General features: G+C 42.8%; 2 protein-coding genes across 7 annotated transcripts in view; one reads left to right on the top strand and one right to left on the bottom strand.

The window, feature by feature from the left end:
- The window catches only part of NPAS3 (neuronal PAS domain protein 3), a 605,283-nt gene extending 597,060 nt beyond the window's left edge, over positions 1–8,223 (top strand). For all 6 annotated transcript variants that reach the window (XM_048306927.1, XM_048306925.1, XM_048306924.1 and 3 more), the window contains 2 exons: positions 953–1,068; positions 3,936–8,223. In XM_048306927.1, the coding sequence (XP_048162884.1) occupies positions 953–1,068; positions 3,936–5,245 (1,426 nt within the window). In that variant the 3' untranslated portion in view covers positions 5,246–8,223. The remainder of the gene's footprint in view (positions 1–952; positions 1,069–3,935) is intronic.
- Positions 8,224–35,042: 26,819 nt separating this feature from the next.
- On the bottom strand, positions 35,043–64,084 carry EGLN3 (egl-9 family hypoxia inducible factor 3). Its single transcript, XM_048307658.1, has 5 exons — positions 63,386–64,084; positions 42,687–42,806; positions 40,690–40,826; positions 39,924–39,997; positions 35,043–38,802 (listed from the first exon to the last, which is right to left on the bottom strand). Exons 1-5 carry the CDS (start codon positions 63,740–63,742, stop codon positions 38,765–38,767), a joined length of 726 nt encoding a protein of 241 aa, XP_048163615.1. The 5' UTR covers positions 63,743–64,084; the 3' UTR covers positions 35,043–38,764.
- Positions 64,085–72,089: the final 8,005 nt, after the last annotated feature.

Here is a 72,089-nt window from a genome sequence, read left to right as displayed (position 1 = left end):
TATGTTTAGCTATGTCTGTTCCTCTGCAGTTGCATGGATTTAGGGAAGGAACACATTTTGAAAGGTACAAACCAAGCAACAGCACGGTGTTGTAGGGGTTTTCTTCCATTTCTCTGGCAGTATAGCTTTTTTAGATTGCAGTCATGTTCATTGCTAACAAGTCACAGGTGAGCACCACATGAGCAGATGAAGATATGATTATAATGGGTGTGTTGACAGTTCTTTATCCCTAACATATGCATCTTAACATGCACATGTGCATCTGTCATATAGTTAGAGAGGTTGTTTTTGGTTTCTTGCTGATGTGGATGTATGTGTGCAGTGTTTAAAAAATATATAACCTATTTCATCCAATTTTTGGCCAGATTCTTTGGAGCAGTGGTCACTTCCTTTAGCCCTAGCTGAGCACCTTCTTAATAACTTTATGTATGATATGCTTGATTAAAGTGTGGAAAACTGGGATGTTGAGAAAAACAGGTATTGAGAGGACTCTGGCAAGGTTGATAGAGAACATTTTACAGAGGTAACTCTAATAGACACTGCCAGTGGGCGAGAAACAGATTGGAAAAGTTAAAACACCTTCTCTGTCCTCCCAGGCACAATAATGGGAATGAAATCAAGATATTTGGTTGTTGGATGATTACACAGTGTAGCTTTACTTCTAGGTATCACACAAGCCATGATGTCCCACTTCAGTAAGGATACCTTGAAAGCTCTAAAACTTCACTAGAATCAAACAAGGTCAATAAAAGTATTTGACTGCAGTATTAAAATAAACCTTCACAAAATTCCTGCTGTGAAGCTCTGAGGAGCCAAAAATATATGTTTCTGTGTTTACTCTGATGTTCTTCCTATTTATGTTCTTTGTTCCTGAACTTTGATATGAAAAGACGAAAAAATCATGAAACTGCAAACCATCCAATTGTGTTTATATTTGCTGTATCCTCTTCAGTAACCCAGAGTACAAGGACACTCCAATGGATATTGCACAGCTTCCTCATCTGCCAGAGAAAACCTCAGAATCCTCGGAGACCTCTGACTCTGAATCGGACTCAAAGGACAACTCAGGTAACACACATGGTGTGCCTTTACGCCCACAAGAGGTTCATATCATGACAGCTCCACAGTCAGCTTTCCAGCTGCTTTTACTTCTCAAGTATTTTTCCATTATAACAAATTTTAAAAATCATATTAAATTGAAAAACATTAGCAAAATCTTTTAATGACAGCATTTCCATTCCCTCAGAATTTCTCTTCACTTTCTCCATGCATTCTTGTCTACATAGCACCAAACTAAATATTTGATTTCCCAGCTGTGCTTATGAACAGGTATTGTGCCTTGTGCAGAGGACTTGGGATTGCAACAGTTGGATAAAATTCTAGTTCTTCTCTTTCCAAAGTAAGCAGACATTCTGCAGACAGGTCTCTACTGTCAATCTTTATGACTCTTTTTCCTGTAAAAATACATTCTTGAAGAGTCTCACTAGGGGGCAGTGAAGATTGAAAAATTTGAGAGTTTTCTTGGGTTAAAAGTTATATTAAATTAAAAGATGTGGGTTCAAGAACTTGTTTCTGAGCTCTTTGAGTCTGGGACTTCAGCTGGTTTTCAAAAGCTGAGTGTACTTGTCAAGCTCTATGTGTAGATTAGTCCTACATCTGTGCAGATGGTCCAGGGCACAGATGGTTCACACATTCCCTGTTAGTTTTAATAGTGATTACCTAGGCACAGGTGCAAATCATCTGGCCTTGAAAGAAGTGTGCTTTCCTGGTGCCGGAGAAGTAATGATGTTACTCAGTTGTCATATGCAAGATAGATGGATGGATGGATGGATGGATAGATAGATTAATTAGATAGATAGATTAGATAGATAGATAGATAGATAGATAGATAGATAGATGGATGGATGGATGGATGGATGGATGGATGGATGATTTTCCTCTCATGTCTATGATAACAACCAAAAACACTCTGGAGAAAATGGATCATAGTGATATAAATCAAGAAAAAGCAAGAAGAGGATCAGGCCTTAATATTCTATGATATTGCTGTTCTCTTTCATCTTTTGCTTTAATTTGTTCTCCTTTGACAGCTTGGTTTGATGGTTTACGTCAATGTGCAGGCTTGCTGACCACTGTCATTGGGAATCTCTTCATCCATTCCCAGTGCTTCCTTTATGCTGTCTTGTTCCTAAATAGCCAAATAACACATATGTGGAGAACAGTTTGCATTTCCCATGTGCACTGGAAGTTTCTCCAGGTGAGAACGTGAGAAGTACATGTACATTCATGACTTCTAAAGCTGATGCAGAGCAAGACAGCATTCCAAAGGTGCACAGATATCGACATCTCAGAAGGAGATGTCTGTGAGTCTTGGAAAACAGAAGACTCAGGGGCTTGTTTATTACAAAGGAATTAAATAGAAATGCCAAAGGACCTGAAATTGGACCAGCCTTTTGCATGAAACCTACAAGTTCAGTTCAAGCTCTAACATAATCCCAGGCAAATATTGTGCAGCGTTAGACCACCTCCCTCTAAGACCACTCTTCATCAGCTAGAAACCATGGCCTTAAAAGAAAGCATCTTTGAAAAAAGGAAAAAAAAATTGTAGGAAAAATTCAGTCCTAGGTGGAACAAAAAGCTGGATGAGACTTAGGGGTTTACAGCTGCTACGTAGCTTCTGTAGGTTCTATTTTTCAAAAGGAAGGGTCTCTCTGCTGCTGCTAACACAAGCAAAAGTCCCACTAAGTGACTTGTGAAGTGCAGTGTCCTGAATGCTCAGGCAGCTTTCCTGTCAAACCCGCCTTCGGCACTTCTGGGAAATTGTTTGGTATTGACTTAGCTCCAGAAGGAACCAATATCTTTAGAGGCAAACTGGCCCTTCCCCTGTCCCCTAAAACTAGTATATTGAAAAGGGTAGTACTTGGCTCTGATGAGTGAAAAACATCTTTTATCAGGCAACAAAAGATTTCTGGCTGGTCTGTAAAGGACAGGGTTTCCTGAAACCTTTCGTGACCCTTTCAAACATAGTGTGATAATGGAGCATATTCAGTCTCAAAGCTGCTTTGGCTCTCTAAGTCCAGTGGGTTAGAGTGTTTATCTCACCCATATTAGAATTATAATTAAATGAATTCAGGCAAGAAGAGTGACAGCTTCTCAGTGCTGTAGCTGTGCTATTTTCAATGGTCCTTAGATGAATTGGATCAATCAAGAATTTAATTCGCTGGCTGATAATTTTTTCTGTATTTTTTTATATTCGTTGTACTTTAGGAGACCATGAGAAGACAGTCTAGCAACATAACAAAATTGTTTTAACAATAAACTGGTTTATTCATTCATTTTAATTGGTTTATTCATTCATTCAGATTTATACACATATGACTTGCTGCTCCTCTCATGCAGGAGGAAATCAGCAGTAATTCCACTGCAGCCAGAGACTCTATGCCACTTCAAAAGTGGCAGTGGTCAGAGGGAATTGAGATGAGAGTACTAGAATCTTCATTAGTAAATAGTGCTATACCTAGACACCTGCCCACTGTAGGAGAACATGGATGTGAAAGAACAGTCACCAAAACATAACAGTGATAATAGGATTGTTCACTGAGTCCTCTTTGGATGGCACAGCTACAATGCCATTGTGCTCACAGCTGTCAACGTGATTCTTGTCCAGTGAACAGATGAAAAGTCTCCCTCAGTCGAGGTGCAGCCATATAGCATAGGCTTCTAGTGCATTAACAGTCCTGAGTCAGAGACATTCATGGTGAGCAAAACTCTCCCAACACAACCCTGAAAAAAAAATGCAGCTCTACAGAAGAGAACATCTTTTGCCAAAAAAGTTTAAAGCAAATCCAACCTCATTGGTAGGTAGAAATCTGGACTTGGATTATACTACTATGTTCCTATTGCTAATGGTTTGTTTCACTTTCATTTTGCTCCAGAGGACAATGAGAACTCAAAGTCAGATGAGAAAGGAAACCAGTCAGAAAACAGTGAAGACCCTGAATCCGACAGGAAAAAGTCAGGAAATCAGTCAGATAATGAAATGAACTGTAATGATGATGGGAACAGCTCCAGCAACCAGGACAGCAGGGACAGTGATGACAGCTTTGAAAACTCAGACTTCGAGAATCAAAAGGCCCCTGAGGACAGTTTTGGCACTCTTGGCTCTATGCAGATCAAGGTGGAGCGCTATGTTGAGAGTGAGTCAGACTTGCGGTTGCAGAACTGTGAATCGCTGACCTCCGACAGTGCCAAGGACTCAGACAGTGCAGGTGAAGTAAATGCCCAGTCTTCCAGCAAACATCAGAAGAGGAAGAAGAGGAGAAAAAAGCAAAAGGGAGGCAGCATGACCCGGAGAAGGCTGTCAAGCACCTCAAGTCCAAATGGACTTGACTCAGCTTTGGTGGACCAGCCCCAGCTGCTCTCGTCACCAAACAGTGCCTCAGTGCTCAAAATTAAAACAGAAATCTCAGAACCTATCAATTTTGATAATGATAGCAGTATTTGGAATTACCCACCCAACAGGGAAATCTCAAGGAATGAATCACCCTACAGTATGACCAAGCCCCCCAGTTCCGAGCACTTCCCTTCCCCCCAAGCCAGCAGTAGTTTACATGTCTCCATTCCAGACTCTGTTCTCACCCCACCGGGGACTGAAAATACTGCCAGCCGTAAAACTCAGTTCAGCACCTCATCCAACTCGGCCTTGGCTCCAGTGTCCTCTGACCCTTTGTCACCCCCACTTTCAGCATCTCCAAGGGACAAACATCCAGGAGGTCCCACAACTTCCAACTCTTTGTTGTACACTGGGGACCTGGAAGCCCTTCAGAGGTTACAAGCAGGCAATGTGGTGCTTCCTTTGGTTCACAGGGTAACGGGAACCCTTGCTGCGACCAGCACTGCTGCTCAGAGGGTCTACACCACTGGCACTATTCGGTATGCTCCAGCTGAAGTTACCTTAGCCATGCAGGGCAACCTCCTCCCCAATACCCATGCTGTTAACTTTGTTGATGTTAACAGCCCCAGCTTTGGTCTGGATCCTAAAACACCGATGGAAATGCTCTACCACCACGTTCACCGACTCAATATGTCGGGACCATTTGGAAGTGCTGTGAGCGGGGCCAGTCTGACCCAAATGCCTGCAGGGAATGTGTTCACAACTGCCGAAGGACTTTTTTCCACTCTTCCATTTCCTGTGTACAGCAATGGCATTCACACTACACAGACTCTGGAACGGAAAGAGGATTGAAATATGACCACATACTGTGTTCAGTGTTATACTCTGAGGCATAGACTATGTTTTAATTTAGACCTTTAATTCTAGCACTTTGAATTTGAGCAGGTCAGCTTATTATCTCAATATGATGGCCCCATTTCATTCCCTTTCTCTTTAACTTGACTTATTCTTTAATGTAAAGATATTTTTTTATTTTTGCCTTCAAAGAGTCGAAGTACCAGTTGCCTGCCATTTTGTCTTCTTCTAAGATGTGTGTTTTTTCCTTTGCATCTTTATTAAGATGCCTTTAATATGTGTATGCCTCTGCCATAGAATACTCAGTGTTGTGGTAAAGAGATTTTAAAGTGACAACCATTGGTTTTACTTCAAAATGATCTTGATATGATCAAGATTAAAAGAGACAAGCATAAACAATGTGCCCTGTTTGACTAAGTCAAATGAAAAGGGGGTTTTGTTCCTAATTCCTTTAAAATAGGGGATAGTATTTTAGAATTTTATGCAGAGTTTAATTCTCTTTTTATGGTTAAGATTTTCTTACTTGCACATAAAATAATTTGGGTTCTTAAAAAGTTAATTTCTGGCCTGTGACTAGAATGTTAAAAAGTTGGACTAAATGTTAATTACTGAAACTTTAACTTAATTTCTAAAACCATGGTGCTATCATTTATTAATCTGTAATGTCTTCATACAATATGCAGCTTGTGGGCTGGGTTTTTTGGAAAGAATGTGTTCCGTACTGGTTTGTAGTGGGGTGCTGCAGTCTCCTTGGTTAGTTAAGACAAAAGCCCTCATTAACATTTGCTGCAGGACTTAAAATTTGTTACCTCCAAACTAACAAGCATAGCCTCACATCAAATTTAAATGGGTCAGGAAGCCTTTTTCAAAAAGTGCTTAAAAACAAAAAACTCAATTTAATTGACGGGAGGAGCAGTTTCTTAGGTGCATATTGTTTTGCTTTATTCTTTTCTCAGTGTAACTGAGTCTAATTTTACAACATCAAATAACACTTCAGAGTAAAAAGAAAAAAAAACCAGAAGAACTATTTAACATGTTTTATTTTGTTTTTCATTTAATATTATAGAGGGAAGGTTGTAAATTTCTTTTTGTTCGTTGATTTGGGTATTTTTTGTTGTTTTCGTTTTCCTTATTTCTAGTGTTGAAACCAATATGTTTTAAAACTAAAGGATGGGTTAATAAGCTTGAAATAGATAACTACAACTGAAAACTGCACATTAAGTAAAAGAAAAGAAATCTCCTATTTTGTCTTTGTTGCCAGAAATCACAGTGTAGTGTCAAACACTCCAAATGACTGTCAAATATAAATTCTTCTTCCACTCCATCTTTGGCAGCTGTTTGTTAAGGCATCTAATAACAGATGTGAGAACTGTAATGTGTACAATGTGTAAGTGTCCTTGGCTGTCAGTCCCATTGCAGTTTCAATGTGTGTTACTATATGCAGTATATACTAAGCTAATGTAGTTGTTTTGTCCTTTGTCTTCTCTGTGCTTTATCTCTAGTCCGGAGTGGTAAAGTCCCATTCCTGCAGTCCTAGTGAACCAGTGATTCTTGGGGGTTAGTGGTTTTTGTGTGGTGGCCTTCCTCTGTAATGTCACCTTATGCTGCTTCCACTGTCTGTATACCTTTTAATTTCTGCTGTTGCTTTGCTGTTGTGTATTCTCAAACCCCTCTCTCCCCCTTCCTTTCTCCCCTCCTCCTCCACATGTTTCCCCTCTCTCTTTCTCTCGATCTCTCGCTCTCTCTTCTTCACTCTCAGAGATAAAAGACTCTTAACTAGCTCAAGGTTAATGGAGCCATTTTTCCCACAGAGGAATTCTGGGTATGACTTACTCTTCCAGTGTACCCCACAATGCACTACAGAGTAATGCTCAGATATATTAAGCAAATTGACACCATATAGCCTCAGTTGTTAACATTCCCTGAGTCCTTGTGCTCGAACTGTAAGCAGAGGGTGCATTTCTTTGGTTTTCTCCTAGGTAGGCTGGCAGAGCAATATGTAGAGCAATTACCAGTGAGATAGGAAATTCTTTCAAAGGTCAACTGGCATTGTTTAAAAAGGAAACTGAGCTTAGAATTGTCATATATATTCACTTATGTGTGCAATGCTAATGTATTAACTCAGCTGTCCTTCGAATTTTTGATCACTCACTGCGTTGAGTCAATTTCTGCTGTAGCTTTGAATTTGAGAAGTAGGTCCAAGACACAGGGGAGTCATAGCAAAAAAGGAATTGGACGCTAGAAATTTAATTAATGAGCTTTTAAAGGTTCCATAGGAAGGATTTAAGTAGGTCTGAAAAAGGTGAGAAAGCTGATTGGGAAATTCAAAGTTTAATTTTGGAAGCTCTGCTCTAGCTATGGAACAATCAAAGGACTGCACCTATCAGCTACAAAGAACAGCTAGACAGCTGTTGTTGTTTTTGGGTTTTTTTTATAAATGTTTCTGTGTTGTGTCAAAATGATTTCTGGTGATTTAAACTAACAGATAATCACAGCTGCTGTCTAAATCCATAGTGTTTAAAATTACAAAATGAAAAAAAAACTTCATTACCTGTGAAGACTGTGTCTGTGTTTTTAACTATTTCTTGTACAAATATATGAAATCTTTTATGAGGAGACTGGTGCCAAGTAGCTGAATAACGGGGAAAGGGATTCTGTTCGTATAAATCTTAGCAGTGTTACCAACTCTACAATATAAAAAAATTAAAATGTTAAAAAGTGACAGCTATGGTACATTTATTTTGTGTTAAGCTAACCGAATCTAACTTCTTGAGTGCCTGGCTTATTTGAAACATTTTTTTCATTGATCATTGATAATGCTGCAAATCAGAAATGTACATACTTCATTTACAACAGGGTTCTTTTTATACTTTTGTAGATTCTCATACATGTCATACATGGTTGTCTTTATGTAACTTAATTTTTTTTCATCCCGCAGGTGCCATTTTCATAATAAACTTCTCTTGGATTTGTTACTATCTGGCATCATTTCTTTTACATATAACCATCCTGACTAATGAATGCTGGTAGTATTTGTTTGAGCAGGTATTTTTTAATCGTTTTGTCAAAAAAAAAAAAAAAAAAAAAAGAAAAGAACTAAAATACAAGAAAAAAATAACTAAAATCAAAGAGGAAAAAGCAAGATTTTATTAACACTTGTGAAATGAAGAAAAGAAGCTGTCAAGATGTAGGTTAAGAATGCTAATCCAAATACTACAACAAACTTGCCACCATTCTAAATTTTCAGCTACCCCAACTCATTGTCATATTGAGCATTTTTATGCACATTATCAAAGCCAAATAATGGACCTGCAACATTAACCACTATAGAAAGTGTGCATTTTTTTCTTGATTAATGCACACTGGAAGAGGTCAGCTTTTTTACATTAATCATTTAAAATGCACTTTATATTTTCATTTTTTTACTCTACAATGTTACAGTGAAACTCTTCAGTCACATTATATCCTACATAGGCTGCTGATTCTTTTAAATGTGTATTTTCTTTCCCCAGAGTGGCGACCTGTAAGTTGTTGGTGTCATGCTGCTAGACATTCTGCCTTACCAACTGAGGACAGAAACATTTGCCAGTGCAGAACTGAAAAGGCAAAAAGCCTCGGTCCCACAAATGAAAGGGGGAAAAAAAAAGCCAAATACAGTTTTGATTACACAGATATCCACACACAGTGGCTGGCCTTAAAAAGGGAGTAAGCTGCATAAATTCTGAAAAAAGGCCCAGGGCAAGTGGTTTTGGCCTTTGCAGTGAAAAGCAGAGAGAAGCTAATGTACAGGAGATGGCACCCCAGGTACACATCAGTGTGTGCCAACTCTGTGGCAGCTGCTGCATATGCAGAGGAGGGGCTGGGGGTGGGACAGGAAGGGAGAAGAAGCCTTCTAGCCCACCACAGTTCTTCATTGCCTTTCTTTACAGTGCCTCTCCCACCTGTGACAAATATTTCCAAATTGCATACTTTATTTTGTTATTGCTGAGTATGCAGTCTCTAAGAATGCAAATTTGGGGCATGTAAAATCAGGGGAGTGTTGCCTATAGCCAAAATCTCTAAGCAACTTTGAGTGCCTAATCTCATATCTTCTGTATGTCCATTTAGAAACTAATGTTACTGGGCTAGTTCCTTCTGGGTCAGATTCTGTTTGTCTTATTAATGCTGAGTAAAATTGTCTATTCACAGTTTGCAGCACTACTCTCTACAGTGAAAGATACACTCAGCTGAAGTAAGACCATGTGAATCTGGCTTGCTGGGCTGATTTAAAAAAAAAGTATGCACAGTTATACCTCAGTAAGCCAGCCCAGTACCTTAATAGATTGAAGTCTGGCTCTTTGAGCTTCCAAGCAGCTCAGGATGCCCACTTCCCAGGCTCCAAGCATCGAGTTTGGTACAACTCCAATTTGCAGGGGGTAGAAAGAAGCAGAGGTTAGCAGTGCTGCTTTCAGCTCTGCTTGCATGTTCCAGTTGGCAATGCATCTTGTTTATGAGGTAGCTGAGAGTTCCAATGCCAACCGAGAGCAAAACAGAATTTAAATGCAGATTGAAAGAATGACCAGAATAAAGCTTAATGGAAGAATAACATGCCTGTTCCAAATAAGCAGTATTAACTAAAGCAAATTATTCCAAGAAGGGGCTTGAGAGGGGCATTTCTGAGCTATTATAAGGGCCTTTTATATCTCAACTATACTGCCTACACATGCATCAGAGCACGGAGTTGATGGTCAAACTTAAGACTTCTCTAAGATTTGCAGTTGAATGAGGAAATTTGTGTATTAAAGAAAATTATGGAAAGGCCATTTCATGGGGGGGTTTCATAGTGATGTTGTTGCACTCGCCTATCTCTGGGGAACATATTTTTTAAATTATTATCTACAGCAAACGTAATAAACAAAAGCAACTGCTTGAAAGGGTTGAGCCCTTTCAAAAGGGTTCTTTGGGGTTGGCCTAGCTGCTGTCTTTGTAATATTTGAGGAAAAACTCTTTACCATGCAGGAAGTTGGGCAAACTTTCTCAAGTCATTTCATCAAAGAACATTTCCTAAAACAACTGATTGCAGTAACTGCCATCTCTAGAAAATTTTTTCCTGACCCACTTGTTTTGCAAGGTGATGTATGCAGGTATTTAAAAGCTACCTGAAGGGTTGCAAGAGGAAAAGGGCTCTTTTGAAGCCTCATGACTCTGAGAAGTTACAATGAAAGAAAAATATTTCAGAAGTACTTAAATAATCAGCTCTGACAACTTGCACTGGTGCTCTTGCATGGTGGTTGTGTCACTGGAGTAATGGTGATGCCCCTGACAGCACATTTATTGTTATGATTCTAGGAAATGCATTAGTTTAAATGTGTCAGTGCTCTCAGAGCTATTTGCATAGTATTTTCCCTTCTTACTGTTGTAATTTCTTTATTTTCATTTTAGGGCTGGGGGAGGAGGGTGGAAAGACTGAATATGCATTGTCAACTAATTTAATGAACTGTCATCTATCCAGTGAGTTTACTGAAGAGCCTACAGAAATGTTAACAAATGGGATGTCACCAGAGCCACAGATGCTCAGGTAAGATCAAACCCCTTATAAAACATGCACATGCATGCACACAGACATTCAGATCTGCTACCTCTGAAAGCCAGTGGGGCTTTCAGACTGGACAGGGTGGTACCTATGTATATATGCATAATAAAGGTCCTTTCTTCCTCTTTTACCTATTCTTTCATCTTTTCTTAAGTGAGAATTGGAAGCTATTTTCATAAAACCTATCAAATCACATCCACATTTTTTCAGCAAATTATAGAATCATAGAGTGGTTTGGGTTGGAAGCAACCTTAAAGATCATCTAGTTCCAATGCCCTTGCCACCCACTAGATCAGATTGCTTAAGGCCCTGCCCAACCTGGCCTTGAATACTTCAAGGGATGGGTTATCCACAATTTCTTTGAGCAATGTGTTCCAGTGATTCACCATTCTCTGAGTAAAGAATTTCTTTCTAGCATCTAATCTAAACCTGCCCTCTTTCTGTTTAAAACCATTGTCCCTTGTCCTGTCACTATCTGTTCATATAAAAAGTCCCTCTTCCTCCTTTTTTATAAACCCTCTTATGGTACTAGAAGGCTGCTAGGAGGTCTCCCTGAAGCCTCCTCTTCTCCATGTTGAACAACCCCAGCTCTCTCAGCTTGTCTCACCATGGGAAAGGTGCTCCAGACTTCTGATCCTCTTCATGGCCCTAACAGGACCAAACAGCATCTTTTTGAAAGCAATAGGACTTGAGATAAGCCAAGGATGCAGAGTTCTTCTTTTAGTTGACCTGAATCAGGTTAGGTGTTCTGCCCTACAGTTTTGTTCAGAATCCTGAAGTCAGCAAGAGAGAGTGGAAGAACAGCTTTTATTTCCATAATCACCATGAGGTGGGTCTTTCAGCAAAACAAAAACTCAGAGTAGTTCAGAATTATTTCATATAATGTATTTCACATTTCTAGAAGTATCATACTCTAGAAGTAAATAAGAGAGCTTAGTGACTTAGGTCTGAAGCCAAGAAATGAAGTCAATAGCTGTGAGTTTGATTACATTTGTAGGAAGTCGTAAGTTTTTTCCCAACTTGTAGGAGCTGTGTAGACCAAATGCAATGTGGAAAATAAGGGATCTTTTAGTAGACACCAACAGTACAGTGCATACAGACTTAATGCTTGGGCAAAAAGACCATCAGGACCCAATAAAGGCTTATGGGAATTCAGTGGGAGAAGGTTTGCATGCTTTGCGGACAGGAGACTGTATTGCCCAGTACTTTGTCTCAAATTACCTTTTCCTGACTCTAGAGACATGGAAATATTGAGATTACCTTTCCCCTTACAAGTTTTCCTGAGAAGAAGGACCCCTTGTTTTTCTTGTTTGTAATAAAAGGGAACATAATATTTTCTGGCAAAAGGAAAGGAATCAGGTTTTCCTCTTGCTTTAAAAGCATTTACAGATTTATAGCGGAAATGACAGGAACAGGATGTATTAACCATATGACCCCAGCAGAATGAGTCTACGGTCTTGATTGATTTAAAAGTTTATCTCTGTCCTTTGAACAGCCACAAAGGGTCAAGCCTTGGTCTTGCTCAAATCAATGAGAGCTTGACTAATGACTTTAGTGGCTTCAAGACCAAAGTTTTGAGCCAATACTCATAATCAAATAACAAAGCACAGCCTATAGCATGAACCACAGACCAAAGAGTCAGGCTAATTGTTACACTGCATCATTTCCTTTCTAATCCTGTACCACACCAGTCACACACTAAGAGAGCAGCTATTTTTTGTTTAATTAAAAAGTCTTTTCCAGTTTTCCCAAGCTGCATGGTCTGATTCCCACAGAGATTCCTGCCTTTGAAACAGGTGGAGAGTGAGGCAAAGGCATAAGTAGGACTGCAAAGACTGCCTTCTCACCCATGGTCTGTCAGAGTAGGCCTGGCAGTCTGGGTCTTTAATATGAAAGCAATGGTGGAAACTCTGCTGGACATCAAAACCGGTATTTTCTTGAACTGACAGCAGTACTAAGTGATGGCAGGACCAGTAACACCAGTACAGCTTTCCCAGACCCTCTTTTAATATCATCCAAGAGATGGGAAAGTTTACACTGTAAAGAGGTGAGTATTCACTGAAACTAGTTTCCAATTTCTGTTCTGTGCTGCGAATTTCTGAGGTCTCTTAGCATCCTCTGTTGTCTCTCCTGTACTTCATTTCTTTCTTCTACCCAGTTGTCTGCTTTATTACAGCATGTAAGATAGCATCTTGCAGGGTAGTGACAAAAAATTATTTTATCTCGGGAAGTCCAGTCTCCTTAGATCACAGCAAATGGAAAGAACTAGGATTCTCCAAAGATTTCTTTGAGCTCAAAACACAACCTAAATGCTATGATTCATCCTCATAGCAAGGACCAAGGGATCTTGGGCTTTTCAGGATAAAATCAGTTTCTGAGAATATGCCTCCCATTATTGTTCATTGGCACTTTGAAAAAGCTCTAATTTTTGCCTTTTCTCCTATTTAAAAGGAAGGTCCTTGCTGCTCTGTATACTTTTGCCTTGCTATGAGACCTGCAGCTTATGTGCCTGACTTGGGCCCCTTCAGTTCTTCGACAATTTTCTTTGCTGAATATTACCTGACATTTTGGATTGCATGTTGGAGTGATCATTTTCTTTTCATGAGACTGCAGCCTTCATGTGTTCTTTTTGGCAGCATTTTTCCTCTTTTTTTCCACCACCTTTGTTTTTGGCTTTGCCCATCCTTATTATCTTTAGAATGTCTTCAAACACACACTCCAGGGTGCATAGCACTTCCCCAGCATGATCTATAACCATTACTGCCATTCCATGGGCCTTGTTACCAAGGCAATTTTATATCCAATTGAGTATTTTACTATCAGTCCCATACTTGCTAACCTTATAAATTAATCTGTTATGTGGCACTGTATTGAGAGCCTTTTCAAGTCCAAGTAAATTATGTCTCCTTCTTCATTGCTGTCCACTTTCATTGTCATTTCCTCAGAGAAATGAATCAAGATGGTTAAGCATGACCTCCTTTTTGTAAATCCATGCTGACTACCTCTAACCAATCTATATTAGATTGATATTAAATCAGGACACAGACTCAAAGGGGGCCTTCTATATAAATGCAACCTAAGGTTGCTTCATGTGGAGATGAGAGATGGGAATTGCTGATACACTGAAGTTAGCAGTACCAGGTCTGATGGTTTGCCAATAACTTATCAGTGGCCAGATCCCTCCCCAGGGTCTCAACCAGAACTCCCCTGGAGAGAACAAAAGCTTTTTTCTGTATTTGCCTGGCATGTTTCTGTTGCAGAAGTGAATGTGATCACTGAGGATGAGAACTGGTTCTGCTTTTATTCATCTATGATTAAGTCAAAATCGCAGAGACATTGCAAAATCCTCATTTTCAACAGAATGTTGTCCCACAGCTTCTGAGAGAGCTGTATCTGCATTGCCTAAGATGTATGTCAAAAGGCAGCATGGGTATTTGCTTTCTGTACAAATGCAGCCAAATGATGCCAAGAGAATCTCCCACCTTGACTAGGGTGCTGGAGAGCATGGGTGCTATGTCAACCTCAACAATTTTCCCAATATCCCATTAAGAAGTGGGATCTTGCTTCCCATGAAACGTGTCCACTCTGAATACACATCACTACTGACTAATGCCAGAAAAGGAACTTTTTCCTCAGCAAGAGGTGGTGACAGGGACTACAAGGTGCAGCTGGGTGAACTGCTCCATGTCCCTTGTTTGCTTGCTGGGGTATGAAGTTGGCAGCCCGCACAAGCAGGATGAGGAAAGAGGCTCTCAGCAGTGAATCCTGCCAGCAGTTTAGGTATAAATTAAGTATGTTTTGCCAGCTTTTCTACCTCAGTGACTGGAAATACCTCCCTCAATGCTGTAAGCATAATAGTGGTCTCTTTAGTTTGGGAGGAGAAGGCAAATCAATCCCAACAGTCTGTCTTGAGCTTGTTTGACAATATATGCATCGAGCACACTGAGATCCAGAGGAAGTCAAACACCCGCCTCAGGAAACTAAGCTTTGGCCTTCTGCCTCATAGGACACCCCAGGTGCACAAAGAGAGCCTTCTAGTCTACACCCTGTGGAGGCTTATTGCTTATATCCTATATATACACATACGGTTTCCTTGTGTCTTCAAATCAGAAATGTGGTATTCCATGTATGGTGGGAGAGATGTTGCTTTGGGAGAGTTCAGCACTATCAGTGTTGCTGCAGAACTTAGATATTCTGGCAAACATCCACTGAAACAAAGGAAAGAGCCCCCCCAAACAGTTTGGCTTGTATTCAAGGCCTTGACCCTGTAACACCCAGTACAGACATGCTCAGAAAAATAACTTGCAGACACAGTAGGTCAATACAGAGAAGCATAACTTAAGCGTTATAAGGGTATAAAAAAATAGTTGGAGCATGTCTTCCCCATTTGGAAGAGACAATTGGTCATGTGCTTTATGATGAAACAGTTCTGAAGAGAAACTATCATGTATTTCTTACGCAAATATTAAAGCAGAAAGACAACAAAAAAAAAGCTAGTTGCTAGAGTTGTCATGTTGCTTGAGTTCTCACATTCCAAATATCTGAAAGTAAAACGTGTCATTTGCCATTGGCATAAGATACATCACAGCTACGTGGAGTCCCACAGTCAAAGAAACGTGGTTTAATATCAACTGCATCATGTAAAGTTATACATACAATTCAAATTACCTAATATCTTTAAAGAATCAGCCATTGAATAAGGATACACCTTAGAAAATATGTCAGATATCTGACAGCAAGTTATATAACACATCCTTCAAGCAGAAATTGTAACAATGCTTTTCTAAACAAATCTGCTCATGGGTAAGAGGTCAGATGATGGTAAACCTCTCCTCTGATCATAAAACCCCGTTGAAACGGTGACCTTGCTGACACTAGTGAGAAGTCTGCTCTATATATGCACAATTTGTAGAGCTAAATCTTAGACAAATTAGGAACAATAAAAAGTGAACCAAAAATGTAAACAAAAACAGCAGTAAAATAATTTGTCATGACTGTAGGGTTCTGCTTATGATTTCTGGCATATTTTTGTGAGCAAATAGTGAAGTTTTGTGAAGGATCAAAAGTATCTTTCCATTACTATGTTTTCTCCATGTTACCCTGCAGCAGTTGAGTTGTACTTACAGGAATCAGCACTGCATTCAGAGAAATCATCCATGAGAGCAGAGGGTGGGAACTGACATTTGAGATAGGAAATATCCTTTAACTTCATCATTAAGTGTCTGCAGGACATTTGCCTTCTCTGCTTCTCTGTATCACACCTCAAACATCCCCACACACCAAGAGTGATCTGGCTCCCCGTTAGAAGCAGAGACTCACACCAGCCAGACAGCTTGAGCACTGTGTGGCAGTCATGGCAGGGCAACACAGGACATGAAACTCCACCACAGTCCTGCCTTGCATACATCATTCCTGGCTGGCAGTGTCAGGGATATACCAACTTGAGTGGGTGTGAGCACTGCACAAAATTTCTGAGTACGCTTAGGGCCATTAAAGTTAAAATCAAGTTGCTTAGAATATGAAAATTCATATGACCAGAAATCATACCCTGAAAACAATTTTCCCAAACTTCATAAACATTAACTTCAACACTGGCTTAGTACCAAGTTTAAAAAAGAAGAATACCAAGCTCAAAAACTCTTCCATTGCTTTAAAGGCATGGTGCTGAGGTGTGGATCACCTTAAACATGCACCACTTCGGCTACAACAATGCTGCAATGGCACAGACTTTGTCATCTAGTCATGTACTTATTACCATTACTTAAATTCATGTTCCAATGCAGACAAGAGGAGGTTTTTTGAAACGGAATTAAACCTCTACAGTATTCTAGACCTTTGCTTTCAGCATGAACACAAACCTTCCTTTCTTACAGAGACTGCCTATAACTGAGCCATTCCTGCAGATGAAAAGATATCTCCTTGTAGTCAACACATACCCCTAAAAAGTGGATAATCCAAAGTGCCTCCTTTAAGACATTCTTGTGTAGGCTTAAAATATCTTCTCCCCATCTATTTTGGTCAGGTCCAGAAGAAGATAAAACATTTGAGACAGTGATAAATAAATGAATCTAACAAAACAATTACTTCTAATTCCCTAAAATTGTGTTGTGATGCTACTTAGTAGCGCTACTGAGTAACGATGCTGCTGCTGATCACAGTCATATTAGCATCAGTAGTAATGTGGTGTACTGTAGTAATAGTATCACTTCTGCTATCCCACAGTAGTGATGCTAGTGTTACAAGGATAAGTTCAAAGTACTGCTGGATTTTCCTGTGCTTATCAAAGTGCACTTAGCTGGGAATGTTTGCTTCCAACTTCCTTGACCCTCTCTGCTTGCTTCTACCCATTTGGTCACTGATAGACTCATTTTTTCATTTGTGAACAAGATTCCACACTGTCAGAGGTTAGCAAAGTAGGCAATTTGGAGTCTTTATGTTAGAATATTATTTGTCAGTTGACCTTGTAATACTATAGTTTGATAACTGTATATGACACCACCATTTAATACTCTGTCTGGCTGACAGATAAAATTCAAGGCACAAATCAGTAACTGTCCAAGGGCCAGATCACCACAAAGATGACTTGTCTTTTCATGCCATGCCCAAACTAATGCTGCCAAAAGAAATCTGCATAATCTATCACGGGGGTTCATCCTGGTGGGTCACTGGTTCTTAAAATTAGTTACTTTATAATTTGCCACAGTGGGAACTTGAAAGCCTTGTAAGGGGCATGCAAGAAGCTTTTCTTTTTTTGCCTCCAACAGCTGATAAATGCTGTGATGTTATATGTTAAAAATAATATTTTCTTTGATTATATGGGTGGGTCTGGGAACCTCTGCTGCATTTTGTAAGAATATCTCCCAGACCAGGGCTCAAAGAGTAAGTGGTGATCACTAACTCAAAACAGTACGATAATATTAAAAATAAGGATAATAATGATGACTTGTTGCCCAGTCTTATTCATAGCTGTTCATTACAACTGAAGTCTGTTTAGATCTTCAAACACATCCCATCCATATACCAGACAGCACTCTGCTGAGCTATAAAGGTGAGTGGCACGTGCTCAGTGAAGCTGACCCATACAGTGAAATGGTTTATGAGAAATGACGATATATGATGAGAATACAAAACTTGATAATGGGTTTATTTATTGATTGCAAATAAAATTCATGAACTGTGAAGCTGGAAACTGCACCAGAGGGAATTGGTCCAAGAGGACATTAGGGGGAGAGGGAGAAAGAGAGAGAGAATGTATTACATGTAAACCAAGTTAAAGGTTGCCTAAAGGCTTCTGATTCCATAAGCAGAGCCTCTGAGGATACGATCTGAAAGCCTTTAATGCTACTAAGGCTTTGTCAGTAAGATATTTGCATATTTTGCCTACAAACCCAAAATGCTGTATGAATTCATTTTTATTTACCTTTCTGCCACTTCTAAAAGAAACCTCACAGAAAGCTATTAATGACACTGCTTCATAAGAGATAATTTCCAGAGAGGCTTTGCAGGTAGTGACTGAAGCGGGGGGAAATGTGTGTCAAATTTAGGTTATTAACAATATAATCCTTAAACAGACAGTATCTCAAAGACTAATTCATCCTCAAATTTGTCTGTAAAAACTGCATGCTCCTTCATTCTGTGCATGCGAATTTATATTGCGTGTCTTTTTTTTTTTCATGTTTACTAGAAAGGGAAGCAGGAGAGCTTTGCAATGCTGGGCTGGAGGCTGGAAAACACAATTTTGCTATGGCACCTTCATTCTATGGCACCTTCCATTCAAATTCAGGTCCCTTTCTCCACAGTCCACCAGCAAAACCAACAGGCAAGCAGCTTTCTCTCACAGACCATGCGCAAAGCAACAGGGTAGGAACAGGGATGAGACTGATGTATTTTGTTGTAAATTGCACAATATTTTTTGCTTAGTGCAATGCCAGGTTCTTGCTGGACAAAGCTTTGGACAAGCTAAATGAGAAGAAAGTGCTCTTAAATCTGTGGCTGCAAGAAATCAGGAGTTCCATTTAATACAATTTTAACAGCATGAATTTTTAATCACAGTATGGCAAAAGGAGTCTTGACCTTTTCCCTCCTTAAGCACGAAGTACTGAAACCTTTGTGTCTTCCCACACTGAGAGAAGTAAAAACCTTTTTCTCATGTGAATTTATAATATTTGGTACAAGCTTCTTTTAAACTTTCCTGTTGTTGGAGGCACATTTTCCCTCCCTCTACTCAGATCCTTTTAAGATATAATTTATTAGAGGTTTGCTCTTCCTTCCTGTACTTTTCTGCTCTGGGTGTTCTATTTATAGTCTTTGTAATGTCAAAATTATCTCTGAGGAAAAACACAGTCATATATGTAGGCAACATGAATGGCCCCCATTCCACTGCTCAGTCCACTGCCTTTGCACCTCATTTGTCCTTTAAACAGAGGAAGGATTTCTCCTGATTTTTTTACATAAGTTGTCTGTATTTAATCATTTTATCTACATCTAATTTATGTCTATACAATAGCCTTTGTCTCCCCACATGCTACCTAGACCCTGTCTCCCATTGCATACCTTGCTAGGCTGGCACATATGTCATGTCCCTCTGTGCAGGCGAGTGCCATGTCCTGCTTACAACCACCCATGGCTCCCAGGGATGAAATGAAAGGTTATATACATGAACTATACAAGGTGCCAGGGGCCTAGGCCCCTCTGCCCTGAAGGGTGGGCAGAGAATGGGGAGAAATAACATCTTCGTTACATGACCACTGTCCTTCCGCCACCGCCTTGGCCACAGTGCCTGGTTGAAGCTACTGAGATTCTGTGCAATTGAGAGGTTCCTTGGGAATAGAGCAAGGAGGAAGTGGCACCTGGCCATGCCCTGGCAAAACCATCGCCTGCTCTCCAGTCGCACCTAAGTGGGTCTGCACCCAGACACTCCTTTTTGTTCAGGATAAAACTTATCCCTTATTGTTCTGGAGGAAAGCAAAATGCCTCTATTCTCTTGTAGAGCAATTATTCCCGGGCACAACCCCACTGAAATCATCAGCACTTCTTTAGCACAAGCGTTTCAAAGCTTAACCTCACTGCGGTGGGTACACCTGCAGTCCATTACACAGCCCCTTCTTTCTCCAATGGATGAGCAGCTGAAAATGCTTAAACCAGAGCATTTCTTTTCTGGGTGCCTAACAGCCCTGCACCACATGGACATGGGCTAGCAGGGAGGCAGACAGGGAGGGCAAAAGACAGCTATGGCAGCAATGACACATTCAGTTTCCAGTAGAGCCTTACATGGGGTCCAGGAAGGTTTTCATGACTCTGTACTGAAAGGCTAAAGTGAGCTGCAGTTATATTTGTTCTGTGCAGGTGCTGTTTTGTTTTCCTGGGGTTTTTCCGCACAAAGTGAGGAAACATTGCATCTGGAAAATTACAAGTTCTGCTCATGCCAGCAGCTATTTCTGGAGAAGCAGCCCTGTGACACCATTAACACAGTTAATTTGTGGTAAACCCCAAAGATGTTTCTTAGATCATAGCACATAGAGATAGTAGAGAAAATAAGAAAAAGAAAACTCTGGGTAGGTGTACTAGTTTGAAAACAAACCAGTGGGAGGCACTAAGTCAGAATAACAATTTAATGGAAATTAAAGAAAAGGGGGGGGAAAAAAAGGTAAAAAGAAAACACTGTCAAACTGACAGAGTCAAGGTACAACCTGACACCCTGTTAGGCAGGGTGGTGGTAGCAGTCTGGTAGAATGGTGGCTGCAGTCCTCTGAAGCAGTGATCCTGTAGTAAAACAGTCTGCTCTTCCTCAGGAAGTCCAATGGTGGCTGTGTAGCTCCCATCCTCTGGAAATCCAGTGGGAAGCCGGTGTCTCTGGTGTTCAGCCTCAGCTTATATCCACGATGGGATGCTTGGTTCCTCCCTCTGGGTGGAGCATCTCACAATGGGGTAATGAGTCATGAGGCAAAGTGTTGATTAGGCTCATTAACAGAAGATAGTCCGGAAGGAGTTATCTCTGAGTCAGGCGGCAGGACAATGATGGGCAATTAACAGAAAGATAGTCTGGGGGGAGGAGGCAAGGGAACACTGCCCCACCTGATTTCAACAGCTGATGGGGATGGTAATAGAATACACTGCAACCCATGACAGTAGGGGTCTTCCAAGTGGGATATTTTGTAAAGAAATTAATATGAGGTAATTAAAAAAGAAAAAAAATATAATAAAAGGAAATAAAAGAAAGCTCAGGAATGTAAGGACGTCACAGAAGCACAGAATATGCTGAGTTGGAAGGGACCCACAAGGATCATTGGGTCCAAATCCTGGCCGTGCACAGGACCATCACCAAAAGTCACACCATGTGCCTGAGAGTATTGTCCAAATGCTTCTCAAACTATGCCAGACTTAGCGCTCTGACCACTTTCCTGAGGAGCCTGTTCCAGTGCCCAACCATCCTCTGGGTGAAGAACCTTTTCCTGATATCCAACCTAACACTCCCCTGGCACAGTTTTAGGCCATTCCCTTGGATTCTGTCACTGGTCACCACAGAGAAGAGATCAGTGCCTGCCCCTCCTCTTCCCCTCACAAAGAAGCTGTAACTGCAATGAGGCCTCCCCTCGGTCTCCTCTTCTCCACTCTCATACAGTTTCCCCACAAGGCCCTTCACCATCTTTGTTGCTTCCTCTAAGTACAAGTGCTTGAGATATCTTTGAAAACTTGCAGCAGCTCTGTGTGACAGCATCCTTTCCTGCTGGGGGCATGGCAGAACACGATGCCACAGTGTGGAATCACATGTGTGGAAACAGGCCTCTCCAATGTGCATGTTCATTGAGTGTGCAGGAGTAGTGTCTGGAAAGGTCTTTTGTGTTGACATTCATGCCCTGTAGCTCTAATACGACAATTATTTTATAATCCTTAAATATATTTTTACCTAATTTAAAGTTCAGGGCTGAAAGAAGATTAGCCATGTATTTCAATCACTTAAATGCTTAAGACTCTTCTTACACACCAAAAAGAAGGAAAGTTTAGGTATTTCAGCTTTAATGTGTCATGATAATTTTTTCCCTTCCTTCAAAAACAGCTGCAAAACAAATAAATTAAGTGAAACATTCAGGGTCAGAAACTCTTTCTCTTTGCTGATCTTTAGAGGTCATTATCAAGGTTTAATCCTCATTTGCAGTCCTGTAAGACAAGCAAACCACAGGCATGGTTTAGTGGCAAACACAGTGGTGCTGGTTGAACTCAGTGACCTTAGAGGTCTTTTCCAACTTAAATGACTCTGATTCTTTGACCTCCAGACACCTGGAAAGGTTAGTCTGGAAGACCATGTACCTAATTCAGTTGCCGTGCAAGTCAGTAGTGGCAAACCCAATCATTCACCCCCTTGTCCCTGATGGATTGAGTGCATCTGCTTCCAGATGTACACAGGATCAGAAGGACTGGGATGGGTCCAAAGATGATGATCCTGGTCCCGGCATGCTGGATGCCACATCTGTCACCTACTGCCTTGAAAAAAAGCAGGACATGTCTTTGCTGCTAGTGTACTGCCTATTGTTCATGGTCATTTTAGTTTGGGCAAATTGCCACAAAATTTGTTCTCACCCCGCTATAGCTCTATAATTTTTGGCCTACTGTTTTGATCACCAAAATATACACACACTGCTCAACCAAATATACTCGAGCTTTTTGGCTTTCCTTTATTTTGTTTTGTTTCTATTTTTTTCAACAAGATACAGAGATTCACTAGAGATTTAAAAACTGCACTGTATCTATACCATGAGCAAAAATAGAAACAACTAGAAAGCTTCCTGGACCTTGTAAAATGTCAATAAAAATAAGATGGTTCTAAACAGTTGTCAAATACCTTGCTTAGAACTACTCTTTGTCGATGAACAGAATTATAGTTGTAGACATAGTTGTCTAGTGACTCCTTTGTGTTTCATTTTTAGATGGTTTTATGACAGTTTCTATTTATGTTTCTCTCTTCAGTAAGAGAAGGAATTCAACAGAGGGGGAGAAAAAGTATATATTCTGTTTACAAATATAGGTGCGACAGATATACAGATATACAACAGATACAGCCATGTACAAACTCTGTCTTAAGATTTGGCCTCTTCCATCTGCAAAACCTCACAGGAAGAGAAAGAAAACCTGATTTTGCTATAATATTTTCCAAAATAACTACTTTATCTGCTAGTGAATTCATTATATTAAATTGTCTGCTTATTTATCTATATTAATTGTTTATTAAAGGAACAGTAGTAAAAATAAGAAGTTGAAGAAATATATGCAATTGTGTTGCCTAAAGAGGAGACATCATATTGGAAAATAATTAGCTGTTCAAAAATTATCATGTTAAACTTGCTCTGTATAACTGACTAAAATATAAGCTATTTTAGGCAAATCCCCCTGCTCCTGTTAAGACATATTTTATATAGCTATGATCCTAATTTTAATCCTTTCCCTCTGGGTAACAATGCTAGGTGTTATTCAGGTTAATATCACCCTTTGCATTTATTTTAATTCTCTTTATAATGTCAAAAAATAAAATTTAAATGTACTCACACTTGTAAGAGCTTTGGAAATCATGCAGCAAGATTTTTAGAGACCTTTTCTCATGTTAAGTTTCAACAACAGACACTTAACAATTCCCTTCTAGTGATTCCTTTCAGGAAATCAGCTGCATTAATTTAACTCCTCTGCTGTGATTTGTAGTTAATGAAGACTACACCTGGGATAAAAGGAGCTTGGTGACTGATTCTGCCTTTTGCTGTCATTTGCTTGGTCTGAAGATAATGGTGGCAACATTGACAATGTTAAAAAAAAAAAGGACTACTTCAGGTTTGCACTCTAAGAAACACAGAAAGAAAGGGAGAGGTTGTTGAGAAAAAAAGCTGAGAAAATATGTCAGCTTTGAAAAAGCATCCTTTTTACCTAATTTTTTTCCTCTTGGGCTCCTATTCCAGATGTTTGATTTATCCAAGCAGCCAATCCAGCACTGCATTACCACCACTATATGAGGGCCGACCACAACTTTCAGCTCTCCACACTCCTGCACCACCCCCATCTTCCCACCCACCAGCAGAAAGGACCATTCAGCTGATCAGTTTGCTGGTGCCAGAGGCCACACTATATGGGAAACAGAGGGGTGTGACACCTGCAGACCCTCTGCACACCTGGCACGTGCTGGGATTGAAATATGCCTGTCCAGAGGTGGGAATCTGTGTCTGCATGTGCACAAGTCTCTACATCACTCCCTCTCCTGCCTTTTGCTGCCTTGTGCCCCAAGTGGCTCTGGGGAGCCCTGTCCCCATGGGAGACACATCTCTCAAGAATAATGCGTGCCTCACAACATAAATAGCAAAGAGCACCTCAAACTTGTTTCCACAAAAAATTTCTTTTCTTTTTTTTTTAAATAATCTAGGCTTTCTAAAAATGGGGAAGCAAAGGGCATTATTCAGCTCCTGCACAGTAATGAAAAAATATGTGGCTAAAGTACGACATACTTAATACTTTAGCTGAAAAACAAAACACCTCAGCACACACATAAGCATCATTTAAAAACCATATAACCCTGCAGATGATTTTTAAAGTGCCCAAGTTCCTCAGGATGGGTTGTACTAGAAACGTCAGGGGAGGGCTGGGACATTCCTCAGCCAGTCTTCAAGGCCTGGGGAACACATCCCAACAAGACAGGGGACTGCATCGAGGAGTGTCGGAACAGTCCCATACATCCAGACAGGCCTTCGTATTTGCCTCTCCACTGCCTGCAGCTCCAGAAGAAGCTGAAAGAGGCATGTCATACACTCTGTGACTCCATGGAGATGGGTGCAAGCATCACCATTTAACATCATGGGAAGTAAAATAAATCACAAGAAAAAGAAAAAGATAGCTAAACAAAGCAAAAAGGAGTCTTTTTATAAAACATCAGGGTATCTCAGATACATCACTGAGAGCTAGACGTTATGAGCCATTGCCTAATACAGGTTGTACCACTTGGTGGCAACACTTCCATGTTTGATTTATTGAATTTTTCTCGTAATCTTTCTTCTGATATTTAAAAGGACAAGTGTAGGCTCTGATATGTGCAATTAATTACTGCAAAGAATAAAAATTCAATGTTTGAATGGCTTTGGTACTACTTTCTGTCCAGGACTCATACTAAATTCTTTTCAAGATTATGTTGTTTTATGTCCTGAGACATTTCTAAGAGAAAAATTTCACATTCCTCAGACATCAGTGAGAAGCCTTGTACAGCAATTTCATCTTAAATACTGGCAGAAGATAATTTCTTTCAATGTGCAACCAGAACCATGACAGAAAGCGTTGACCAGCTGCTTGCAGAGCATCAGATGTTCAGGAAAGGCAAGTTAGATGGTGCAGGTTTTTCCCTTTCAAGTGTGTTTTAAGACTGCAGGTGAACAACTGAAGGGCATTCAAGGTGTACTCTTGCATGGTGCACAAGCAACAACCATGCCATGGCTCACTCTTGCAGTTTGTTTGATCTGCAAGACTCATTCTTCCAGCAAAGATTGCTCAGTGTCCCCACCTGCTCAGCTCTGCACACCCCACTAAACCTGACAAGCAATGTCATTAATGTCAATAATTTCTAAATTAAAGGATGTGCAAACTCATTGGCATTGGGCCCATATAGCAGTTTTTGGTGTCCTGTTCTGCCACCTGTCTCTATGCTAACATATCACCCTAAGGCTATCAAGGGCCAGGCAGGATAGCTTTGGGAAAAGCAGCCCAAAGTCACTCAGTGGCCCAGGGGTGGTACTAAAAATGGGGATGCTCCTGGGTCTCTGTTCACAGTCACAGGCAGATTCTGGGTTGCAAAGCAGTCCACAGACAACTGTAGGTGAGGCTCATGTGCTGCAATGGCCTGCAGGAGTGCTCACCAGCCCAGACTATGGTAGCCTCAGCAAGAACAGGAGCAATGCATAAGGCTCTGTAATGACCAGGTGACTGGTCAGGATTTGGGAATGTTGAATGTCTGCAGTCATTACCAAACCAGGAGGCAGCAGCCAAGTGAATAGAGCACCCAGGCTGCTGCTGGCCTCCCTGGGTCCTCTGCTGAATTACAGCTTCCTTCCATGAGACTCGTAACTACAAGCCCCCTACAAGATTTAGGATTTTAAAAGGGTTTGTAAAAGAATAGGATTTCCACCCACATTGAGCCTGTAGCCCGGTTGCACTTGCAGTAGAAGGAGCAGGGGGTGCTGGTGCAGCTGTGCTGGTAGTCGTGCTCCTGCTCCATACACAGGTCCACCCCAGCAAGACAGAACAGGCATTAGATCAGTTGGACACATGGGGACCCTGGCTCTGGCACATGTCCAGTCATAGCCACCAGGAGAACCCACACAGTCCCAGCCCTTCCAACCCCAACACCCACCTGTTGATTTCGAGTGCAGACATGGCCACTGTCTACTGCACCAGCTTTCTAATTTACCCAAGAGCTAAATCAACACTGGGTGTAAATTGATATTGCTTATAGCTTGAGCTGAGTAAGCGTAAGCTTTAGCTCAGCTGGAATGTGCTGCAGGAGCCAGGTCTGAGTGTCTGTGCAGCCAGCAGCCTGTAGAGCCAATGGAAACTGGGCAGCAGGGCAGGCAGGAAATGGGCAGAGCATTGGAGGCAAAGGCATCAGGTGCAGGAACATGTCAGGGCCCTGGGAAGCAATATCTTGTCATCCCAGACTCCCCCGACCCAGCAAGCTGAGACTCACCATGGCACTAGTGCAGTCCCTGGCAAGGAAATACTGCCTGGAAGAGGCTGGCAGCTGCCTTCTGCCCTTCAATAGATGCTGAAACAGGTAAGGTCTCACCAGACTGCTGCAATGCCAGGTCTCCAGCAAAGCCTGCCAGCACAGTGAGGGACAGACCATCATGGTGCAAATCAGCCTCCTGGCTCACAGCCAGACACTCCTGAGCAGCACCAAGTGGCCAGGGATCTATCAAACACAGACATGCAGTGGATGCCATGCACATGTCTGCATAGGAGGTGACCCTGCTTGAGCCACATTAAAATATATATATGGATCTGTGAAATATTTATACAGCTCTGGGATGCATCACCCAGCCCTATCACACCCAGGGAAACCAGCTCCCCATTTCCTGCTCTTTAACGTTCCCGTCACTGCTACCACAACATCCTGGCTTGGGCCAGAGCTACAGGTGAAGAAAAACACATGCTTGCAATGCTTGCAAAACTTTTCTTATCTCACATCAGGAAAGGTGTGTGGATGCTGAAAAGCTAGGAGCAGAGGAATTTTCCAGCTGCTGCACAATTTTGTGAAGTTTTTCTTTCTCATGCAAGCTAGCTGAAAACAGTTTTAGATTTTTGTAAACCAAGACTTTATCTTGCACCTGCAAACTTGTTGTCCAAGTTGTTTTGGTACACTGGAGAAAATATTTTGAATGGGCGTTGTGGAACCTCTACCTATCATTCTAGAGGTTGGATGGTCAAGCGACCAATGGGATCGTGCCACCCTTGTGAACGAAGCTATATAAGCTGATTTATGTCATTAAATAGAGCCATTTTGGCCACTTATCCTGAAACTGGACTTGTCTCGTTTTTCGCTGTTCTCGGTACAACAGCGAGAAAGGTGAACAAGTGGAAAGGCCACCCATCCCAACACCTCCCCACTGGGGAGGTTGCTTTGCTGCCTATGCTACTCCTAGCGAAGGCAGCCACCCCAAACACCCCTCTGAAGGTCATCTTCTAGCCCAGATGAAAAGCAGGCACCTGACAGTGGCGGCTCTCACGCACTACAGAGCTTGTCCTAGAACCGTTTCCTAAGCTGCCTCATGAGCTCAAAGGACTCCAACAGGAAGACAAGTTCCTCCAGCAGCTATGAGGCCATGGCCCACAGCAAATTCATGTCTGCCTGCTGGATGTCCATGGAGTATATCTTGACAGCAGAGTTCCAGGTCTGGGTGGCCACAACAGTGACATGGTCATGGGGTGGTCCATCCATCACGAAGAAGGCAATGCAGGGGATCTCGTTGTGCAGGGGGTGCATGCCCTCCTGTGGGGTGAAGGCCACATTCATGGTGTACTGCATGGCCAGTCCCCTCATAGTGTCCTAGGTCACTTGGATGGTATCTAAATCAGTGACATGTTGACAAACTGGAAGATACTGCTTTGGGCAACTCCCCTGTTCCCTCCACAGCTCCAGTCTCCCGTTGGTTTTGCTGCATTTTGCCAGTTTCTGCCTAAAACTAGAGCTTGCCTTCTTGCTTGGATTTTTTTAAGGGCAGAAAATGAGACAGTGTAAAGCACAAATAAAGTCACACAAATGGCAGGGATTGAGCCAAAAAGCCTCCTTGGACATATGGATGCTACTACTTCCAGTGCAAACTGGGAAAGTGTTTAGCAAGTGAAATATCAATTAACATATTTTGCTTGACTTGTGTGTTATTAAGTCTGGGATAACTTGGCCCTAGTGGTAAGCACACACTTTGAGTCCCCTTGGGATGACACCAGACCTGGGCTGTTTTCTCAACTTCTCAAAAGGTCTCCAAGACATACATGTTACTTTCTGCATTTGGTGCCTGCACTGTTTTTAAACTGGGATTGATTTAAATCCCTCTGCCCGAGGAAAGAGGCTGGTGCCCATGGGTTTGCTTTGCTCTTTTTCCCCAGGAGACCGATGCAGGAAGGGGGTTCCACCTCATGCCTGTTAATTACTGCCCTGTTTTCCTAAAGATTCTGTAGCTGCATTTAGCTCTTTGTAAAGTCATTTATTAAATAATGGGGAGAGTATTTACTGAACCCACATAGACTTTCTGGGCTGTGCACCAACAATTGAGCTCTTTTAATGAGAAATGCAAGCTTTGGATTAATTTTTAAGCATTCCTTTGGTGTTCAGCAGCTTCTGGGGCTGGAGAGTATGGTGCTATGCTTCCAGATGGTACCAGGATCTGGCAGAGGTGGTGCTTGGAGATATGCCTCCAAGGGAGGAGAAAAGAGCAAGAAACAAGGTTTGGATTCAGCTTGAGAGAAGCTGGAGAGAAAGAAATCCATCTGAAAAACTTTTGATAGCATGCGGAAAAGCCTAAAATCAGTTTCTATTGCAAACTCCCGGTAATAACCAAGAATAAGGCATTTATGGGCCAGTGTTGCACTCCACCGAGGGTCCTGCAGAGCCATCCCCATCCCACACGGCTCATGCCTTTTTCAGATCACAGAATATTCTGAGTTGGAAGGGATCCACAAGGATCATTGAGTCCACCTCCTTAGTGAATGGCCCATATGAGGATTGAACACACAAGCTTGGTGTTATTAGCGCCATGCTCTGACCAGCTGAGCTGATCTCAGGGCCACATGGAAAGAAGTTTGTGAACCTCTTCCTGAGGCAGCAAGGCCTAAGCTGTGCGATGCCTAGGATGCTGTGGCAGATGCTGCATTTTCCAGGCCTGGGCAGGACTCTCCAGTTTTTATTTCCTGAACGTGGGAGGCCACATGCTGACCCTACATCTGCAGCCCTGCATGGATCCCAAAGGCACTGAGGAGCCTCAACCTGCCCCAGGGAGCCTTTATAGAAACCCATCATTGGGTTGCTGCTGCAGAAGCACAGGTATGGGTGAAGAGACAGATGATCTTCAGAGCTGGGGTGCTTTTATCTATTCCTCATCTCTCAGGAGACAGAGCACAAATATAATAGCACAGAAACCTTGAGATCAGCAGTGGACACAGCAAATTGAAACACTCAGTCTGAAGGTGGCAGGGGAGAAGTCTCCTTTGCGCTGCTGCACAGGGTGATGCTCATCAGGGTGCTGGCATGGGTGCTCTGTCCAGTCAGGACGGCAGAGGGATCCATCCCTTCAAAATGCCAAGCCAGCTTGGGGAAGATGTGCCACCTGCAGATGCTGGGGACACCCCCATGTCCTCCAAAATGGCCTCATCTACATCTTATGGTCATGGTTTGCTGACAAGGGGAATGAAAAGAAGCTGAGACTCCAACAACTTTCATGTGTTCCCTGGGCACATTTGCAGAGACTAAGCAAAGGAAATACACTAACAATTAAGGGAAAATGATTAGCTTATGATATTAACATGTTTATAGCAGCAACAATAGTATAGGTTCCAACCTTATATAAAATTTTGATGAACTGCCAGTTTTAAAAATGAAAGAAAAGTTTACAGGAACTACTCATGGTATTTAATATTAATAATAAACAAATCTAGGCTCAAGTACTGATATTCAAAGTGGTTGAATTTATGATCACATTAGTTAACTCGAGCTCTTTCAGATGTCTGAAGTAATGCCTCAACTGAGAATTAATTAAAATATTCTTGTAAAGCAACAGGTTTGTAAAAGGGAGAAATGTTCCATGGACATAGCAAATGCTGACTTCTCCAACACACACACATTCTTTTTAATCAGAACATGAACTTGTGGAGAGAGGGGAGGTTCCTGCCTTTAAAACTGTATGCCCCCAAAGGCTAACTTCTGAAACCCCACTGTTTATTTCTTTACCATTCCCATTTTTTTCCCCCCAGTATTATTTCCATCAGTAGTGAATGATTGAAGATGACCTGTAACTACACATTTCCTAGAAAACAGAGGCCCAACCAGCTTCATGGGTGTTCTGGACAGGAGGGAAATTTGCTTCCCACTGTATCTTGAGTCTAGATACAAAGGGGCATCCCGCTCAGAATTGCAAGTCCTGACTTTGAGACAGGAAAAAGAGGATGAGAGGAATGCACAGCTTTAGGGTTGGACAAGTAAGAGGATAAGTGTAACCTGCATGAACTATCCTACAGGAAGAGGGTTCAAAAGGAGATACCGATGCCTCATTGCTGTGGAAAATGTGGGCTCCACTCTTTGCTGCCCAGGAAGACAAGAAGTGCTGCTCAGGCAGCAGGATCCTCCTGAGGTGTGTGCTCACCAAGCCCAACCTGCTGTGCAGTGCATGCCTGTGGTACCTGCAAGTGCATCATGACAGAAATGAAAGGGCAGGGGAGAACAACCGCTCATGGCAGGCTTGGGCTGAACTTCACTCCTGGGGAAGGGCAGCCTAGTCTGGTCCTGCAACAGTGCATGGTAGTGGTCTCCATAACCTTAACTGGACTAGAACAACCTCATCCCTTCAAGGGATGCCTTGACCATGTAGGCTCCAAAATAATGTTTACATTGCCATGACACAGGACATGTCATTTAGCCTGGTTGGTCCTTACTCACTCCTCAAAAAAAAAAAAAATCACTTCTACTTACATCACTCCTGGCAAACATTTCTCCAACCAAACCTCTGGTAACAGCAACTCCGCATCGTCTTCAGGCACTCCAGTGGTTCAGCATCCCAGTCATAAGAAAGCTTTTCCCAGCAAATGACTCATAACTTCCTTGCTGCAATTTTATCCCATTATTTGTGCATTACACATCACAGATATAGAGAACAAACTACGTCCTTATTTTTTGCAGTTACATTTTCCTGTACTTTGAGACCCTTATAATGCTTTTATTTCCTCCTTCACTTGTCTTCCCACTGTCCTTGTCCCTGGAAGGAACAGTACCAAACCTTTTAGCTTGTCCTCACAGGTTATATTTTGTAGGTCTCTGATCATACTTATTTTTGCCAGTGGACTGAGAGGGGAACATTTTTTTCCACATATTCCTTGAAGACAGAAGCCACAATATTGGAGTTCACATAAATTTCTTCTTGAATCAATGAAAAGGTATTTATTCCCTCAGAAATGTAACAACTTCAATGGGTTCAACAGAAAGGTCACACTCCTCCCTCACCACATGGACATGCTGTGTAGCCTAATACTGAGGATCTTCTCCTATGGGATAAATTAAGCCAGTCTGACTCTCCTTGGGTAAGCCTGGTGTCTGACCTTTGGCATCCTGCATCCATGCACTGACAGACAGGGATCAGAGAAGGGTAGACGGGGCAATTCCTCTCCCTCCTGCTTTTGTTTCAGTGCTGGCTCTGGCTGGGGTACTTAATTTTCTTCACAGTGGCTGTTTTGGATTTGTGCTGAACACAGAGTTGATAATACAGAGGTGCTTCTGTTATTGCTGAGCAATGCTCATAAGAGTCTAGAGCTTTTCTGCTTTTCGTACTGCCATGCTGGCAAGGGGGCTGGGGATACTTGGGAGATTGGGAGGAGACACAGCTGGGACAGGTGACCCCAAGTGACCAAAGGAATATTCCAGACCATATGACATCATGCTGAGTACATAAAGTGAGGGAAAGGAGGAAGAGGGGGGCATTTGGAGTGCCGGTGTTTGTTTTCACAAGTCGTAGTTACATGTGATGGGGCCCTGCTCTCCTGGAGGTGGCTGAACACACCCATGGGGAGCAGTGACTTAGTTTTTTGCTTTGTGTGCATAGCTTTTGCTTTCCCTATAAACCATGTTTATCTCAACCCACAAATTTTCATGCTTTTACCATTTTGAATTTCTCCACAGGCCAGCTGGTGGCAGAGTGAGTGAGCAGCTGTGTGGTACTTGGTTGCTGGCTGGGGTTAAATCACAGCATCCATATGGGACTCAGGACTAGAAGATTCGTGTCCACTCAGCACTGTCAAGACTTAGGGAGTTCTTGACTAACTACCAGGAGATCTGTTGGTGGTCTGGGAACTCTGCTAAAATAACTGTAGATGACTGTGGTTGTAGGCAGAAGGTTGGGAAACTCCAATGTAGATCTTTGGCATGCAGTGTAGCACTTGAGTACCCACAGCCACATGGTTATTACAGTTTAAGAAGCTGAGCTGCTTAACTGAGGGTGGCTCAGATTCCTCCATCTCCTTGGCCCTGGGAGGGACCCAAGCACTGCACTCGTACAATTGCACCCAGACCACAGCACTACCTTGGCTCTGTCATGTCTATGTATTAGGATTGCAGCACAGGGAGCTAGAAATAATCAACCTTTCCCAAACCAAGGAAAGGTATGAAGAGAGTGGAAGCTAAGAAGAATGCAAAATAAAACATTTGAAGAAACAGAAATCAAAACAACTTTCTGTATTGACACTTGTTTTTAAACTAAAGACATAATTATCCTGTAGCAAGCCTTGGCTACAGAGAAAAACATCTTGTTGGGAACTAATTAAAGAATTATCCAGTGTTTAGCTTCCCATAGATAAAGGAGCATAAGCTTTGAAACAGAAGGGTTTGCAGTATGCTTTTGAAAACTCTCTGAAGACAGCCAAGCTTAAGTCTGTTAAGACTCTTCCTTTGACTATTAAATGTCTGTCAGATGTCTTTTTTTCTTTCTTCCTTGATTTTTTTTCTTTTTATAAAAGAAGTTCCTGGTACCACTTAACAGCAGACATTTTCTCCTTAGAGCATGTGGTGGTGTGTTACCGTGTATCACAGCGATGAACACAGGTCATCCACTGAACCACTGTACAGGTGGGACAAGTGTCAAAGCTGGCATGAAATACAGTGTTTAGTAAATTAAAAGCTGGCACTGCATGCTGCATCCAGCCCCCAGGATTATGTTCTAACCAGACCTTTCCCAGGCACAAGGTGTACCAGCACCATGTCCCTGACAGACAACCTCTGGGTGCTGCAGGGAATACCAGGTCCCTTTTAGGAAGCTGATCAACTTCTTGGTTCAGCAAGAGGGGACAATGACAGTAAGCATTGTCTCTCATCCACTTTAACAGCTCGACATTCTCTGCCAGGGAAGGGATAACCCAGCCTGAACAGCAGGAGTGACCAGACTCTGCATGGGCTCCCATGGTGCGTGCTCAGATATACTTCTTGGGGATAACTTGGGCCTGGCTTCAAAAGCAACTTCTCTGCTCTGCTCCCTCTGCCCAGCAGCCTGATGGGAGCTGTGAACTCATGTAACCACAAGTGATTTTCAGAGCTCTACTTGTTTGGACTACAGGGTTTTTCTTTCTGTGCTTCTTACCAGCCCCACACACAGCAGGCTTTTAAGAGCCAGTTATGCTCCTGATTCCCCTCCTGTCAAATCAGCACCCAGAGTGTTGGCCAAGATCAGGGATCACAAACTTCCTCCTCTCTAGCAGAAGGATTGTGGGTGCCCAGCAAAGCAGCACTGGGCATGCTGGCACTGACTGTGTTTGCCACCACGTAAGAACTGCTGTTGACTGCAGTTCACCCAGCACAGTTTATTTAGCATCTCCAGCTTTGTTTAAAATAAGCACAGATGTAGATGAAATTATCCCTGCTTTCCAAAAGACAGACAAAAAACTCTATCTGTGCTTAGTGGAAGAGGATGGGAGTTTTAACCAGCTCTCTGAAGTGGAAGTACTCCATAGAGACAACATTATGTGGGAAAGGGGAATCAATTTTTACTAACCTCTCTTCCACTGTCATGCTACTTTGCAATTTTCAGTGCAGCTTCTGATATCAGATGCATTCTCAAGAGTCATGAGAATTGTCAGTGCAAATATATTTAGCCATATCCCTTTGGGTAGGTGGGGGAGGAAAGAAACCCCTAAATAGCTATAAGATAACAATTACTGCAAATATATTTGCTTAGAGAAAGTTTAGTCAGAGTTCAAAGTCCTTGGCAGCTGGATGGCCAACGGCCAACTTCTTCTCAAGCTGTCCCTACAAACCTTTACTCTTTGAGGAGCATGCTCAGAAGAGAAACCCCTCTGCTTTCCATAGGTTTTCTCCACATGCTCTAAGAACTCTTCAGTCTAAAAGAAATGCTTAAATAAATGGCAAATTATTTAGACATCTCTTTCCTCTTTAACAAAAAAACACCGTAAGTCAAATCCAAGCCATCCATGATAGAAACCATGTTTTAAATAGGAAAAGGGAAATTCTCACTATTCATAACATTGCAAAGGAATCGGAAAGTTCACAGCTCTACCAAATGAGTGAAAATGACCTGGCTTTTATTCAACTGCACTGTTAGTGGGAGTGAGAAGAAGTCTCCCACACAGCCACAGGAGAAAACTGTGGGATTCGGACTGGAAAAGTAGCAGGGGGAGGATGTGAACACTGTTAAAAATAAAACTTATCAGACAACAATTGAATCATGAGAATGTTATCTGGTTCAACAGGAGTGTGAAAACAAATAGGCATTTCAAGAAGAGGGTCACTAGCAAGGTAAATAACTTCAAAATAGCAGGAAGTGACCAAAGAAATGTGCCAAGCCAAGGGCAATAAAAAAAGGTCTCTCCAACAGCAGAAGACAGTCATGGATACAGATTTCAATGTCACCCTACATGCAGCTGCATGGCATTGCACCCTCCCATTGCCCCCCTGGCCACAGTAAGACACAATACTGAAGAGATTTGCACAGGACAATGTTTAACATGACCCAGTGTTTATTGACTCCTGCTACACTTTTTTTAATAGTAACAGGAACACAAAATGTGATGTGTGGTAAAATACTACTAGGGGTTTTTTACATGAATCCAATGCAAAGTGCCAGCATTGTTGACCAGCATACAACCTGACAAGAGAAGATGTAGTCATAACTCACTCTCAGATATCTGATGGGAGTACATCACAGTCAAAGGAGAACTAGTCATTTGCCTGCAAATAAACACACTATCTTCTAGATGCAAGTGGTGTTAGAGCCAGCTATTTTGCAACAACAAGAAATACATATAATATATTCCAACATTTTAAAAAACACAAAGGACTAAAACGGTTTAAAAATAGAAGGGGAAAAAAAAGAGTGGATCTTTTTAGACACTGTTTTGTAGAAGTCATTCTTCATAGAACCAGAAGAAATCTAGAGAAAAAGATTTATTAGAGGCTACTTTGCTCAAAAGGCCAGTGGTCACAGGTTTAAAAATAAAAATAGTCTCTTGATTTTCAGCATTGTCTCCTGGCCTTTTTTCCTCCCTGCACAACAAAAACCTCCTGTTGAAAATTGCGGCTTAGTGGCTCTGCACATTTTTCCCCCGCACAATTGAAAAGGCAACCATGTTTTTTAAAGAGCCATCAAAAACTTGCATGACATGCACGTGCAGCATGAAACATCTTCACAGATATGAATGATGAAGGCACATTATCTAAAGGTGAAAAAAAACCCAGAATTTTTGGAGGATTCAAAGTTAAATGACTCAGAGAAAGCACTCCTTTTCACAACTGGCTGACAAGTGCTGTTTAGCCATTTGATTCAAACAGTTTGCTATGAAGACAAAACACAAGGAAAAAGCCTCTTTGAAATACCCTCCCTACGGTAGCAGCCTGCTTCTCTCACACAGACAGATAATTTCGCTCTTACAGAGAAGTTTGCAACAATTCTTGAGACAGGCAAGAGAAATCTATGTAGGAAACATCACACCTGCGTATTCCTACATGACCAACACCCCCCACAGCCCATCCCCAGCTAAACTACAGCTTCTTCAAGGAGATCATCCCACTGGAAACAGAGTAGAGATCTGAAACAGAGGACTGAGGAATTGGTTTCAAGATCCCAAGCCCTCAACTTTTTTTGCACTTGATTAAGTGTTAATAAAGACAACACTCTCTGCCACAGAATAATTGCTCTGTCTTCTATATATATAATATAGATGAGGAAGATATTGGCTAAAAATGAAAATATGTACTTTATAAATGCAACTATTCTGCTCCATGCTCCATCCACCACACGTGTTGCTGACCACTGCAGAAACCTGGTGGTAGCAACAGTGATAACTGAAGTACCTTCCTCTTTCAGCCCTTAGACAAAGCTTTTTCCCTTCCACCACATCGTTTTTCCACTGTTCCAGGCTCCAGTAAGATGCGTACTAACAATGCTTCCTAGTTCATTTTCAAGGTTACAGTTTCTAGAGGCAAAGCAATATTTGCTCTGCTCTGTTTTATCTGGTTTTCCTCCTTTTAAAATCATGTAGGAGTTTCAAATTTATGCGCCAGTATCAACTTTGCACAGTAATACAACAGGCAGTATTCCATCACCTTTGCTAAACAGTAATCCTGCGGGCCCTCTTTTCCAACGCCTCTCACATTTCAAACAGTTACCTCTCACTCTCAAGGAAGAGCCCGAACTCTTTTGCATCCCACATGGACATTTCAGAATGAGAATTCCAAGTTATCACTAAGTTTCCTTCAAGTCTCTGGTGTGTTACTTAAAAGTAACTGTAGTAGAATAATGTTTTTCCTAACATTAAAGGACATTTATCATATTATTTGTCTTTTCCTAGTCTTGAGCTGGAAGAATATATTTGTCACACATGTTCCCTCATATTCCTCTCTTAAGGTGCACAGTCGTCAGGCCTATAAGACCATAGCTGGATCCCTGGGAGAAGCCAGAGAGAATAAGGGGTGTCTTAGCACTACTGTATTTACATTCAGCATTCATGGGCAGGCTGAAGGATGCTCAGCATTTCTTTTTTCTTTAAGATACAAAACTGTTTTAAAAAATACTCTATTTTCTATTATCATTTTTTATGTCATGAAAGGTATTTCTTTTCTGTCCTGTGCAGCTATTACCTTTCTGTCACTGACGTTTAATAGTTGCCATTGCACACTACTTTTCCATTCCCTAGCTCAAATGCAGCCCCATCACAGCACGGCAAGCCAGCACAGTGTGGGGAAGTGGAGCAGGGCAGCTCAGACAGACCACCTTCACCAGCAGGGGCAGGTGGCACAGGAAAATATGGGACACTGAAGGGAGCATCTATTTGGAACATTTAATAGGGTCTGACATACACACTGGCAACATGAGATAAAAATGAATGCAAGTGAGTGTATTAGGTTGAGAACAGTTAGTGTGAGTGATAAATGCATCCACTGCTAGCTCCCAGCTTCATTAAGAGCTATTCTGAACTGCATAGTAAGTGCTGGTTGTAAAAGTTTAGACAGATTGGAGATAGGTCACCTGTTACTCATTGAGTCCAGTAAGTTTAAAAAAATAATGGAGAAAAAAAAGTGTGCTTTGCCATTGAATAACTCTGATCTCACAGCTTGGGCACAGCAGTAGTAGTTACCTGGCATAACAGATCAATTGAAACTGAATTGCAGTTTCATTCAAATTACATATGCATGCAAAATTAAACAAGTGTGTTCACTAAGAATATGCAGCATAAAAATCAAGTCTAAGTTACCCATTATTTATCATATATTTGTCAGACTGCCAGACATATCTTTTCCTTTCAGATTCATATCTATGTCACACAGAACATAGCAGATGGAGAAGTCACAAAGCAAACACTTCTCTACATATCACTGGCCTTAAGGGTCAATGCATTGTGTGCCATAAGCCTTCCAAGTTTACCAGACTTTTGGGAGAAAACAGCTGCTTTACCAAACTGTGAAAATAAAAAACATACAACCCATCCTGCTCAAAATGGAAAAAAAATGGTTTTATAAAGTTGTGAACAGATACATAACTACTGTCTCCTCAGTCCTGGGACAGAAAGGGCAGTACAACTGCACAGCTAGAATGTGCCTCTTGAAAAGCAAACAAAATCCAGAAAAAGCAATGATTGTGTAGACAAAAATCTGGGAAGTCATGTTATTGAAGAGTTGAACCAATGTTCTGCACAGCAAAATGATGAACAGTACATGAACAAGTCCATTTGGGACAGACCGTAAAATGACACTCTCCAAATATCCAATTTAATTTCCCATGTCCGATATCCCTCTGTGCCCATTAGCAGTCTGCCACCGATTTTAAACTTGCAAAGCTTCTTCCCATTGAACTAGAATTTTTTTCCTCATAAAGTGCAAATAAGACTCAGGTTTTTACCACTAGTTCCAATGACCATTATCTTAGTTACAAGAGTGATCAAAAGCCAGTTGGCTGAGCCACTACCACTAGGCTTAGTGATACTCTTTTTTTTTTTTAAACCCTGGTTATTTTTTCCAGCAAAAGGTAAAGAGCAAATAAGTCTTTCGTCTTTCTTCTACTAGATGCAGCATGACAGGAGGCTGCCTTAAGTACCATCAGCATAAGCTGCACATGCTAGACACAACCAGTGCACTCTTGTGCATAAAAATGATTTGCCCTTATTTACTGGAAATGGAAGTCATCTTTGGGATCTTATTTCCTCACACAGAGTTCATGAACAGTTGATTAGTCTTCATTAAGAGGTGCTTCTCTCTTCCTTGCATCTACATCAAAAAGAAGAAAAAGCAAGAAGTGGTTAAACTAGGAGGTTCTGACTATATTCATCTGAACACTCAGAAACAGAAAAACGTTGGTTTGTTTTCAATGGACAACATTTTCCATTTCAGAATCATGGCATGAATCCACTATGTGGACTGAACTGAACTGCTATATGATACCACCGCATGTTAACAAGGACAATCACACAAAGATCTTGTACATTTGTCATGCTGAAATTGAAGATGACTCATGCAATACTTAAGTAGCCCCAGTAAATTTTGAGACCCCAGATCAGTGATACTTTCCCCCACCACCTCTTGGCCCCTTTTTCATGATCCTCTTTAAGGGTGAAACTAGTATTTGCTTTGCATACAAGCTACAGAGATGACAACAGTTTGTTCTGAAAATCATTTGACTAATTACAACTTTGCCCAGCTACATACATTTTAAAAGACAAGTGCTCTCCACACTGTATTTTGAGGAGCTGCCTGAGACAGACCCTGAAGACCAGACCTTAAACTGCTCTGAACAGCAAACCTTTGGTCATGGTCCCGGGTAGGGTGTTGGAACACATCTGGAAAACTCAGTCTGCGACTTGTATGCCATTACTACAGTAGCAGGCAGTGTGGCTGCCATTAGAAAGCTGGGTCACCTCTTTGTGGGCTTCTGCCCTTCATTAATGTAGAAGACAGACCATATTCATCCAGAACATTTAGAGAACACAACTATTAAACTGTCTGTGAAAGTCTCATGACTCTGTGCTACACAAAGGTTTGGAGAAGGCAAAATATACCTCCCAAGTAACAAAAGAAGAGCTGACTCCCTGTGACTGGAGTAGCCATCCAGAGTAGGAAAAAAATCTCAGTCATTTGGGACTCAAATCAGAAACTGTCTGTCCCATTTTCCTCATGTTGTTCATCAGGGATTCTAGGGCCAGGCCTGTATCTTCTGTCACAACTTCTCCATTTTGCATAAAATAACTGACTGACAATTAGAGGTGAAAAAGCTTTCCAAAAATGCATTAAATATGCTTGTAGCTACAGAATCACTCCTGGTCTGTCTCTGACTTTGGAAATATCAAAATGCATTAAATTCTTTCTGGTGAACATTTATAAAAAAATCATACCGGTTAAGTTCCTGAACTTCTTTTTGGCTTCTGCTCTTTCTTTGGCATCAAAATACCACACGGTCATGGCATATCTACAAAAGAAAGAAACCTTGCATTTGTTTCCACTTTTGATATTAAAATAGAGCACTGAAGTTTTATGCTCAGGAAGTAAGCAAAAAACAAAACTGGATTAGTAGACTAAAAAAAAAAAAATCGGATGAAAATGACACGTCTTTATAGGCAAACACAGACAGCATTTTAGTGTGTATTTTAACAAGTCAGAAATATAGGTGAGAATTTCTGCTGGAGGCACAAAAGAGAGCACAGCCCCTGGTAACAGAGGGCAGGAGTAGCTTCCAGACCTTTGCATGTTTTTCTGTTCTGGGGCGCCTGTAGGCAGCTTGGGGGCTGCCCTGCATCACATCAGCTTCTCACAGCCTGCTGACAGATGGTAGTCCCAACAATCCCTATAGTGCTACAAGGGCAAAAGAATAACCCAGCACCTCCCAGCTAAATAGCTATGCCCAGTTTGGAAGATTTCTCCTGTCAATGGTTAAGGGCCTTTTTTTTCATCACACAAGGAAATGTATCATTCAAGCTTGCATCTCCCTATTTAGTGAGAGAATTCCCAGTGACTCAAAACCAGAAAATTCACTCAAAATCTGTCTATTTTTTATGCACATGTATTTAAACACGATGGCCATAATTTTGGATACAAATACTGGTAGAAGAGATGCTTTGGGTTTTTTCCTAGCCAAATACCAATACCAAATATGCTACTTACCTGGTTGCATAAGAAGGCTGGACTTCATGTGGGTTCCTTCGATCTGACCAAAAAAAAAGTAGTCGGTCAAAAATCGGCTCAACATCTGCTACATAGGACTTTCCTTCTGGGAATATTCGAAGAATCCCACCATGCAGCTGAAAGAAAAGGAAAGACTGCTTTTTGCACATATAAACAGCCACACATTCATGTGAAAAGTGACGTTTCTCCCTTCTCAACACCTAACAAATGGGGAATAAACATCTAATGATGAACATGACAGCTATGTGACAACATTGGAAAACCTTACTGTGTCTCTTGGCCACTTTGATTTTCCCAAACAGTTTGTAATGCTTCGGCATAAGCTTCTGTCTAAAGTAAATGAACCAAGATAAAGGTAACACCAGCCCCACAGCAAACACTGGGAAACTTCTGAGCTTCCAGTCACATCTCTAGAACCAGTGAATACCACAGAGCTGCTCCACCTGACCAGTCTGAGATCAGGCTACAACAACTGTTAGATGCTGCTTATGCTATTCCAGAACCTGCATCTGATCATTTAGGAATTAACTCTTACACCTTGGGAAGAGTGAAGTCTGTTCTATTCTTAGATTTGTAAAACTTCTCAAATATAACTCCCAGTCACTATTTTCCCTAATTATAACACAGCCTGGTTTCTCTACCATATAATTTCTGTCTTTCCATGTGCCACAAGTTTCAGGGAAAAGGTCTTGCGATCTGCACACATTCTAGAAATTTTAAAAGATGAAGGTGAAGCCTGCCTCCTCCTGCTGCTGTTAGAGGGTTCTTTGGAGACTTTTATGCTGCACCGTAGAATGCAGGGAAGATGCTGCCAATGCACCACTGACCTGACGTGGTACCTCCATGCCACATGCAGACCTCAGTGAGAAGCTATCAGGTCAGGTTTAAAGCCACGTGGTTGCTTTCAAAGCCCAGCATGAGTATACTCTTATATTGCATCTCCTTCAGCATACACTTACATAAAATCACCATCACATCTACATAATAAACTCCATCAGTGTCCTGGATTTCAGTTAGCTTTTCTTAGTGCTCACTTGGGTGCCTCCTCACTATTTGGATAAAGGTGCAATGCACAAAATAAATTGGATATTTGCATTTCCTCCCACACCTCCTCCTTCATTTAATTACATTGAGATGTTTCACCATCATACTCTCTGTAAAGGGAGTGCTTTTCTGCAACACTGCATTTTTCAATGGCATTGCCTCTATATCTGAACTCACTTATGGGGGTTCATAGTATTTACATGTGCTTAAAGAGCATATTGGCCTAGAAAGAGGTGAGAGAAGCAAAAAACACTGGACAATTTTCAATAGATAACCCCTGAGAATGGTTTGTGCTGCATTACAACAACAGACTTACAAAGAGACATCCTGGAATTTCACAAACCCTTCTTTTGTTTCTAATTTAAAGGTATGGCATATTCAAGGCTGACTTAACTGCCTTATAGTAATATAGGCAGAAACAAGAGCTCCATCCTGTCAAGAGACCCAGTGGTGGAATCAAGCCATGTGTTTGCTCCCCTTACTAAGCCCCATTGCTTCCTAAATAAGAAAAGGGAACTGCCTGAATATCTTCTGTAGGTTAGCCTGAAGTATCAAGAATGATAAAGTCACAAATTCGGGCTGTCATTTTACTCTGCTCCCAGAATCCACTTACTCTGTAGTGAATTGATTTTCTTTTTCTGCTGTTTCCTCTAAACAAAGTGTTAAGAGCATGCAGCCTAGTGCTTATAGCTTTATTCTACAGCAACAAAACAGTATGTGTGTAGGATGGGAGAGAGGATGATAAGGAAACAGTTCAGATTCTTTCTTCCAGAGGATTGCCAAAAACATCCAGAAAAAAAAAAAAAAAAGAAGAGATGTAGAATGGACCAGCAGTTCAGAAGTTCATCAGAGTTCACAGAAACAACAGACAATTCCAAAGCTATGTTTCCAAAGCAGTTTTTCCACTCTGTTTAACCCCATGGCTTACTCACCTTGGAGTCCCAATTCTTATTCAGATAATAAATACAGGTGATGCAGCGCCCGTCACCATTTGGATTGTCCACATGACGAACATACCCAGTTCCATTTCCAGGATAGCAAGCAACCATAGCCTGAAAGATACAGATTGTAAAATAATTAATTCTACAAGATGCTTACCTTCAGTTTTAATTTGCTAAACATCCTCCCACCACCAGTTCGGCTCAGTATTTTTCAGATGATCAATCCAAAACGCAAAGCAGATACCACCTGAAGGTATCTTTGCACAAGCTTTTTTCACAGGACAGGTCAGCCAGTGCGAAATTCCAAACTGGAAAATAAATACCCTTCATAATTCACTATATATATACTAAAATAAAAGGAAAAAAAATAATTAAACTAAGGCACTAGTATGTATGGTACAAGCTTGTTGTCATTTACAAGCTACGTGACTTTGAGGCAGTTTCAGTTGAAATTTGCTTGGGTTTCTACAGATAAGCAGTCATTGCAAAACTTATTTTCCAGTCATAATGAAAGTAGAAAGCAATCCCAATGTCATGCTTTACTACCACCATCCTCCGCTAATCATTTCTTCCAGTCGTTGTCATATACACCCCTATGTCCCACTCAAAGTGAGGGTCCCCAGGAGGTATGGGTATAAGTCCATAGAGCAAAGTCTGCAAAAACCCCTTTGTGCTGTGTTTGCACAGGGCAGTGCATGTTTGCTTTCATGGACTGAGCCACAGAACTAACCAAACAGCCTTCAGCGCATACTTCTCTCTTTGATCATCTTCAGACTTGCTGATATAATCGCTTAATTCACGGTTTAAATTTCACCTTGAATGACGAGATAAGCCTAACATGAATTACTCCAAACCACATGACAATCAACAGGTCTTAAAAGTTTTTTTACAGAAAAAACATATTAAACTTAGTTGACATGATTCGCAGCCTAAGCAGAATGCAGGGAAGAGCAGGTGTGACTGCTGGTAGGGTACTAGATCTTTGTCTCAGTCACTCTTCACTACTGGGGCTACTTAGTAGTGATACCAATCACCACTAAAGCTGTTGCAATAGAAGTCTTGTTCCCACTCCTCTGACATCTCCAGATTGCTTGCCAGTATTACCAGCAAGAGTGATGGGAAATGATGGACTAAATTCAGCTGGAAAACTGCAGATAGTGCTCAGATGTGGTTTCTGCAAAGATGAGGAGAGAGCAATAATCACTCCTCAGTCTATATGCTGTGCTCCCATAACTAAGTTGTGCAGGAAGCGCACCATAGGCTCATGTTCAGTTCACTGTCCACCAGGATGACCTGAGGGTTCTCAGGCTCCCCTGGGGAGCAGAGCTGCTGGCAGCCCCCAGCCTGTACTTCTTCAAGGGGCTCTTCCTTCCCAGGGGCAGGAGTGGGATTTGCCCATGTTTAACTTCATACAGTTCCTGTTGGCCTGTTTTCCCAGTCACTCTGGGTTCCTTCTGGTGGCAGCCTTGCCCTCACAGGAATCAACTGGTCCCCCTCAGTTTGGTGTCTTCTGCACAGCTGCAGAGAGTGTACTCTGCCATCTGCTTCAGGCTACTGATAAATAAAGGTGTTTAACACGACAGGTCCCATGACAGCTCCCTGTGGTGCTCCATTTGGTAGCAGCCTCCAGGTATAGTATGTCTGATTGACCACGACCCTCCAAGTCCAACCATCCAATCAGTCTTTTACTCATCTAGTTTTCCATCCATTCAAACCATAAAATCCTAACTTCGGATATAACAGTATCTGAAATGCCTGCCCCACAGAATGAGGATATGATTGTGCATTATTTGTATGACCTGCCTCAATGATCTAACACACAGAGTAGATAATGTAATTAATTGGAGATTGACAGTATAGCCTTTACTAAGAGCAATTGAAATTTTTATCTAGGAACCTCAGAAGTCTTGTTTTTTTATTCCAACCACACGCCAAAGCCATGCTGTTCTCATGGGAAATGACCAGGTACAGTATAGCACATGCTGGTTTAACCACCAAGGAAATTTTCCTGTGCCAATGAACACCAGCACAGAAGCTACTGCCAGCCAGCGCAGTGGATCCCTTGAATCCTCTGCTACCAAGACCAAAATCTATCCACAGGAGTCAGCCACGTATGAATTAACTCTGCTCCTCACAGCAAGCACCAGAACAGTACCTGCAGGCAGCAGTAAGTCATCAGGGCCCACTCTCCACACCTCAGGCCAGAGACTAGTGGCCTGCAGGGTCAGGAGATTATGCTAAACAGAAGCAAGTACTTTTAATTCCACGTATAATCATCACACCTGGCAGTTAGGTAGATGCGTCTCTGTAGATCCTGTCTGCTCTGCTGTCATTCTGCTATTACAAATGGCTCCAGAGCTGCTCTACATTTCACTGTCAGCCTGGTAATAGCAGTAAGGGCCAGCCTACAGCATAGTGCTTGAAACAAGTTTGTTAAGGGTGTAAGTCTGGTGGAAACCACAAGTCAGCTGTATCTGCAATGTAAAAATGGTCTGAGGGAGCTGTGCCCTCACTGGTGAGGATAACCCACCACATGCATCCCCCCCCATCCAGGTTGCTAGCACAGCACCTCATGCAGGTGCACCTTCACCCATCCCACGTGCAGTGAGCTGCATTAAGTCTAACAGTTAAAATAGTAACCTTTTGCAAAATGGGATCCTCATACACTGGGAAACATGACCCTGGTGCCCCTGAAGCCACTCCATCACTCCCCTCCTCAACTGAGCAGGGGAAAGAAAATGTACCAAAAGGATCATGGGTTGATAAGGATAGGGAGAGATCACTCACCAGTTACTGTCACAGGCAGAACAGATAAACCTGGAGAAACTAGTTTAATTTATTGGCAATCAAATCAGAGTACGATAATGAAAAATAAAACCAGACCTTAAGATACCTTCCCCCTACCTCTCCCTTCTTCCCAGGCTCAACTTCACTCCCAAGTTCTCTACTTGGCCAGCAGTGGGTCCATCTTGTAGCTGGCTGGCATTGGCTCTGTTGGGGAAGCTTCTGGCAGCTTCTCACGAAACCAACCCTGGTAGCCTCCCAGCTACCAAAACCTTGCCCTGCAAACCCAACATATCCTGAGAGCTGAGAGTGAAAAGGAGAGGGGGCAGCGATTCTGACAGTCGGGCAGGGAGGAGGGCTGTGCTGGGGAGAGGGTGCAGTACAGCTGCTGCCAAGGGCATGGGCACCTACCACACCAGTGAGGCCCAGCTCGGCAGAGCTCTGCCAACCATACCAGAGTGATGATGCATGACAGGAATACAACTTTGTTTTTAAGTCGATGTACAACACAAAATTATGGCAGCCTTAAGTCTTTCTTTGGAGAGTAGATATTACTCCCAAGATTACTGAACTGCCTAAAAATTAATCCAATATTACTACTATTTTTAATGCCACAAAAAAAAAGCTACTGAACAGACTGAAGGGCAGATCCTTAAAGGGATTTAGGTGCTTTATTTACTATGGAAATCTGGGCAAAAGGCCAGAGTTTTTCCCTGGCCTCCCCCACGTAATGTGTTCTCTTAGCAGAACATGTGCTTTGCCTCCAACATTGATGCATAATTTATTTATTTAGAGGTGCATCTTTTGCAACTGAAACACTCAGTCCCTGGAGACTAAGTGGAACAATTCCCACAGAATCCTAAAGCACTGGCCATACTATAGCTTAACTTTCAGAAAGGCAAAAAGAAAAAAGTTTTCTAGTAGCAGCAACAAAAGAAGAAAAGCAGAAGTGAAATATCCTTTTTCCTGGCACAGCGAATATTTGAATGAAATCTTAAACAATGAAGGGAAATCATTCTGGTCCTCCTAGAGACTGTTGAAACGATATCAAGCTTTATCAGAGCACTGGCTGGAGCAGCTCCAGAGCAGATCAAGCTGGCCTCAGCAGGGATTCCAGCTGTTAGCAGTACTTTTGGATTCATTTAAAGCAAACAAGAAACAGGAGATGAGATGCATGACCCAGACTTAATTTAAGTAATTTGTGAACACTGGTATTTGCCAGTTTAGTGCACGGTCTAGCTACAAAAGCCAGAGGCTCGATAACAATAATCAAACCATTTACCAGGTGTGCACGTGGAGTGTTAGCAAAAAATGTTTCCTATACTTTTGTCTATTGTGTCCAGGAGAGCACACTCCGTTTTTGAAAGCACTCCTCCCTTCATTAACCAACTCCAAACCTAAACTAATCAAACTAACTATAGCAGGCAGTAATGAGCAGGAATGTACCTAACTTTCTTCTTCTTTTTCAATACAATCAATTACAATGGCTGCTGGTTGGCTTAACTTCCCAATGTAAGCACTCAGAATATTTCTGCAACACTCCCCTTTTCTAAGTTAAAAAGAAGAGTTTGTCTTACACAACAACTGACTAGTTAAAAACTGATATCCAGATGCATGTCTTTGGAGTCACACATACACACCACCACAGGAAGACCAATGCTCTGGTAGTCTAGTCAATAGTCATAAATTAAACCCTACGAAACTTGGAAAATGAAAAGCAAATCATCAAGACTAAAGTTTGTCCTGTTATTTTCAGGGATGTTAGCTTTTCCAAGAGGGTGCAAATCAACCGCAAGATAAACAAGCAGCAATTACCAGCTTTAATAAGGACCCAGGAATCATCAGTAAATTCCATACTGCACAGAAGCTTGCAAAAATAAGTTATCTATCATTTAGTCTAAGTATTACAGTCAAGTCAGCCAGAGAAATCTGCAAGTCAAACTGCAAGACACTAGCAACGTGAAGGCAGATAAAAAACAACTGTTCCATTGAGAGGATTCCTCCCTGCCTCCCAGTGCTTCTAGCAAGGAGAAAAACAAATTCTCTTAGCTGATGGCCAGGATCATGCTGTGAGACATGATTCACAAAATAAGCAGTGCTAGAGCAACCTGATACTTGGAACAAAGCATTTCAGAAAATATCTCAGTTAGAAGATGCTTGTAAGTGGAAAGGAATAGTGCTTAATAGGAAGCAGTGGTGACACCAGGTCAGAAGAAGCTCTGTGTGCCCACTAGCACTAAGCCAGGGCCCTAGTGCACTCCCAGTGCAGACTGTATAGATGGTATTGTAACCCCATACTAATCCTGTATTTTTCTCTCAGAATTAGTATGATCTTTGCAACCAGCAGAGAAAATCCTGACCTTTGTAACTCAATCCTGCCAACACCAACCACCCTTGCAGATTAAGCTAAAGACTCCACAATATGCTTTTCCATTTTCTGTACCAGATTTATATGGTATATTGCTGAACAGCAGCTACTTTTGATCCCTATTGTAGATCATCTCTGTGTACAGCTTGGACATCAAGCAGTTAAATTCAGAAATTACTTGTAAAGTTAGTTGAAAGGTGCTATACAAGCACAAAACAATGCTGATCTACAATATCACTATGATGGTTGTCTAGAAAACCAAGGTATTAATAAGAATTAACAGTGCTGTAGCCACTGCAGCTTTCACATATATTTTTATTTGGCTGCACACTTCCCAAATTTCAGCCTAATATGAGGTTCTCAGTTCTGAACTTGAGGGCAGACAAAAATCACTTTTGACCAGTCCTCTAGGAAATGAGGACTACCAGAGTTCACTCGATTGTCCTAGCTCTGAATGCATATTGTGCTCAACCTGATTCTAGTTCATAGATATGCACAGTCTTTACATCCAAAAAGGGAAAGGCACCCAGCATGCTCTACATTAAAAGAACATGAGTAGTCTGACACTTCATGATGAAAGACAAGAGATTCTCAACTGAGGCTTGACTGACATACAAACACTATGGGGTGTTTCTTAAGTAATTTCTTACTGCACCAAATTGCACCCAAGTGTTTTCTGCCACATATCTTACAATGGTTAAGTATAAAATATTCATGAACATTATTTAATATTAGTTTGTTTGAATTAATGAAAGTTAAAATACCCAACTGCTACACTGAGGCATGAACTGGGAGCACTGATCTAATTTAATACTCTATAGAGATGGGAAGGAACAGAGGGAACAAAGTCATGTTAAAACACCAGAAAATGAGAGACATCAGCTTAGTGTCTGTTGGAAAAGGAATCACCAGTTCCAAAACTCACCTCACTTCAGTCAAGTAACACATGAAATGGGCTTCAGTGATAGTATTGCATGAGAAACTGGTCCCTCATTGCCTCACCATAACTTGCTTATCAATCTTCAATCAAACAGTTACTTTGTAACTGTACAAAAAAAATCCTGTTTCCATGTATAGCATTTTAGCCAGGTCGTCTGGTACTTGCTTTTCCTTGCTTACATGCAAGTTTGATCATCAGATGCAGATATTCCATGAGCTGAAAACTCATCTTTCCCTTTCTATTTTATTTATCTTTTGCATGCACCATTGCAGCTTGCTTGTTGTTTGCAGGTACATAAAAGCACTTTTTAAAAAAAAAATTTTTGAGGAACAGCCTGAGGGTGGGAATGATTTTCTCTCATCTGCAGGAAAAACATGCTAAGACACTGGTTTATTTTTGCTTACTAACCAAAAATCCATTATTACTTGATAATATTCTAATTACTGTAAGATGGAAAACTGCTCCTGTTTGTTAAATTTATTCTAAGAACTAAGGGTAGAAACAAAGAGCTACCCATGAAAGCTCTGTTCATGAATTATCTCCATGCCACACAGCTGTTGATGACTGGCATGTTATCTAGTTGTAGCTCAAGGAGCCCATAATAAGCTTTCAAATCTTATGGAATGTGTCTGTAAGGAAGCCAGATCACAGACTGATGCTGCTCTAAAAATGAGCTCCCTGTTAAATGAATCTATGATGGGGTTTAGGAAGCTTTCCTAATGATTGGCAACAAAATTTAGTTTTTCATGGCCTATTAATATGAAGGACTGTTTCAGCCTGTGACTACTTTTTTTTATTTTTCTTAACAGAACACACACTTAGAAATAAATCTGGATGCCCTTCAAGTTCAAGCTGGCTGCCAGAACAGTGCCACTGTGAAATGGGAAGGCAGGAAACAGCCGAGCCTCATGTAGGCAGTGGCCATCTGCAACTGTCAAGAGAATGGGGAGCATTTGCGGACCAGCCTTTGGAGACAGCGGTGGGTTCTGTTGAGCTGTCCCCACTGCTGGCTACTTCATGAGATCCTACTGGATCCTAAAGTCAAAGGGCAGTTCAGGAAACTCTGAAAGGATCTGACCATGGAAGAAGTTCTCCATGCTTCCAAGGAGAGAAATCTGACTTGTGGATTCCTGGGCAAAAGAGTCCCAGACATTCATCTACCACTGTATATTGTCTACACTGCTCACATTTTTTAAAAAGCCAAGTAAACTAAAACTGCTTTCAGACCACCACCCAAATTCTCTGTATTCAGCCTCTGGGCACAGCAAGGAGAAAACAGAACACTGAAAGTTAAGGAAACAAATCTGGAACTGCCATACCATCACAACTGCCCTTGCAGTGAGTATCTTTGCCTGCTGTAATAATTAAAAGAATTAACCTCCTTTCTTGTGTGCTTAATTAATCTACATATGTCTGTGCACAAGTCAATTAACGCTTTCCTTCAGTACTTCAAGTGCTTCCCTCATCTTCTGCAAATGCAAAATCAGGTAAGATTTTTATTTGACATCCTCGTCTGACCTAAAATTAGGTTTTGGTCTGTGATGTTACCGGGTCGTTGCGCCTTGCACGCACACAGCAGCAATACTGCTCCAGAAGCGATTAGCGTGCTGTGAATAGCAGGCATACCATCACGGCAGGACCTGAAATTTAAAAGGCTATTGCCAGTGAATTAGTTCAGTCAAGGATATTCAGATTAAGTCTCCAATTAGCAGCTGTAAACATGCGCAGTGCATCGATGTATCAATAAAGGCTGTTCAGTTTAGAGAGACCGCCCGCCCCTGCGCCTCGGAGCCCTGGCTCGGAGCCAGCGAGATGATGGCTTAACGACAGTGCTACGTGCGGAGCGTGAGGCGATCGGCAATCAAATGCGAACTTTACTCCAGAGTGCACTTCAGAGAGAGGCTGCGGAGGGAAGAGGGGAAACCCACACATGCAGCGAGCACACAGGCGCTCAAGGCACTTCTCGGCTCTCGTTCTTACTGGGCTGTCTCTCCCTCCTGCTGCACACACAGGCACGCACGCTTATCTCCCACACTTTAAAAAAAAAAAAAAAAAAAAACAAAACAAACTGTCTAATTACATTTAGGATTATTTTTGTCTTTTGCTGAAGCCCTCTTTCATCACCCAGAAAACCCTTTCAGTCCTCTCCTCTCCCCAAAGAGACAAACCTGGCCAAGCTGCAGTAATGAGAAAGCATCCCAAGCAATTGATGCAGATGGAGAAAGCATCCCCTGTAATGAGCCCTGGGGGACACCGTGACAAGCACCACCCCCGCAGAAAGGCAAATTCATAAATAAGAACAAGCTCATTAAGGGAATCTGTAAGTACCATCCCTGTATGTTCAGTTTCTCAGCAGGGAATAAAAGCCTGGTAACCAGCACAGACATCCTCTGAGGAACATTTCTCATCTGTGGGCTAGAAAGATAATCTCACAGTTCCTGAAATATTCCAGCCTTTCATTCTTCATCAGCATGTCAGACCTTTTCAGTTCCGCTACTAGTTACCCAGAGGATTACACCCCCCCCCCCTTTTTTTTTTTTTTTTTTTTTTTTGCAACATTTCAAGAACTGCATATTTTGATGCTCTTACGGTTGCGCTAATAAAGAATAAAGGTCAGGAAAGACAGCCGCAAAATAGGCAAACTTTTGCTGGTGTTGGAGCTGCCTGAGCTGCCAACATCCTTTTCTTATTATTACCCATTTATTTTTAGCCTGTGGGCCCAGGGCAAGTGAGCAACCCTGCCCACAAGACTTTTATCAGCTCACATTTGGTATGCAGCACCTCAAACACTTCCCACAAGCTCACTGGGGGCAGCCCTGGACATCCTGGCAGGCAGAGGTGATGAGCCACCACCTTGAAGCAGGTGTGCCAAGGGGACGGGAGGCCCCAGCTGCCAAGAACAGTCCTTCCTTGGGGCCACCACCCAGGACACCTCTTGTGACCCCACATAATCCCACCACACCAGAGGCAGCCACACCGGGGGAGATGTTTTCCCTTGTCCCCTTTGGCTCAGTGAAAAATACCCTCCACTGCTAGAGAGGAATGCAGGGTTCAGAGAAGCACTGTCACACTTGGCAGGTACCCCAAATATGCCTCAAGGGTCCTCCCCATCAGAGCCCTCTGGGCTTCTGAGGCTGCTAAGACATTACTGCGCTGCATAAACAGAGAGATCAATGTTCTCAAGTGCTTGTTATCACAGCAGTAACACCAAATTAATGCTAATTGATGAGACCAGTTATCTCCTATGTTAATTTTGGAAGGAAGCCGCCTCATTCACTACCCACACATCTTTTGCTCAGCCATACCTTTATGGAGGACCTTGCCTTGATAAGAGCATTCCTGCATAGGATTTCATGTGAATGAATATTTAGGGGTAAAACCCATTAAAATTATCTATAAAAAATTATCTATAAAAAATTACCAGAAATAATTTCTACTATGGTTCAATAACATGTAGTCTTTACCTCTAAGGCTTCGCCTGCACATAAAGTTGTACTGCTCTGTCTACACATGCACTTTACAACAGTGCAATCTCTCAGTTAAGGTGGATAGATGTGTATTCAGTGACACACAATCTTTCTCTGCAGGAAGTGAAACAATATTCAGATTCAAGGCAAATTTGTAATAATGTAACTGTATACCTGTTCTAATGCTAGGCAATAAAATGTATTGGTAAAGAAAACAAATTTTCTTAACACACACACAACAAACTGACTGCCAGCCTTACGTTTGCAGGTCTTCAAGATATTCACAAAAGCTCTCAACTCCTGAACAAGGAAGTCTGTTCCTTAACCCAGCTGTGGACAACATTAGATTCTGGATTTGAACATCGGCTGCTGAATTCCCACTTCCCTTTTTCCACTGGTCAAGTGCCTCCCATGGATTTATGCTGCCACCACCTGACAGAAGAGATCAACCTAAAGTCCAGCTGTGTTGTGGCCACTGACACGGCCTTCAACTCTCCTGCTGGGGCAGTGGCCCTGCACAGGAACATAGCCATGCCTGACAGGTTTCAGCCTGCTCACACCTGCTGCTCTGCTTTGCTGCAGTCCCCCCTGGAGCCTTACCCAGTCATTCCCACCACCAGAACTCACTGAAGCAGCAGCCCTTAGGAGATTTCTCAAGGCCCAGTTCAGGACTGAGTCTTACAGCAATAAAATTCTATGGCATCTGAAGTAGTTTTTGCAGGAAGCACTGCAACTGTTGAGCAAGGGAGGCAGTCTCTCTGGTGTGAGTTCAGGATGTTTCCTGAGGATGCAGAAAGCCTGGAGTGGTCTTTCTGGCTCATTTCCCTTCTTTTTCCTCTTCCTCTCCATAATCTTTCTTCTGGCAGCCAATGTGACAAGAGCAGTATGTACTCAGAACCACCAAGGCTGAGCCAAGCTGGAGACTGGACAGGGGCTGCTCTCCCAGGATGCCAGCTGGTTGGGCAGCCAGAGGAAGCAGCCCTCATCCCTGTCTCTTTCCTGGGATGGAGATGAGAGATAGTGATTGCATAGGCATGACAGGCTGTGGTAAGAGCAGGGGTAAGAAACCACTTGGTGGAGGTCCTGCAGCTGGCTTTTCTAGAGATATGGGGCACAAATGCATCTCTGTGGTGGGAAACACAGAAGGAAGGCAGGACAGATACTCGAGGGGGAGGCAGAGCTATAGGGTCACATATGCCCACTTAGGTGTGGGGGTCAAGTAGGTATTATGTCTGCCCACAGCTATGGTCACCATTAGCACAACCAGTGCCTTTTCTAACTGCAGCCAAAACATTGCACTAATACAGCTTATAACTAGCAGCAGTAGCTTCTACAGATGGTAAGCAGTGAAACATGCTTTTAACCAAGTGCCAGCAAAGAAAAAAAAAATGTATTTGTTTCAGTTGCAGACATCCAAGTGTAAAGAAACAAACAAAAAACCCACGTCAACTACATTTTTACTCTTGCCAAGAAATTATCAGTGCAAATGTGAGACTGCACTGAGCCTTTAGGTCATCAGTTAAACATCAAGTTATGCAGTCAAATATCTTGGTAAAATGCACATCTTTGACACTTCAGTGTTTGACCACCATGAAATGTTGAATTACACCAAATCTGGCAATGAGGAGCAACATTCACAAATCCTCTCACCACTTCATGAAGAGGAAGTCTGTAAAACAGTTAACAAGGCAGTGACCCTTCCTGTTGGCCTGCTTCAGAGACACCATGCACGTGCTCCATACAACAGATGACAGAGGGCAAGTTAATTTACTTAGGTCTAAACATTGGTGAATATTGTAAAGAACAGAGTTATCAACACGTTCTGTGAGACTCTGTCCTGTTTGTGCACATCTACTTATACAACATGGCTTATATGTCTTAACAAACAGCAGGACATGTTACAGCATTTATGGTGAAGCTTCTCCTTTTTCCACTTTTCAGGCCACTTCTACCAGATTTCCTGTGGGAAATCAGAAGGGGAAGGTGCAGTTACACATACAGTCTTCAGCAGCAAGCACAACACCCTAGGACTGTTAACAACCCAGGAACAGGCAAGTTGAGGACTAATTGACAGTTCCCCCTTCCACCACTTCTTTAATATCTTCTCTCTCAAATTCACCTGGTTCCGCTCTACTTTTTCTACCCACGCGGTCCAGTGAGGGGCTGTGCAAGATGCTTTCTTCACTCCCTGGAGTCTCAAGGCAGTCAGGAAGCTCCATGCTGACCCCTACCACCACAAAGCCCACTGTTCTCACACCCCAGGCTTTTCCCATTCACTGTGGCATTCCGCACCACGAACTGCCCATCTCTCTGTATGCATTACTGGAATAACTGCTACTGTTAATGGTATTAAGACAACTTTGCCATAAGACAGTCAGTTGCAAAGGTCAAATAAAAATCATAACTATTATTATCATACTATCTATTTCATCAAGTAAGGCTCCTTGCTGCCTCCCAAGATGACCTGCATTTCAAATGTAAGAAAAAAATTTATACAAAGACCATACAATGGCACAAGAAATGCAACTTTTCCTGAAGTTTTCTAAACATATTCTAGCATAGTCTAAGCCAAGCACCAGAAGATGTGTTTTAGGTCCCGTTGATCTGAAAGAGCGTTTAAGAAAAAGTTAAGTGAATTGCTGAACTGGAGCCAAAATTTAAAAAGCATTTGTCTTATCACTTTGTATAAAAAAATTACAGTGCAAGAACACATAAGCAATGATTAATTATATTTTGACTTATAGACAAAAAAATGCAGACATTTATATACATATATCTTGTTTGGATTTTCAGGTCCAGAAAGAAAGCACAAAAACCAGACTACTTATTTTGACCAAAGGATCCACAAGAACTATATAGATACAAGACTCAAAATGGTTATCTTTTTTTTGCTAGAAAGTAGGATGCAATTCCCTGATGTTTGGCAAAAGACATGGCTACTCTGCCATTTCCAACTGCAAAGCTTTGGACAAACTGTTCTGTTTCCAGTCAACACAGATAGAGTGCTATGCTGTAGTCCTGTAATTTACACTACTCATTTTTATCTGGGTGGCTAAACACGAACATTTAGTAGGCCTCCATTGAACCTCTACGGTCAGCAAAAATCTCTTGCATTACTTTATTTGTGAAAAATCAGAGGAACAAGAAGGTTGTTTAATCAGCTGCTTTCTACTAAGTGCTTTGCATGTTGGCACTAAGTTTATTCACCTACTAATCTTATCAAAGCACAACGTCAAGAGAAAAATGGCTGTAGGGGAAAAAGCTCCTTTCTGTCACTGAGAGATAGTAGATGCATATGTGTGAGTGATGGAGGGGAAACAGGGCTTACAGCTCTCTCCAAATCACTCACAGGAATGATCACGAGTGGTGTGCTGACGGGATGACGTGCCTGTGAATAGTTTAAACAGTGGGAGATAGATGATTTACTTGGCATGAGCCTCCTTCATGATCTTACTTCACTTCAGTGACTGAACAGAGAGACCTTCTTGCTTTTCTGACCAACTCTGTCATCTCTTTTCAAAGCAATACAAGGTCTAAACCAAATTATTATGTAGTGCTGTGAATCAGTGAAAATCGTCTGTCAAGCCCCACCAAGTTCTGTACCACTGCATCAATTATTCACCCTGGAGCCCACCACAGCAGCCATCGGCCCTAGGCACACGTACCAGAAGCAGTTCCTAAAACACCTCTTCCCCAGAGCTCCTCTACTAATAAACCTTACCAATAAAGCCTTTTCACAGAAGCTGAGGGAGACATGTTGCTGGCAGCTTTCTAACAATGTTGTTTCAGTCTTCAGCTTTGTGACAGAAGGATTACAGTCATGACAAATCCAACCCAGGGCTTTAAATTCCCTCAAGTCGGTATGCACACATCCTCCTTCTCCACAGATCTAAAACCAGTAACACTTAACTCCTAGGCTTCCCTTCCTGACCTCCTCACTCTCTCAAGCCATCCACTGCAAGATGGATGAGTGCTATGGGGCTTGCTGGTGCCAAGGGACCACTTGCCCCTGGCCTGTTACACAACGGGAAAAGTCAATCGAATTGCAAGGGGAGGAGGAAAAAGTGAATACCTCAAAGAAAAAAGTACCTTGTCTTAGTAAGAGTCATCTTGAAACATTTGATAGAAGTATTGATCTCTTCCAAGTATATCAAGTTTGTTCAGCAAACATCAAAATTCATCTAATTAAATGGATCATTGAGGTTTTATCTTCTCCCTCTCTTATCCCTTCCACACACCTATGGGAAGGACTTGAAGTACTGTTGAACACCACCACCACCACCTCAAGAAAAAAACTGTAAAAAAAAAAATCTGTGCAATATAGAAGATGATAGAGAAAATACTTCCATGTAATAAATCACACAAATTTCTCAGGAAGCAACATGCAGAATAAGTCCGTATTACATTGAACCACCATCCAGATAAACTTGGAAGTCAAAGAAAGAAGAGTTTACTATGAAGTCAAATAAAGACACTGGGATTAACACAGCTAGAATCCTTAATGCAAAGAAACAAGCCACTTTTACTGTGTACCTCCTGCACTGCATTATTGTTATGAGAGTCAATGTCCATTTTAACATATACTGCTATTAGCAATGAACTGTATCTAATGGACTGAATTATTCATTAACAATTCCCTTGGGAAAAGGCATACAAATATTAATAGCAAGGATCATTAGGGAGAAATTCTTCACAGAAAGGGTGATTAGATATTGGAATGGGCTGCCCAGGGAGGTGGTGGAGTCACCATCCCTGGAGGTGACTGGATGTGGCACTCAGTGCCATGGTCTAGTTGACATGGTGGTGTTCGGTCATAGCGTGGACTCAATGATCTCAGAGGTCTTTTCCAACCCAATTGATTCTGTGGCCAGCTCTCCTCCCTCCCAAAATACAAGTTCAGCAGGACAGGGCACTGAACTCTGAATCTTGTCATTTCCCCAGTGCTTTCCCAAGGATACTGCACCTTGCAATGCAGCACACACACCCCCAGGAGTCCAAAGGACAAACACTCCCCATACACAGAGGCCTTAATGCCACCTGTATTACAGTTACACCAGCATTCAGGGAGCAATGAGTCCTCATATAAAAGCAAACTGAGAGGCACATACTTATTTAGGGCTTGCAAGTGATCAGGCTATTGGCCAGCACACCATAAGGCAACCTCTGCAACTCCCTGGCTTTAAGACCTGATATGGTACCAGCAAGGACTGCTACCAGAGCAGGCATGGCAATGAATAAGGAGTTGCTGCAGAAAATGCATGACCAGTATAGGAGAGATTGTGAAAAACTTCACTGCTTTGCCACCACTGTGTAACACCAGAGTCTAGCAAGACTCACGAAGAACTGCTGGACTGTGAAACTACAGAAAACAAAACAAAAAAAAAATTGCCCTGATGTCACTAACACATGCACAAACTCAGGATAAACAGACCATTCATATCTTTACATTGCCTGAGTGCACTGACATTTCCCTTCAGTTATAGGACTGATCACCTTCTGCCTTCCTCTGGGACTGTGGCTGTAAAGCACATGGACAGGCTCCTGTTGTGATATCCACAGTGTGATAAAGGTCGCTGGGTGGATACAGACTTCTCCTCTGGCAAGAGCAGGAAAGGAGGACCAAGAGAAGCCACCTGACTGCCAAAGGCTCTGGTGTAACACACACTGAAGGCAGCATGTTTTTGCCACTGCCTACCATGAAATAAGTTTGCCAGTGCGCTAGTCACACTTTTAAGAGTGACGATATATAACAGGTACTGAATTCAAGCTGCTTGCAACTTCAACACCTGAGTATTAATTCAAACACCATTCCCTAGAGACTTTCCATGCTTCTGAACCCACTTACAGATATGTGCATCACTGTCTGCAAAATATTGATCCATTTCTCCAATACCCTGTCCCTGCTGAAAGAAGAATTAATCCAAAAGATTCTCCAAGTGCCTCTTTCAGAGAAGTAGTTATTTTGAAAGTTTCAAAAGTCATTGAGAATAATTTGATGAAGAACAAAAACAAGTGTTAATATGCCCAAGTTTATACTCATCTGATTGTCAAGTAAAAATTATACATTCCTGTGTATAATTAACCAGGCTAACTAATCTTGCTTCACAAACACAGATATAAACATCAGCTTTGACACTGAGCCAAAGCAACCACACTAGGATCTGTGCCAATGCTGAATTCTTCAGTCTCATATCATAAAACAACTTTTTTTTGTTGTTGTATTTACAGTTCCAGTGGCTCTGGACTCTGCCGGCAGCTGGCCAGAAGAACAGATTTGAACTTATACATTATGCCAGAACATGTGCATTTGATTAGAAGAAATTATGCATATTTCTTCTGGATGGTGGTATTCAACAGACCTCCCATTGTAAACTAATTGCAAGGCATGTTGCTACCCAAGTATCAAAAATACTTTGTAACATACAGTAAACCAGTATATCTCAAGAGGAAGTATTGCTCCTCAGCCTACTATAGCTATGGTTTTGTGTGATCCCATGCTTCAAGTCTGTGCCTCAAGTCAGAAAATTCAGCATTTCACTGTGTTTTAATTGCAAAGGATAGAATTTGAATGTTATAGAACAGCACTTTTCTTTCTTCATATATAAGTGCAAAAACACCTTACCTCATTACCTGAGTTATGAAGGACTTTGTAAAACTACTCCTGTGACAGCTCATCCATTTCTTCAATCCTCAGGAACAGAAATCTTGGTAACAACCTGCTAGGCAGACCATGCTTCAAAACCTACCTAGGAACACCCCATCATGTGATAGGCAGAAGAACCCAATCTGGTTTCCAGCAAACACTCACTAGCTATGAACTGTCACCACAAAAGACCTACTTCTCCTGTGACCATCAGAGAGGGTCTACCGGGGTGGGATGAGCAGGGTGGTGCTGTGGCAACAAGCAGAGGAAGCAAGTTTTTGAGAAGGTTCACATCCCACAGGGACTTCTAAATTAACTAATCTCACATTGAAAACACTTTCTTTTTTTTTTTTTCACTTCAGGCCATATACTTGACACTGAACGCAAGCAGTTCTGTTCTGAGCTGAAAACATCAGTCACGAGCTTCCTTCAACACAGAGCAGCTCTTAAGATTATATATTCTTGCTTTATTTTCTAACCAGCAGGACTCACTGGGGTCCAGCAGGTGCAAGATGAGCTCAAAGTCCCCAGTGGGAGCCTTGACATGGATTTCAGCCCTTGGTGGTACCCAAGATGGTATTTGTGACTCAGATCAGGACATGCTGCTGTCATGATGAGGTGCAGAGTCCACTCAGAGTGCAGCCACACCAGTTCAAAGTACCTTCCACCCCTCGCCGTGAGGACCAACGCAGCCACTGGCAGCAGGTCAAGCGCTGACTCAGCTGAGGTAGCCCAGGGCAGCAGGCACTGACGGCATTGCTCTGGGACCCTGCCCAGCCACAGGGAGAGCTGCCCTTCTCCAGCAGAGGCAAAATGAGAAGAGGGGAATACCACAGCCTCTTAGCAGCAGATGAGTTACCCAGACACCCCATTGCAAACACAACTTTTACATTTCAACACAACTTTTACGTTTCCACACACCAGCCAGCCAACCTGGTTCCTGCCATACTCTGTACCCTGCCTCCTCACATCAGGGACTTCCAAGACCCCCCAAGCTCTGCAGAGACTTAAAAAAAAAAACAAACAAACAAACAAACAAAAAAAAAACCACTCCAAAGGCACTCCACCCACCACCAAAACATTTCTCAGGTCTTGAAGGAGAAATTTCCAAAATGGGGTTTCCCCTCTGGAATGCTTTCTCGCCTTAAAAAAAGTTACTGCTTTTACTTATTTATAGTCCAGTGTTTTTCTACAGGGCCCCCCCTCAAGGCCCTGCAAATGCCAGTTAACCCCAAGAAGGAACTTTGGGACCTGAGGAGTCAGAAGTTGCAGCACATCACCCTTTCACCTGCAGTCCTTGGAGCATGATCCAGAGGGCACTCTGGGTGACTGGCCTCACAGACCAAGCTGCAGCTTTGCTTCTGACCCAGCAGCTTTTCTCCACCAAGTAAAGTTCCAGCAGAGTAGTGACAGGTCCTCTAAAACAGAGTGACTTCTGTCCTCAGGTCAGAACATCTCTCTGCACAAGGACATCAATCTTCTCACTCTGAGGAGAGAACTGAACTTTGGTCAATTATGCCTCAGTGATGCCCTTAGCCGTTTACCTACTAGAAAAGGGGAACCATTGTATTATCTTACTAGAAAATGGAGAGTAGTTGAGGAAAATGCAAAAGCCAACACGCAGTGCATTGGGTCGGACAGCCTTTAACTATGTTTCTATCATTTAACCAGCTAGTGTTTTAAAATATAACTTGCACCAAAGATAGATTTGTATCACTGGTCTGCAAAGACAAAAGGTTACATTTCATGATCAGCCCTCAAAAGGCAACCAGCAGCTCCTCTGAATATACAGTACCCTTGAAAACTTCTGTCCATTCTCTTTGATGCAATCTTAACTGTCATGAAATGCTCTTGAAATTAATTTGGAAACATCACAATCCTAACTGACTTGTTTCTCTCATTTAGCTATAAGGAAAATTTCCTTTATTGGACAAAAGTTGTTCATGTCTTCTTATGTTTGTGTAGCTACAAAAATATGAAGCACTTCACACTAAACTGACATAATCTGACATAATTTACTAAGCAAATCTCTCCCCCTCTTCCAACACTTAGACTGAAAATTAAAGTCATACTACTTATTTAAAAGTATAAACCTTTAAATAATGATGGGCTGATATCTATATCCCAAAACAACAAATTACAACAGCACACATCCCACAGAGAAGTTCTGGTCCAGTTGCCCATGAACACCCCACATCCCTACAAATGTTAAGCTGTGAAAGTTTTGTGGGCATTTACATGTTTAATCTGTCAGATAAAATAAAAATACGCTGAATTTAAATTTAGGATTTGTGTGTATGCATTCATAAGACTTCAGACGATAAGCAGAACGGAAAGGTTGAATGGTGGAAGAGAAATGTCTTAAACCGACATGGGAACATGCAAGTACTGTAGTAGTCAGTTGTTAGTCACAGGAATAACCTTCCTGCTGAAGGCATTCCACATCTCAGTTACAGACAGCAGTTGCTATTCCAGGGCCTCACATATCCATGGTACTTATTATTATAACAAGGGGACTGGTTACTATTAACAACTGATGAAAATTTCTCTGCATTTAGTTTTACAAATGATATTGAGTCCCTTTCAGTCCTGGACTGTTGTTTAGCACTTCCATGGGCTGTTTGGAGTCTGACAACTTTCACATTAAAGCACAAGAGCCAGAAGTCTCTCTTTACAGCAAGTAGCTTGGTGTCTATTTGTAAAACATGTTCTGTCCTGTTTTTTATTACCATTTGTACAAAAATTACTTCAAAAACACCACAATTCTGTTTTAAAATCATCTCTACAACCCAAAGTCACTCCCCAAAAGACCCTTCTTCCCAGCCAGTGCCAACAGCCTTCATTCATCCAGCTGATTTGTTTTCCAAATACCTTGTAAAAAGGCTGAACAGCCTCCTTTCACTCCAATTCAACTTTTAAGTAACCCCCCTCAATATCCACCCCTACACACGCCCTCTTAGCCATAAATGCACTTTCAGCAGTAAACAGGTAAACAGAAGTCACTCACAGAAAGGATGAGGATGACCTTAAAGGTGTGCCAAAGCAGGATGGTTATTTATACATCCTAATACCAGGCTCTCAACAGGAATAACTGAAATCCAATCTACCCACATTTTAAAACATATCTACCCAAGCTTCAACCGAAGTGATGATCAGTAATTCAGCAGAGCTAAACACCGGAACAATGTTTTAGCCTTTTATTATTCCCACTACTGTGTGTAATGTGCAGGGGTGCAAGCACAGGTTTCAGTGTGTTCCCAAGCAACTGGTAAACATCCCCGTACTTTCTCCTTCATTTTTCAGGGGGGAATCTCAGTACCACTCACACATGCCCTTAGTCCAAGTGCAAGTTAGGATCAAGAAAAATCCCTAACTCCTCCCTACTGTCATTTTTTTAAAGTTTCGTTGTTTTTGTTTCTGGCATCTCTAAAAGCAGTGGAACTTTTGAAAACATACTATGTATTACAGAATTAAGTCAGAAATAAAGAAATAAGGATGTTTTCAGCATTCAGGACAACGAAGTAAACTTAGTTCCAAGCTAGCTCACTTTGCCATAGCAAAACAGACAAGGAAAGAAAAGACAAGTTGTCCCAAACTAATGGCATTGTAAGTGCAAATAAACTTCATTGGGAAAGAAACCAATAATACAAGTGTCCTATAATACAACTGTCCCCTCCACTTCTGAGAAAGCCTAGAAAAAAAACAACTTTTCTCTTTAAAACACAAGTTTGCTGTGTTTAAACTGAGCATCCCGTATTTTCTGCATACCCAACGCAGTAACGATAACCTCCTCATCGGTAGAGCGGCGGCATGAGTTGGAACCTCGAAACTATTTAGGATACTACTTCTACATCGGCGAAAACATCCAAATAATCGGATCAGAGACAGGTACATTCGCAGGAAGGGGCTGGAGAGCTTGCTCCCCCCGAAACGCAGACAGTGTTAGGCGGTGGGGTACGCCCCGCACAGGTCCACCCTGTCCGCACCTCGGGTGCGCGCAAGCAGCATCGGGATGCAGCCGACTCCAGCCCCACCGCGAGAAGCCCCCGGGACGACTGCGAAGTGATGGCCGGTGTCACAGAGGGGAAAAGGCAAACGACTGGCCGGGGTCCGGCAGCCGAAGAGCCCGGCGAAAACCCAGCAAGGGGAGCCGCGAAGAGCCGCCCCGGAGCGCGCTGGCACCGGCAGGGCGAGGGACCCGCAGTGGCCCCGCACCCGGCCGCCGGCGGCGGCAAGGGCTGGAGAGCGGCTGCCGTCACGGGAGTCCCTCAGGCAGCGCACGGCGCCTCCGCCACCCGGGGCGGTGCTGCGGGACAGCCCCGCGGGGCTGCCCGAGCCACAGGCACCCGCCGACAGCGCGAACGCCGCACGGGCGAGCGCCCGTGGAAAGTTTCCGGCAGGGCCCGCCGGCAGCTGCGAGGCGGGTCGGGCCGCCTGGGAGCCGGTGCCGGCGGGCGGACAGGAGGTCGGGGCCCCGCGGACCCTTACCTTGGATCGCTCTTTCACGTAGTACTTGCCGAGCCGGCTCCCGCAGTACATCACCAGCCGGTCTATCAGCGTGAGGAGAAAGTTGATGGCCTCGCAGCCCTCCTCCGTGCCTCCGATCCACTTGATCTGGTCGCCGCGGAGGTGCCGCTTGGCGACACCGCGGCTGGGGCCAGCCAGCTGCCCGTCGGCCAGTTCCCCGTCGCGGTGCATCCGCTTCACCCGCTCCAGCACGCAGTCCCCAACCACCTCCCCCAAGAAGTTGTCCAGGTAGCAGAAGCCGATGTCGTGCAAGCAGGGCACGACGTACTCCAGGGCGATTCTCTCCAGGTCCAGCCTCATGATGTGCCCCAGCGGCATGGCGCGCCGGGGACGGCCGCGCCGCTGCTCTGCCGGCGCCCGCGTCGGGAGGCGATGCCCGTCGGGCCGCCGTCCGCTCCAGGCCGAGCCGGGCAGGGGCTCCGCCGCGGCGCGGGGCCAGGCAAGGCGAGATAAAACTTTCGCCGCGGCGGACTCGGCTACGCACCGCGGCCCGGCGCTGCGGGAGCGGCGGTGCTGCCGAAGCCCTGCGCTGCTGCTACCGCCGCTGGCGCCCCAGCAGTGCCCGGGACCGCCCCGGGGCGTGCGGGAAGGGCGCGGGCAGCCCCCGCCCGCGGTGAGGAGGGCGGCAGATGGCCCCGCGCTGATTAATACGCCGGCTACGTGCGGGATGTGTGCTCGCGCCGCCGCACGTGGGTGGAGCCGCCCGGCGCGGCGCGATCGCCCCGCCCACTCCCCGCCCGCGGCGGCGCAGGCAGCCAATCGCGTGGGGCGGGGCGGGGCCGGGCCGCGGGGAGCGCGCGGCGAGGCTCCCACACGTGCGCGGGGGGGCGTGGCCCGCGGTCCCGCGCGCACCGCCCATCCCCGGGGTGGGCGTGGGCAGCGCCATTGAGGAATTCTCCCCTGGCATGTCGGCTGCGACCCCCGCCAGGCCCCGCCGAGCCGCCCGCAGCCGCGGCGGGGGCACCGCGCCTCGCCTCGCCCTGCCCCGCCGCTCCGCAGCTCTTGAACTAGTCCAAGTGAAGTTTGCCAATGCTCTCCGGCCGCCTCTTACCTCCGCCTCCCGCAGCGGCAGTTTCAGCATCAGACGGAACTGTTGCATTAGGCGGCAGATACAGCTTTTCTCGGCGAGGAATGCACTGCTTTATAAAAGGTTTATATAGCAAAATATCTCTTCCCTGAATTATTTATCCCAAAGGGCCTGCCAGGTTGCTTGGCTCTGGTAGCAGGAAACACCTCCCGGACCGTCGGCGGTTTCGTGCCACGCCGGGACAGCTGCAGTCAAACCGCGACAAACTTCGTTCCAAACCGAAACTCGCCTTTCCCCCGCGTGACCCCTTACCGGTAACACTGTCCCTACACCGGCCGGCCACGAAGGACGGTCCCGCGGTCGCTGTTGGGTCTGTTCCCACCGAGCAGCATGCTTTCACGTAAAATACCTCCTGAGAAGTGGAAACCAGACAACCGCTCAGCTCCGCTCACACACGCAACGTGCCCGGGATTTGCTAAACAAACAAGAGAAGCCTCCACAGAAACCAAAAGCAAAGCAAAGTCACATTGGGGAGAAGTGCTGCCTGCGGCCAAGCCGGGCGGGACGGAGCGGCCGTGCCTGAGTCGGTGTCTGTGAAGTTAGCGGTATCACACGCCACACAGCCCCGCAGCCGTCCGTGTGCCGAGGGCACCCATCCTGCTCGGCGGCCACCTGTACTGTCCCAGCGGCCCCGCGGAGCCCGCACACACATGCTCACACATAGACACACTCTCCGCACCTCCACCACGGCAGCGCGGGCTGAGCTGCCGCCCGGGAGCCCGCAGGACGCGGGTCCGTGTGTTCCGTGCCCGTGGGGGACGTGCCCCGCGGAGCCCGCTCAGCGCCCGGCACAGCGGCAGGGTACGCCGCGGGACTGACATGCCTTCAGCTGGAACCCGGCACTTTTCACCCCCAAAAAAGGCAAAATCTGTGCTGGTTCTTTTCTTCCTTTTCACGTCGCGACTCCTGACGGGATTACAAGCAGTCTGTGTTGCTGATGCTGCTCGAGCTGCAAACTCCAGGTCCCGGCGTATGCAGGAGCGGGTCACGTATTCCACGTTTGTTCTCCTTGAATCCAGTAGCATCTACCCCTCAGTGCATAGCAATAAGCACAGGTCTAATCCTCTAAAGGTATTGCCTGACAGCTCTGTCGAGACCCAAGCAATATTACATCAGATAAACTCATATGTGGTGAGATATGGACTGTCGACCTTATTTGATTTAGGTACACTCTTCACATTAAAGTGGGGTTATAATTAATAAGATACAATTCTGAATCTTATTAATCCCTTAATGCTTATCTGAAAAATCAGTAATGTATGGTAGGTTAAGAGCAGTTGTCATAATCAGCAAGGGATGCAAGATTAGTTCAACTGCAAAATCTCAATGTTATGGAATTTGGATACATTAGGAAATACTATCAATGCATTATTTGTACTGATCACACGTTTTTATTATGTAATAGCCATTATGTGCTAAAAACCCTTTGATTTCTTCCCTTTTCTTGTTTACACACACATGCAAGCATACAGTCCTGTACCAGAATCAAGTATTTGTAGACCCTGAACTCCTAGCCTTTCTGTCAAGGGTAATGATGCCACTTTGACAAGTCAAGGGCTAGGAGGGATGTCTTCTGGCAGTAGCTGAAGTTGGTCATTACAGTTTTATTTCTCTCCTTTTGAAAGTTTGAAATTACAAGTTAGACAGATCTGCATCAGAAAAAGTCACCCTAGTTAGAGATTTGTCTTAGAAAACTGAGTCCACAGCCTCACTTACAGAGTGATGTTCATAGAGTTGTAAATACTTTTATTCCTCAAGCATTGATGTCATGTCTTCCTTGGGAGGGCGTTTGCTGCCCTTTGTTGGCAAATCAGGTTTTCTGGTGGGCAATGTGCTTTGTCCCTTGAAGCACGATGTGCTTTTCATACTAGCATTTGCAGTAGCAGTCAGATGCATTGCTGTTCCATGTGAAGGTAAGACATCAGGAGAAACAAACCCCAAGAGTAGCGATTTTACTTATTTTTATTTACTGGTGCTATTTTACTTCATCTCTTTGCCCCTTGATGATGATAATGCCCCTTGCACGATAATAATGATGGTGTGTGATAGAGATTATGATTTCTTAGGTTAGAAACTCTCCATGCATACAGACTGTGCCCAGAAACAGTATTCCTTCCATCATTATACTGGAACGAGTTTGTAACCTAAGCAATCACAGTCTCTATCACACATCACCTTGATCATCACCGAGAAAGGACAAATTCCTGCCTAGCCCACAGACACTCTGCAAGAGCTCTCTCATTCCCCTTAGAGGTACCAAAGCTGAGTTGAGAGATGCTGGACTGCAAGTGTAGTAATTCCCAAGCTAAGCCGTGAACTTGCCAATAAAAAGGCAAAGCAGTCCTCAGTGTATACTACAGTGTATGAGAACTACCCAGAGGAATAAAAGTGCTGGAACAGGACCAGACATTGAACCTTTCATAGTACTTCTTGTGACCACTCCACTGCTCCCCAAACAAAGCTGTCATATAGCATGTACAATGTAAGTGTTGCACAGGGCACAAATAAAGGCATGAAGGTGTGAAATCAGGCAATTCACAATGTCACCTGCACTTTTGGACATGCATAAAGTTTGTTTACAGTGCTGTGTATCACAGGCATGAAAGGTGTCACCACATTTTAATTAAAAATCCTACACCATTCAGTTATATATGAGCAATCCCTCTGCCATGTAAAGCCCTGTTTATCCTTACAATGTAGAAAATTTTATTTTTGCTTCTAAGACTAATTCCGTGTTTTCTTATTTTCCATTTCATCTAATTTTCAAAACTTTTGAGTCCTGCGTATCTGCTGCTTTCACAGCCAGTATGGCACATATTAGAGTTCAATAGACTAAAACAGGACATTAGTATGCTGGCAGGATGATTTTAAGGAGATTTGTTTTAGAGGATTAGAATAATTGGTGTCAGTCAAGCCTGGGTATTTGTTATATGCTAATGCTTTTTTTTTTTTTTTTTTTTTTTTTGACAACAGAATTTACAGATGAACTGCTTCACACGTTTTTAGAGCAGAGAGTTTTAAACATTTTGAGTCTTCTTTTCAGATTTTTCCTGCTGGAAAGCCAGACTAGTTCAGTGCCAAGGGCTGAATGGCAAAGGCCCCAGCAAGAGAAAGGGAAGAAGGGAAGAATATTCTTTATATCAGTGAGAAACTGAAAAATAGTACTTTTAATACCTCACAGCATGATTTGTAGAGCTGATGTCTCATGATCTAGTAAGAAAATAATTGAAGTTCTGCCTACAGAAGGTACTTTTCTGACAATGTTGATATGGTTATACAACCCCCCTGGCCAAGGGGCAGGTAGTGTTTGTACAGCGATGACACACCAATGCTAGCACACCTTGTCATGATGTCTTAAGAGGTCATTAACCCCACCTGCCCTTCCCATCCCTCTGCTGCAGGTTTCAACCTCTCCTCTGCAGTGCTGGCAGAAGAGAATGTGAGTTTCTGCCTCATCCTCTTCAAAAGTGCTAAGTCCAGAGCCTTACATCCACCTTCACTAGTTTTACACAGAAATAGCTGAGACATCAGCAGCTGTACTGTTCCTTTGCCTGCTGTGTAGATATCAACTCCTGGCGGAGCAGCCGTGTTTGGTGTGGTGTCTCCTCTGACTGCAGCCACGAGACTTGACAGAGCTCCTTTGTCAGCACCCTTAATATTATGTCATACTGAAAGCAGGCATGAGGGCAAAGGTACATGCCATGGCTTGAGCTGATACAACAACTCGTTCAGCACCTTTTCCCCCCACACCTCTCTTTGCACTTGCTTTGGCACACTTTGGACTCCTTGATGGCTGAGCTCCTTTGCTAAGGTGGCAGAAAAGCAATCCTGAGCAAAAAAATAAAGAGTCATTTGGGGAGTTAAATTATCTTAGGTCCAGTGAGATGCGCTGGAAGGATGGGAACCATTGGGACTGACCCCTTTGGGCAGGAATGAACAATTTGATAAACAAGAAGGAACACCAGCTGTCTGGCTGAGGTACTTAACCAGTTCTTTGCCAAAATCTTCACTGGCAGCCAGACTTGCCCCATCTCTCAGTCCCTGAGCCTCTAGCTGGGGGTTGGGGAGCAAAGTCCCTCCCACTATAAGTGAAGAGCAGGTTTGAGCCCCCATGATGACCCTGAATAGGCACAAGTCTATGGGGCTTGATGAGATGCATCCAGGAGTCCTGAGGGAACTGGTGGGGCTTGTTGCGAAACTACTCCCCATATTTGAAAAGTTATGACTGTCAGATGAAGTCCCTGTTGACCGGAAAAAGGGAAATACTACTTCTATTTTTAAAATATGGAGAAAGGAATACTCAGGGTACTACAGACAGGTGAGTTTCACCTCTGTGCCTGGTAAAATCATGGAGTAGATCCTCATGGCAGCAATGTTAAGGCACATGCAAGACAAGGAGGTGATCCAAGACAGCTTCACTAAGGGCAAATCATGCCTGACTAACATGGTGACCTGTGGTTGAATGACTGTAACAGTTGACATGGGAAGACCAACCGATGTAATTTACCCAGGCTTCTGTAAGGCCTGCAAAAAGGTCCCACACAACATCCTTATCTTTAAATTGGAGATATACAGATCTGAAGGGTGGACAATTCAGTGGATAAAGAAATGGATGGATGGATGGATGGATGGATGGATGGATGGATGGATGGATGGATGGAGAGATGTAGTCAATGGCTGTATGTCCAGGTGGAAGCCAGTAATGAGTGATGTCCCTCAGGGCTGTGCCTTGGGACCAGTGTTCTTTCATGTCTTTAATGATGACATAGACAGTGGGATGGAGTGCACCCCCAGCATGTTTGCAGATGACACAAAACAGTGCAGTTGACACAACAGAAGGAAGGAGTACCACCCAGGGAAATCTGGACAAACTTGAGAAGCGGTCCCATGAGAACTTCATGAGAATATCAAGTCCAGGTGCAAGGTACTGTACCTAGGTCAGGGCAATCCCAAATGTGAGTACAGACTGTGAGAAGAACTCATTGAGAGCAGCTTTGCGGAGAGGGACTTGGGGTTTTGTTGTGGTTAAAAAGCTGGACATGAGCCAACAGTGTACACTAACAGCCTTTAAGGCCAACCATATCCTGGGCTGCATCAAAAGAGGAGTGGCCAGCAGTTGAGGGAGGTGACTCTGCCCCTCAACTCCGCCCTCATGAGACCCCACAAGCAGTGCTGGGTCCAGATCTGGAGTCTTCAGCACAAGATGTACATGGACCTCTTAGAGCAGGCCCAGAGGAGGGGCACGAAGATGATCAGGGGGCTGGAGCACCTCTCTTATGAAGACAGGCTGAGAGAGCTGGGAGAAGGCTCTAGGGAGACCTCACTGTGGCTTTCCAGTACTTAACAAGGGCTTTTAAAAGAGAGGAACTTTTTAAATGGGCAGACAGTGATAGAACAAGGGGGAATGACTGAAACTAAAAGAGAAGAGATTTAGATTGGATGTTAGGAGGAAATTCTTTACTGTGAGGGTGGTGAGGCACTGGAACAGGTTGCTCAGAGGAGTTGTGGATGGTCCATTCCTGGAAGTGTTCAAGGCTAGGTTGGATGGGGCACTGAGCAAGCTGCTTTAGTGGGTGGCATCCTTGCCCAGGACAGGGTGTTTGGAACTTGACAATATTTAAGGTGCCTTTCAACCCACGGCATTCTATCATATATGATAGCTCAGCTGTCATTGCTATCTTCCCTTCCTTTCCAGCCATCCAGCCTGCACGAGATTCCAGAGTTAATGTGTGATAAAACTCCCAGGTAGGCTTTGACTAGTCTAAACATCTGCCAAAGATTGCCTTGTTTGTAGTGGGCTGAGTATCTGATGCACCAGTATCTTCCAAATCCTTGTCTTGGAAAAAAACAACACTATAAGTGTTGTTATGGTTAAGGGAGCTCAGCTAGCTGTCAGCCACAATCAAGTGTTTTATCAAAGTTTTCCTAAAGCAGTCTAGGTGTAAAAATGGCTCTTTGGGAAGTGAGATTTCCAGGTTCCTGATAGGATTAAGTGCTCCTATCTTGTTCCAGCAGCTCCTGAGGAATGCCAAATCTTAAACTTGCAGCTTTTACTGGCCTGTGGTGCATGTCTTGTAGAGCAATGGATGCTTGTGGCATGTTGTTAGCCGCTTGAGGAGCCGTGGGGTGTTCCAAACTGTCCTGAAGGGAGTTAGCAAGTGAGCAGAACGCAAGGAGAGCGAAGTTGTTTAGTAAATGCAATTAATGCACAGTCTGACAATATTGCACTAGACAGTTAATTTTATGGCTATCAAGTATCATACTATCAAGAACTTGGAATTAAGTATGGCTATGAGGGGAAAAAAGGCAACTATTGAGACTTTTATTATGTAAACAAGTAACGTGGTAAATAAATAGCACAAAGAAGGGAAAACAAATTTTGAGAGTATCTTTTTGTAAAACACCATTTCAATGAATTTTAAATTGTTAACATCTTTGTAGGAATCTGAATGTGCAGATATCCATATGTATATTTCCATGTTTAGAGAGGTTTGTCTTACCTTTCTGATTTGGAGTGATCAGTTAAGAACTATATCCAATGCAAGTATTTATGTTTGAAATAAAATAGAAAATTACCATAGATAGCAAGATGATTAACTTAAAAGTTACTTGCTTTTTAAGTAGATGTTCCTCTTCAGAAACCATACTCCTTCCTCCCAAGTGAATCTTAGTGTTTCTGGAATTAAACAGTAAATCCCAGTGACAGAGAAATAAGTCTGCCCCAAATAGTGCATTGTAAAAAAATAGAGAATCTGTCCAGGAAAACAATAATCCACAATCTTTTGATCAGAAGAGTGGAGCCATAGATGTGTTAACTGCATTGCCAAGGATTTCAAGCCAGAGAAATATAGCAGTGAGAAACATAAATTTTGACAGACCAGAAATCAAAGTTCTCAATATTAAAGAGATTTCTACTGATAAAACCAGATCTCAAAATCTTTTTTATGTCTTTTCTTTCTCGAAGACATTAACTGATCATTAATGTAGATGAAGGCCAGAAATAAAGTGTTAAAATTATCTTCCCTGCTGGTTTGCAGTTGTTGAGTTTTCACATTTCTAGTTTTCCCACAGCTTCCAAGGAGAACAAGAAATAAGTATGTGATGTAAACAAAAATCAAAACAAGAGGATATTTGAAGATGGAAAATTTTAGGGATCAGGCTTTCCACTTTTCCCGTTCTATTAGTTAATGAATGAGTAGTCATTTATTATCTGGGTTTTATAATTAAAGTCTCCACTGTGCAACTGTCAGTACGGGCAAGTTGAATTTCTAAGAACTCTCTGGCAAGAAAAATTACGGTTGACTTTCAGCAGTTACTGAAATGTCAGTAAGATAGTAGAGCTGTTTGGGTTGGGTTGTTGTTGACTTTTCTCTTTCGATGTTTTGTGTGTGTGTGGTTTGGGGGTTTTTTTTATTTTTTTTAAATTGCTGAATCAGAGACAACAAAAAACCTTATAAGGAAAGAAAATCAGAATTCTGATTCTTCTTACCTGTTTCAGATCAATATGAACACAAAAATAGTCTTCAATGTGGGGGAGTGTGATTTTGCTTTATCTTATTTCATCTTCTTGCCTTTTTA

This window comes from Corvus hawaiiensis, chromosome 6 (assembly GCF_020740725.1).
Source record: "Corvus hawaiiensis isolate bCorHaw1 chromosome 6, bCorHaw1.pri.cur, whole genome shotgun sequence".
NCBI classification, from domain to species: domain Eukaryota; kingdom Metazoa; phylum Chordata; class Aves; order Passeriformes; family Corvidae; genus Corvus; species Corvus hawaiiensis.
Note: the sequence above shows the minus strand (reverse complement) of the source record. Positions and strands in the feature narration are given on the sequence as shown.

Excerpts from the sequence above, each read along its gene's own strand:
- EGLN3 (XM_048307658.1), bottom strand. The coding sequence starts at position 63,742 with ATGCCGCTGGGGCACATCATGAGGCTGGACCTGGAGAGAATCGCCCTG. Across the intron at positions 40,827-42,686 it reads ATAAGAATTGGGACTCCAAG|CTGCATGGTGGGATTCTTCG; the intron begins GTGAGTAAGCCA and ends CTTTTCTTTCAG. Across the intron at positions 39,998-40,689 it reads CAGCCTTCTTATGCAACCAG|ATATGCCATGACCGTGTGGT; the intron begins GTAAGTAGCATA and ends TTTCTTTTGTAG.